Genomic DNA, 72,089 nt, shown 5'->3' with positions numbered 1-72,089 from the left:
TAATTCACAGTCTGGTCTCTCTAGGCTCCAGCAGTAGTTTTGGGATACCTCTAGACTTCACTTCAACTTAGCTTCAACTGGTGCTTCTTCCTGGTCCATGGTCTATGTTGTCCCCTGGAATGGATGTCTCCCACATCCTCCAAGGAGAGGTCACTTTGTACTTCCATCAGTATTCTCTCACAGCAGGCCACTGGCAAATCAGGCTGGTAGATGAGCATCTATGCTACATTGGAACTGAGAGGGACCAGGATGACTAAGCTGCTGCAACCCCCTCTGCTTGACTACATTGCCCACCATGATTGCTGGAACAGGAAAGTTGATGAGATGACCTTATCGTAGCCCAGCAAATGATTTTTCAGTACTCCTCTCACAGTATGTAGTCAGCTCTCCCTCTCTGAGTTAGACATTTATCTGGCTTTTTCATTCTCCTCCATTTTTTCTTCTTTTCCTTTGCTTAACACCTTAGTTCAAGAAAGGGTCTTAACTTTCACCCTTCTTTCTATTTCGATTTCCTTATGTCAAATCTAGTCTGACATTCCTGTCTCTTAATATGCTTAAAAAGAAAAACCAAAAGTAGAATTTAGGCCATTCTTTCTCAAAAAAAGTAGCTTAGAATGAACATAATTGTCTTGCCGTAAAATCCCATTTTTGAATGCAAGAGGCTGAATATTAGTATTCCTAATTTTCTCTCTCCCTCCCACAAGTCTGGGGGTATGGATACTGTGGGTTAACTGGGTGAAAATCATGTACTCAAGAAAACTAAGGGAAAAAATCATATTAATAGTTGTTGAAATATTTTTCCTGTTAAAAAAAGTGAATTTTCTCCCTATGGAGAGATAATCTCTGGAACAAATAACAATCAGTTATTGTGTATTCATTCAATAAATTTTACTCAATATCTACTATGTATTTGAACTGTGTTAGATTTCTCTTTGGGGAAATCTGTTCTATATGAGTTATTCTAAATATAAGCACAGTCCCTCCCCCACATTTTAATCTTTGCATAGGATTCTAACAAGAGAATAAGTAGCATTGACTCAATATCATTCTATCAATAGGTTTTACTCATAATAGATGTCAGATAAATATTTATGAAAAGAAGTTGAACTCAAAAAGACTATGACCGTGTTTTCAAAATTGAATATTGACCCAATTCCACCAATCCTTGAATTCATTGTTTGGTCTTTTGCAGTTCAAACTTCTAAAGTCTAGACTAAATTTCCCAGTGTCATTTCTGTTGTGGCGTCACACGTTCTCCTATAAGGCAAGGTCACTCTTGCTTCTCATTTCTTCTGTCACTTAAGTGTTTGTTCGCTGAATCTCAGAACATAAAGAGAACCAGTGAGAGCATTCCATGAAACTACGAGGAAGAACTGGTCTGTTATTAAATGGTTCTTACAAAGAAGTTTTTATAGACTGAAAACTAGGCTTCACAAGAAAACTCAACCATAATAGCTTCCATACATAAGCAAACACTTGTTTCTGTGTGATTTAGAGGTTTTTGCATATATACGACTACATTTATGTTTGCTTTATGATCCAATTCTAGCATTGATAAAGAAAGCCATTAGATTTCCTCATCCCTATTTAAAAGAGAGCTTAGATGCAACAAAGGCACCATTCAGGAATGTGTTAGGAACTGATTATATCTAAAAAGCACATGAGGTAGTCTAAAAAGTAAATTACATTCATGCAGAATTTTCTCATTTCCATTTGATTTGTACTGCTTCCAAAATTCTACCTTTTTATTTTGTTCTGTCCGCTATCATCTAGCAATCAGGAATATATGTTCGCAGGTTGTAAAGAAAGTTGTTATTACACAAATTCAGTAGAAGATGTTAAACCAGGTCAAAGGACATCAGAGTCATTCATAAAGCAACAGCATCTTATCACCTTAGTAAGTCTCATATATGGCTAGAGCCAGGTATAAAACAAAGTCTGCCAAACAAACTCATTGTCAGGTCAAGGAAATTTGGATTTTATTACCATCCCAAGCATACCTCTTTAGAAAATAAACATGTTTTCCAACTCTTGCTCTTCACTGTGATTAATCTACTCTCCATTTCCTGTTCCCCTCTCTTCCTGCTCAGCATCCTCATGCTAACTCCATTTCCTCCTGGGGCTTGCTATTTTTTCAGATCCTTTAACTGCACTCAAGTCTCCCTTACATTGTCCCCTTTTGAGAGGAGTAAATTTTGAACATAAAAAAGGCAGAACCTTTGACATTTTTCAAGTTAGGTAGTATTAAAATGGGGGGAAGGGTGACTCCCTCTCTGCATTCAATATCACATCATATATTTGACCATCTGCTTTGCCCTTATGCAACATAAGCCTGGATAATCATGGAAATTCAAATAAGCGTTCTTAGAATACTGTTCTAGAAGACTCTTTGCCCTCAAAAGTAGAGATGATTTTTCAGAGCAGAACTACTCAAAGTGCTGTTTGGCCTCCTGTTATTCCCGAAACTAACTGTTTGTGCCCAGACTGTGTGTATTAGTCAGGATTCTCCAGAGAAACAGAACCAATAAAAGATAGATAGATAGATAGATAGATAGGTAGGTAGGTAGATAGATAGATAGATAGATAGATAGATAGATGATATAATAGAAGATTAATTATAGGAACTAGTTCAAGGTATTATGGAGGCTGAGAAGTCCCACAACCTGCTATCTGCAAGTTGAAGAACCAGGAAAGCTGACAGTATATTTCACTCTGAGTCCCAAGGCTTGAGAACTAGGGAGCTAATAGAGTCCAGAAGTCCAAGAATTGGGGGCCTATGGTGTAAATTCTGATCTGAGTCTGAAAGCCCAAGAACCAACAGCACCTGTCTTAGAGGAAGAAGTTCAATCTCGGCTCCAGCAGAGAGAGAGAATTCACCCTTCCTCCACCTCTTGTTCTATTTAGGTCCTTGTCAGACAGAATGATGCCCAGCCACATTGGTGAGCGCAAATCTTTACTCAGTCTACCAATTCAAACACTTCTTTCCTGGAGACACCATCTCAGACACAGAAATAAAGTTTTACCAGCTCTCTGTGCATCCCTTAGCCCAGTCAACTTGACACATAAAATTAACCATCACACTGTGGTAAGTAAAGAAATTGAGAGTGTTTAGAAGCTCTCACAGCAATTTGGTAAAATTTGGTGATTCTTATAATGAAAAAAGATGTTGCCTTACATTTTCTGGTCTAGTAAATTTTTTTTTGTTTTTTGATGAGGAGCATTGGCCCTGAGCTAACATCTGTGCAAATATTCCTCTGTTTTGTATGTGGGATGCCACCACAGCATGGCTTGATGAGTGGTATGCAGGTCTGCATCTGGGATCTAAACCCGTGATCCCCAGGCCACTGAAGTGGAACATGCAAACTTAACCACTATGCCACTGGGCCAGCCCTCAAAATTTCATTTTTATAGTAATTTATTTTACTGTACTTTAGAAAAGCATTGGTTGGTGACAAATTTAAAAATGAAAGTAAAGTTGATTCTTCACCATTGAGTGAATGAGAAACATTGTTTGTGACCCCCCCCCACAAAGAATCACTGGAAGCCTGACTGACTTATTTTTTATATACTGCTTAGAATATAACATTGACAATAATATTTTACTTAAGAGAAAATAGATATACAAGTGAAGAAGCAACTTCCACAGTTAATCTCAGAAGGACATAGGATTGTAACAAGCTAGGCTTCTGCTTATGAATATGTTGCTCTTGGATTATTCAAAGAAACGATGAAAGGAGGTAAAAAGAAATAATGGTAATTTACTGATACTGATTTCATTTCCAAATATGTGACTTTCATTTTTGTTTATTGAGAGATATCACTGACATATTTTGTTCAACAAATATATTTGGTGTACTATTTTAATTTCATTTGTATGTTTTAATATAATTTTTTAGCTATTTTTTTAAGAGTTGCTCTAAGAATTACAGTATAGATCTTAATTTATCACAAACTAATTCAGGTTAATAATTATGTAATTCCAATAATATGTAGTAACTTTGTTCTAATAATGATCCATTTCATCCTTCTTTTGTGTTGTTTTGATATATATCATACATCTGCATATGTTATAAACCCAACAGTTGAACAGCATATTTATTGCTTTATAACATCTAATATTTTTAAAACAAATTCATATGAGAATTTTTTTTTTTTTTTTTTTTTTTGGTGAGGAAAATTGGCCCAGAGCTAACATCTGTTGCCAATCTTCCCCTTTTTGCTTGAGGAACATTGTCACTGGACTAACATCTGTTGTCAAGCTTCCCCTTTTTGCTTGAGGAAGATTGTCACTGGACTAACATCTGTTGTCAAGCTTCCTCTTTTTGCTTGAGGAAGATTGTCCCTTGGGTAACATCTGTGCCAATCTTCCTCTGTTTTATACATGGGACACTGCCACAGTATGGCTTGATGAGTGGTGTGTAGTCTGTGCTCAGGATCCAAACCCGCAAACCCTGGGCTGCCAAAGCGGAGCATGTGAACTTAACCACTGTGCCATCAGGCTGGCTCCCCCAAAAGAACTTTTTTAAAGTACTGTGTTTTACACTTCGGCACATACCTGCTATTTCTGAGGATCTTCATTTATTTTCCTATATTCAAGTTATTGTCTGGTGTCATTTTTTTTCAGACTAAATGTATTCCTTCAGTCTTTCTTGTAGAGCATGTCTGCTACAATGAATATCTTTGGGTTTTTTGTTTCATTTTGCTTTTATCTTTGAAAGATAATTTTGTCATAATAAAATTATCGGTTAAGAGTTTTTTGGTTTATTTGTTTTCTTAAGCCTTTTGAATACGTCATTCGGCTTCTATTCAGGACTTTATTTTAAATTTATTCCCTTTAATTTTTTGAATATAACTATATTTTGCTGAATCCAGCCTCTTATTTTCTATTAACTGTTTTTTTTCCCCTTGAGTATGGATTACATTTTCATTTTTCTTATCATATGTCATAACTATTTTGTTATAAACCAGACATCTTAGATGATATATTATCCTCTGATTTCGCCCTTAAGGAATGTGTTTTTGTTATTGTTTGTTTCATAGCTTGCCTGGACTTAAACTCCCATGACATATGGCCACCGATGTCTTTGTTCAGTTATTTTTCCTTAGTTTTGTTTTTTAATCCAGTTATCTGAGGATCACCCCCGTGTCACATTGCTTAGTGGCTGGTCAATATTTTGGGCAGAGGTTGACTTGAGCACATTGATTCCATAAGGCTTTCATTCTCTGCTGAAAGGCTGTCTCTGCAGAATGCATTCAAAATTCAGCCAGTTCTCATATCTCCCTAGTCTTTTCCTTTCTGCTGGCCTCATTTTGATCTTCCTTGCCCACGTGATTATTTCCTCAGTCATTCAGGGAGGTATGAGGAACTTATGAGGTCCTTCAGTGGCTCTCTCATCTCTAGGTTCTCTCTGTTAAATACATGGCCTATTGACATGTCCTCAATCTTGACCTGATGGAGGTATAGATTTCTCTGTTCATTTCATCCCAATACTGTTACTTTTACTAATACTGTGAACGTGATTTTTGGCCTTGACACCAAATCAAATCTGCCCCTTCTGGTAGCATGGCTACTGACTTTTAGGGCCAGCTGCATCCTGGAGAAACAGTCCAGGACTTTGTCCTGGATGGGAAAAAGGGAATAAGAACAGCCTCAGGAAAGAAGGCTGACCAGTAGCTTTTTATGAATAAGTATTTCTCAATTTGTTGTTTGCTTTTGGTTAACTTCCAAAACCCTAAAGTGATTGGTTTGGATCATTTTCCCAGTTTTATATTTGCTGGAGAAAGAATATTTTGATCGTTTCACACCACCATGCCAGAATCCTCGCCTCTGTATACTGAGATTTCAAATATTTGATGTATGTTACTTCAATAGTAGGAGGAGGATGGCTTTCATAACACTCATCTGATTCTATGAGGGGTACATAATCATAAGCATTCAAATTTATATAGCATGTACATGTATCATGAGTAACCAAAAAGAGCTGTTGACGAGAGTGGAACTGAAAGAATTATGATTAACCTGCAGATGCATGTACATATCAGAGAGAATAATCAGTAAAGGATTAGAGGAATGGGGAACCTGAAAGGGGTCCCAAACAAATTAATGCTTTTGGTTTATATCACTAGGTGAACTTTAGCATTTTTGGCAACTCAGGATAGCCACATCCCAGACCTGCCTAATCCCAGGTGACAGTGCTGAAGTCTCCATAGCTGATGAAAATGCTCCTCAAATACACCTGATATACAAAGCCTCTTCTCTATTTGTTTTCTAGCCAAACTGTAAAGTCCAAATGCTGAAACACAAGTAGAGGAGGCACAAAATAAATATGATGAAAGCATGCTTCATTGCTGCAGATGGGTAAAAACAAAATTCACAATTTGGTGGCTGAAGGGGGAGTAGTTAAGATGTTGGACTTAGTCCTCAAAAGACCTATGTTTAAATCCACTCCTCAGAGTCTGTGTAATATTGTACAGTTTAGTTATTTTTAGTTAACTAAACCTCCTCAAGCCTTGTTTGTTTTCATAGGAACTTGGGACAATAGTATGTATTTTACGGGTTCTTTGTAAAGATTAACTAAGTGAATCCGTTTAAGGTGCTCAGTTGGTACCACGCGCAGACCGCAGTGTGTGGGAACTGTTATTGATCATGTCTCTTTCTAGAGATCTGTACATCTTTCTTTAATTATTAGCTTGTTAAAGTCTTGGCGAGAAAGCACTCAGGCATTCAGGAAGAGCTGTGGCATCAATAAATACACATGGGGAATGAGAAAAGTTCAGACAGTAGACAGAATGCCTGGATTCTTTGTTATCACATTTCTCTAGAAATTCACATGTTGGAAGCATCCATAACCTTTGGCATTTATTCAAATCCTCTGAGAGGATGAGCATAGCATTCTGCGACCTGTGAATATAGTGGAATTTTGAGACCTCCTTGTCAAAGTACCTCATTGAGATGTAAAGAATTGAATCAACTAGCTTTTTACTATCGGTAGTGATAGAGGATATACAATGAGGGAAAGATGAGACACACAAATAATACAACCTTTATTCCAGCCAATTATTACAAAATCCTTTCTTATGAATACAGTGCCTGCATATAATAAAAAATTTGCACTGTTGTTTCCCATCCTTTAGAACTGTTATCCTGTCTATATAGATAATATTAAAAAGAACCTTTGAGCTTTTGTAAAAATAAAACAAAAGAAAAAACAAAAAAACAACTTATTTTATCTGCGTATGTGTGTTTTTTTGTTTTGTTTTGTTAGCCAAAAAATGTGATGGACATTTTCATTATTCATTCCCACAATATGAATAATTTAATTTCAATGCTTTGTAGTGATCTTTACTGCCTCTAGAATACAGCTACAATTCTCAAAAAATATATATATATTAAACTTTTAGTTTTTATTCTTCCCTCTTTCACTACCATTTCTGTACTCTTGTGTGATACGTCAGTGAGCAAATGCTAAAGCTACTATTTTTCAAGTAAAAAAGATATCTGCATATTTAATTCTTTGCTTTCATTTTTGAAAGGGCTTTAGAATCACAAACTTTCTTGATGTTGATTTCTCCTTCTTCTTGCTTTTAGCAATAAGCTTAGAATTAATCTTCATCTGTTTCATAATATCACCAAATACTCTTCTAAGGCACATTTAAAGTAATAATTTACTTAAGCTTATTTTTTAATTCTCTTCCTACTTTTATCAGTATTCAGAAAAAGTGCTGTAGTGGAATATTCTTTTATTTTGCTTGACAAACATCTAATCTCCCTTCATATTTTATAGAAATTCTTCATTGCTTATAATATTAGTAGGGCATAGTGTCTTAACTTCCTAAATAGAAATTAGAGATGGGTGTTCTTTTGTCTCCTGACTCCCTGGCAGAAATATTTGACCCTTGCTTTGCCAATCAGATCTTCCCACTAAAGTCTTTGAATCTAGAGCAAGAACCACAGGGATGAGTGGCCAGCGGGAGCTCTTTATTGCCCTGGAGTGTATCGTGAAGGCAGCAGGAAAATCCTGGCCCAATTGCTCTTGCTGCCAAACTCATGAATTCTTTATTTTCCAAGTCTCCCACCAATTCTAGATTCTTACGATAAATCTCCTTGTACTCTCATATAGCCAGGATTCAATTCTGTTAAAAAAAAACTTCTGAATGATAACAATGTTCTCAAAACTGTTCTTGTTTGCTCAATATAAACGCTGCCTAATTCATAATACTGTTTTACAGCTTTACACATTCATTTGCTCGTTTACTTATACAATTTGGTTCAATCATTTACTGAATATCATTATGATTTGGTATAAAAAAATGTGGGTTTTACTATTAGGAAGACCTGGGTTCAAATTTTGACTTCAACAGTTAATGTGTAATCCTGAGTAGTATGTGACATAAGCAAATAATTCATTTTGAAGCTTACTGTATATGAGAAAGAGTGATAAATTCAAGATCAGGAAATGCGTTACTAGCTCTGCCTCTAAGCAATGCTATAATCTAGGGAAAATAACAAGCTCTAATTTTATTGCCCTCATCTATAAAGTGTTGTCCAGGATGATTTTCAAGACCCTTTCTAGTTCTAAAATTCTATAATTCACGTAAAATTCAGTTTCACAGGTCAAAACTGTGATTATATTTTGCAATCTCCTCCTGTGTGTGTGTATGTGTGTGCACAGACACTAGATGATTTATATAAATTCATTCTCTTTCTAAAGTCAGTCCTAGAAAGGTGTCACCATCACAACATTTCATGGAAGAGGCCATTGAAATCCAGAGAGATAAGCAGCTTGCATGGCCCATAGACCCTGCATGTTCTGGGTGTACCAACCATGCCTGCCAGAGCGACCCCACAAGCTGCTCTTCTGTCTAGATCTCCCAACACTTCTTTGCATCTTGTCCATACATGACTTGGTGTTCACTGACTCTTTCAAGTGTCAGCTTAAGTTTGCTTTCCTCAGAGAAGCCTTCCTAAACCTCTCCCAACCTCTCCTCTTAACCGAGGTTAGACTTTCTCGTGATACCCACTTTCAGTATGCTCTTCTCTGCAGCACTCATCATAACTGTAACTCAGTAACTATTTATTTGTATTGAGGTAACATTGGTTTATAACATTATATAGATTTCAGGAGTACATTATTATATTCCGACTACTGTACCCACTACATTGCCCCCAAAAGTCTATTTTATACCTGTTACTGTCCAAATGATCCCCTTTACCCTTTCGCCCTCCCCTGACCTGCCTTCCCCTTTGGTAACCAGCAATCTGTTCCTTGTATGTATGTGTTTGTTTGTTGTTGTTGTTTTTTATCTTCTACATATGAAAGAAATCATGCAGTATTTGTCTTTCTCCATCTGACTTATTTCACTTAGCATAATACCCTCAAGATCCACCCATGTTGTCACAAATGGCAAGATTTCACTTTTTATAGTCAAGTATTATGTATAGTATACATGCACATATCTGTATCAGTTTTGTAACTTTTAATGAATTGTCCTCTTTATCATTATATAATGTCCATCCTTGTCTCTTGTTATCTTTTTTGGCTTGAAGTCCATTTTGTCTGATATAAGTAGGGCTATACCCACTTTATTTTGACTGCCAATCACCTGAAGTATCATCTTCCATCCCTTCACTTTGAGCCTATGTTTCTCTTTAGAGCTGAGATGGGTCTCTTAGAGACAGCACATTGTTGGATCACGAATTTTAATCCATTCAGCCACTCTATGTCTTTTGATTGGTGAATTCAATCCATTTACATTCAGGGTGATTAGTGATATATGTGGACTTAACACTGCCATTTTATCTTTTGTGTTCTGGTTTCTCTATATTTCTGTTGTTTCTTTTTCCTTGTGTTTCCGTCTGCCATTTCAGTTTGGTGGTTTTTCTGTGATGTGTTTTTTTTATGTTTTGTATCTCTGCTCTGAATTTTTGTTTTGTGGTTACCATGAGGTTTGTATAAAGATCTCATAGATTAGATAGTCCTTTTTCTGCTGGGAGCATCTTATCCTCATTGTCCTACCCAGGTTCCATCCTTTTTCTCTTTCCCTTCTATATTTTTGTTGTTGCAGAGTATCCCTTTTTATCTCGTGAGTTTGTTACCAAATTGAAGTAGTTATAGTTCTTTTCAGTGCTTCCTTTCCCTTTAAACTTTATGTTATAATTAAGAGTTTGCTAACCTATTCTGATGCAGAGTTGCAATTTTCTGATTCTATCTGTCTATTTATTGCCTTGCTCAAAGTTTTATGTACGATTGCCTTTTCATTTCAGGTAGGAGAGTCTTTTTTCAGTATTTCTTGTAGGGCAGGTCTGGTGGCAATGAACTTCCCCAGCTTTTCTTTGTCTGGGAAAGACTACTTCTCCTTTGCATCTCCGGGATAACTTTGCCAGATAGAGGAATCTTGGCCGACAGTTTTTATCTTTCAATATTTTCAATATATCATTCCACTCTCTCCTGGCCTATAGAGTTTTTGTTGAGAAATCTGTGATAGACTAATAAGGGTTTCCTTGTAGGTTATTGTCCACCCTTGCCCCCCTCACCCCAGCTGTCTTCAATATTCTTTCTTTGCCACTGATTTTTGACAGTTTTATGATCGTGTGTCTTGGAGAAGGTCTTTTTGCATTAAGATAATTGGGTGCTCCATTAGCTCTGTGGATTTTTTGTATCCAGTTCCTTCCCCAGGTTTGGAAATTTCTCAGCTATTATTTCTTTAAGTAAGCTCTCTGCTGCCTTCTCTCTCTCTTCTCCTTCTGGGATATCCATTATACTTATGTTGCCCTTCCCAATGGAGTCAAATAATTCTCATAGAATTTCTGCATTTTTAAAAATAACCATTGTTCTCTCTCATCTTCGCCCTGCATCATTTCTAGGTTTTTATCTTCAACCTTACTAATTCTCCCTTTCATACAGTCTGCTCTATTTCTAGTGCTTTCTGATGCTCTCCTCGTCTCATTTATTGAGTTCCTTAGCTCCAGAATTTCTGTTTGGTTCTATTTCAGAGTTTCTATCTCTTTGTTAAAGTATTTTTCTATTCATTAATTTTATATCTGAGCTCATTGAACTGCCTTTCTGAGTGTTCTTGTAGCTCATAGAGTTTCTTCATGAGAGCTATTTTGAATTTTTTATCAGTTAGATTGCAATCGTCCATGACTTTATTTTTGGTTTCCGGAGTACTTTATTTTCTTTTTATGATGCTGTGTTACCATGGCGTTTTATGGTACCTGATAAGTTATTTTTTTTTGCTGGCACATTTGTCATAGAAATACATTTCTTATTGAGGTATAGCTTTATTTGTTTTGATTCTAACTATTTAAACAATTTGAGAGTAGAGGTCTTTTATTTTTCAGTAGGTGGCACCATAGCACTAGTTTTTGGTTTCTGTTACCTAAGCTACCTATGGCTATATTTGAGAATGGCACATTGCACCCTCCATTGCTTCTCTTAGGAGTGTTGTCAGTACTCTGGTCACTGCTGCTTGTGCATTTGGGGGTCGCTGATGCCTTGCTGTTACCAGTGTTGCTGTAGCCACTGGCTTGGCTGCAAGGGTTACAGGGATGGCTGACATCTCTGCCACATCTGGAATCACGTGGGTCAGAGCTCTGATGCCATGGCTGGGGAAGAGAGGGAGCTGGATTCACAGAGCACAACCTCCACTCTTGCCCATTTCCTTCTGAGCAAGATGCCACTGCTGTTGGGAGGACAGAGCCGTGTGTGTGCCTCTATTCCCTCTACCAAGCTCTGAGCTGTGGCCCTGGAGCCCAGGATTGTGTGGCTTCACCTTCAGTGCTGCTCTGCTTCCCAGAGGTTGGCGTTGTGTGTGCACCTCCATTAGTGCCCAGTAAGCTCTCTGGGTCTAGAGGTGGCTGCCTCAGCTGCTGTGGCTGGGGCTCCAGGATCCTCTATATGCTCCAATCCACCCACCTTTGTATGTACTGATGTGTGGATCTCTTCAGTGTCCTGGTGTGTTGGGCAATATAGCCTTTGCTGAGTTATAGAAGTTATACTGGCTGTAGATAGAAAGGGAGTGACAGAGGGATCATCTCATGCCACCATGATGAAGTCATTCTCAATAAATGTTTTAATCATTACTCAATTAAGCTTCATGAAAGCAGAACCTTGATCTTAATTATACCACTAGTACCTTTCATTGTGCCAAGTCCATCGTGGGTACATAATAGACATTTGTTAAATTAGAAAATAAAAATGCATTCCTGGGTGTTTGATTTCAACTTCTAGCTTTCTCTACTCAATGACCAGAGAAAAAGACTTAAGCTTCAGAAATATATCCTGTGCAATAAATCCTTACCAATATTTGCCATGATTTTGAATCACAGTCTATTTCTTCCTCTAATATCCTGGAAATCACATATTACACATCTTGGCCAGCATCTCAATCTGCAACTGCCTTCACTGTTCTCTCAGTGGTAAGCTCATCTATCTTGCAATGATTTGGATAGGCTATAATGGCTCTGTTTTGGATAATTGATGACAACATAATGTTTAAGGACACCCTGGGGTTATGAGCCCAGGCATGGGAGCAATTCCAGACTCTATCACTCTAATTAAAGGAATAACTCTCTATGGGTAGAATTCATAATTCCCAGGAACTGGTGGGTGACATTGGCATTTGACTAGGGTCCGTGGATAATGTAAAAGTGAAAGCCAATATAAATCATCTCTTTATGAGAAACTGAAAAGTATTGTCAAGCAAATAAAAAGTGCATTTGTAAGTGACTTAAAGTGCCAAATAATTTATAAGCTTCTGAAATCTTTGTAAACAATGAGGGGGCCTGATATTTTGTAGGTGCTCAATCAACGTTACTGAATTGTAGATAGACTGAAATAGTTATACTTAGGAGAGTTATTTCTCTATTGTATATCCCTTATGGATACTAAAGTCTTATAGAAAGAGTATTAATTTAATTCAAAATATTAAGTGAGAAGAATAAATGTGATAATAAAAGAAACAAAGTACAAGATATGTAAAAACATAGTTAAAGAGCACTGAACACTTCGAGTCTCCCAGGATAAAATGAAGTATATCTAGGTGACTAAAATGATGGTGGTGAAGTGCCTAACGTAACACACAGTGTGTCTGTGTTCATTCATTCATTCAAACGTGATCCTGACTTGCCTTTAGTTGGCATAGCTTAAAAGTTCATTCTCAAGGCTCCATCTCTTTGCCACCAAATATAAAACACTGACAACTAAAATGGAGACAAACAGTAATAAAGCTATGGCCACACTCAAACACAGGATGAACTTCAGTAATACAGAAATGCAGAGAAGACTTGACAGACCTGATTGGCTCCGGATCCAGAAACTAGAAGAGATAGTTGGGTATTAGACCATACTGGATAATGGGAATAAAGATATTCCCCTGGAGGGGAGGGAAAGGTCAAATCTCACCTTTTTAGTGGCTAGAGGTTGGTTCAGTCAGGGGAAGAACCTGAATCAAGCTTCCAGCTGTGACATTGCCAACATGATTTTCTGGCTCTCTGGTTTATGTCGACACCATACTCTCCCGCTCTATGTTGATGTGTCTCTAAATGACTCCTTTTTGTTCTCATATTCTAATCATTTTCCCTTTCTCTCCTTTTCACCATCCTTTCTCTTAGTCTTCTTCCTGTCTCTAGCTCTCTTTTATCTCTCTCACAATATTTCTCACATTTTCTAAGAGATAAATGCACACTATTATTTAATTCATGAAAATTGGAATTAGTGGAAATAATGGCAACAAAGGAAAATATCAGAACTGATGAATCAAAGTAATTTATTTTGATCAAAAACTGATTAATGAAACAATTTTCGTTAGTAATTTGAGAAATTATTCATACTAATGAAAATAATGTCAGAAAAATAAAAATAAATAAAAATCTTTTAATTGTGATGTATATTTAACCAATGAAAATGTATCCAATGAAGTAAAATGGACTAAAAGAATCTTTTCTGGAAAAACCCTTCTAGATAACATTTACTCGGGTTCATATTATTTGGATAAAAATGTTTTGTTCAAAGCACTCACAGGGTTAAAAACATTCTCAGCTTAAAATGACAAGGAAAAACCCTCACCATTCAGGAGTCCATAGGCATTATTCAAAACTTATTTTAGAAGTCAAACTAGATGACCTCTAAAACCACTTCTACTTCTGAAACCTTGTTTTTCCTATTTCCCATTATTCCAATAAAAAGTTTCCCATGAGATATAAAGGCAATGTTCCTTGATAAATCAGTACATTTTGAAGCCAAAACATTTTATTTTTAAACTTTCGCAGATCAGTGGCGTGAGATTTGAACACAGCCTGATCTTTAAGGAAATCATAACAATGGGATTTTGCAGTAAGGTTTTCAAACTTAGGTTACCATAGAGTCAACAAAAATTGTTTATAAAAGAGAAAGTAGCTTATCAAAGAAAGAAAAAGAGCTTATCTTATAACTTCATTCCCATTTGGAAAATTGATATTGTCTATTAGATCACAGTTGTCTCTAATTTTGCCTGAAAATGTTCATCCCCAGTAGAGAAAATGAGAATGGTTCAACTGTGCAAAGACGAACAGTTCCTCATGCCAGCGTTACTATTCCCCGCCATGTAGATCCGAGGTGCATGATTCAATCAAGCCAGCCAAGGCCCAGCTGTGATCATGGAGAAGAAACACAGGCCCTAGAGTCTGGGTTCTTCTAAAATTGGTTACGGAGAGCAAAAAGTTTTCCTTTCAACTGAGGAAGAAAATTTCCAACTATCACTTCCACCCAGAAAGTCATTGAGTAAAAGTACTGATTCTTGGGGGAAAAGAAGCAAATCTACCTGGAGAGAAATGCCAGTCATTTTTCCCACTCCATGTCAAAGGTTAATGTATATACAAGAACCTGCCCAAAACATCTTCTTTTATACATCAGAGAAAAAGAATAGTCTCACTGAAAATGAATATGTTCTGAGGCCTTCCTCCTTTGGAATGCCTTTTGAGTCTTGTCAATAAATCACTCTTCGTGTGAGGCTCATCTTCTCCCCCCATAGCCAACAAGTATCATACATGTGGTCTGCATCCTTCTTTTGTACACAGTGGAAAATTGAACTCCTAAGTAAACATATCTCATGTAAGATTCTTAAGATAGAAGTCGTTACTTAGGTAAGGATTGGATTTATAGTACTGTTACATTTGTAAGCAAGGTCACTGCTGGTTCATGATGGACCAGGGCATCTCAGATATTCTCCTAAAGCAAAGCATCGTTATGAGGAATATTAGATCAAATGAGATAGTAAGTGTATAAATGACTATTTACAACTGAACCTGCCATAGAAGGTTAGTGGACGTCGTAGGTACTTCAACAACTGGCTCACAAACTTCAGAGAGTATTTAGTTTAGAAGCAAAAGGTTCATTCATTTAACATACTTTAAAGAGAATCAAAGATCACATCCTTGTAATTTTTGCCACCTTACAAATAGAAATTATTGCAATTCTAAGTACATTATAGATTCCCAATATTTGTTACATGGCTGGACGTTTATCAGTCAAGACTGCATCTGGTTGCAAGAAACAGAAAATCTAGCAAAATGTGGCCTAAATAAAAGTGGGTTTATTCTTCCTCACAAAGAAAAAGGTCCAGAAGGAGGTAGTTTGGGCTAATGTGGTGGTTCCATGGTGCCACAATGAGACCTAGACATCTTTTATTTTGTTTTCCTGACCCACCACCCTTAGTATTTGGCTTTCAGCTTCATGATGTCAAGATGGCAGCAACGAAGCTAGGTATTATATGTATGTTCCAGACAAGAGGAAGGGTAAAAGCAGAGAGGAAAGAGGAAAGAGACATGTATCAGCTGAGCCTGTCCCTCTTTATCTGCAGTGTAATAGTTTTCCTAGAGAGCGTAACCAATGCTTCCAGTTACATTTCACCTGCCAGAATGGGGTCTCATGACCAAATCTAGCAGGAAGGTGGCATGTAGGGAAATCAAGATTTTATTTGTACATATTGCTTCCTCCCAAATGAAACTGAATAAGAAAGAAAGGCAAATTGGATATAGGATAGGCAATTAGCAGTAGCTATTACAGAGAGACAGAACTGTCCAGATACACATGAGTGATAGGTGGATGGACAGGAGACTGGAGGAGCATGCCTTGGCATGGCAGAGAAGGCCCTTCATCATCTGGTGTCAGGAGCTCAAATGAACTCACCTTTCACTGAAGTCACATCTGTGATTGCTGTCACATATGTTTCCCTGTACCTGGGATGCCCATTTCTCCCTTATTCACCTAAAAAACTATACACCATCAGGACTTAGTTCAGGTATCGTCATATCCACATATCAGAAATAGTTTGTTGATTGCCTACTAGAAAGAGAGCACATTGAGGACAATAACTGTCTCATTTGACTTTGTATTTTCAACTCTTAGATCAATGTCTTGATGGCTTACTTGGTTTATATTCCATGCAGATATTATATGTTTCTGGTTAAGGTGCCTGAATGAATGCCCATCTCACACAATTTATTAGGGCTCGAGAACCCACAAAAAGAACTCAAATCTTTCTTACAGACACCAGTATTTAGTTTAGAAGCAAAAGGTTCTCTCATTTAACATTCTTTAAAGAGAATCAGAGACCATATCCTTGTTTTGGAGCAGTTTTGGAATAGTTCATATACACGGCTGAATGGTAACCAGTGCTTCAGTGTTAAACATCATAAAGAAAGTTCACAAAATCAAATACTTTGGGGGCATGAAAGGTAACAAAATGTACAGAGGGACTGAGTCTTTGGAATAGGAGTCATGAGTGCTGTGGTGAACCAGTAGGTAAACACCACACCTAAAGATATTCAAATACAAGGATTTTCAACCACTGTGCTAGCCAAACAAAACTCATCTGTGGCTGAATTTGTTCAGTGGGGCAACACTTGGCAACATCTGGCAGAGAATATTACCATAAAAATATTAGCTCAAAATTCGCTTAAAAGACATCTTACCAGTCTCATCTACTTCGTTTATAGACAACCTCAGAAATCATTTATAAAAAATGCTTACTTTTATTTAATGAAGAATCCTGGTAAACTCTAAGAATAATCTATTGTAAATCATATATCTGGGTCACTGAATTATTTTGTCCACCCTAGAGAATTGTTGGGTTCAAAACAATTAAATTTTGGAAGGCATTTGCCAAATAAATTGGCTTATAATAGAGGCTCAAGCATGATTTTTACTGAATGCATGTATAAATGAAGTAATGACTCTAACGATTTTAAAACCAGGGTCTGTCATACACTAACTCCACAGAATTACATGATATCCCTTAAGGACTTGTTTGGTTGTTGACTGCATTAATGAATTGTTTTTTTGTTGCTGTTTAAGTCCACAGTTAATCACATACTAACCAACCTCACATAAATTCATGGTGCCTGTGATAATTTAAGCCGTTGCTTCATTTCTTCACCTCTCCCCGCAGCCACACCCTCTCATGGCCTCACTGAGGGTGACCGTTTTTCCGATCCTTTGGCTTTGCACTCAGTGTTTGGGTTTGCTTTGGCCAATGGCATGAAAGCAGAAATGATAATATACCAGTGTTGACCCTAGATCTGAAAAGGCTTGTGTGTCTCCACTCCCTTTTTTGCATCTCTGATACCTGTAGGAAACAAAACAAAAAAACCCTGACTAATATATAGAGATTTCAGTTTAAGAAAAGCATCTCTTTCCTTCTTTTAATTTAGATTTTAATAGAACTCCAGCCTCATTTTTTTTAAATCCTTACATAAATATTGAAACTGGAGTCCAATTAAAGAGCTAATGATACTTTTAATAAGTTTTGTTTCCTATTGAAATTTCTTGTGAGGCTTTATACATGAACCTTATTATTTGACAAGCAAGATATTGTGAAAAACAATTTTAGAGAATATATGAAAAATTAATGAGTTTAATTCATTCTACATTTTTCATCCTAAAAATACCAATGTCCTCTAGATATTCCATACTCTTGCAAAGAAAAAAGACATTAATCACTCTGTTACAAAAAGGATATTTTTCCATTGACCACTTTGATTCAAAAAATTTATGAGGGGAAAGGAATTAGTATGCTATGAGTCTGAGACAAATTCAATATAAATTATTGCTCATAGGTTATTTTACTCTATTCCTTACTGTAAATTACTAAGTAAGCATTACTATTTTTATTTTGAAATGAGAAAATTGAAGCTCAGTGAGTTTAAGTAAGTTTCTCAAAATCGTGCTGTTAAAAAATACTCAGGTGGGATTTGTAACCAGGGCTGCATGAGTACTTGCTCACTTAGCTGTACAAATCCCAATGTCAGAAAATGAATTAGATATAAAAGAATAATTAAATACTACAAGAATTTAAAACATACCAGAAAGTATATAATTTCCATCATGAAGTTTTTGGGAAGAGAAACGGGTTAAGAATGAAAAATTCTGGGAACTCTCAATTTGTATCAGAAGTCAGGAAGAGAAGAAGGCATTAGTATCTTGGGCCTGACCTAGGGAAAGACCCCAGTCCTGGAAGTTTAAGATGATGGGACCCACGTTCTACACCCTCAGAAATCGACAAGGATAAACTTTCAGATATAGTGCAATATACCATAGTATTGGAGACAAGATGCTTCCAGGTGACATAAAATTGTAGCCTTAATAACATTGAATCATCTAGTGGAACAAGATACATCCTTGTGCAATTTTGTTTTGAAATATGATTTACATTAATATTACATCCAGCAAATTTGACAAATTTACTCATTAGTGTTAATAGTCAGTAGATTCTTCTGGAATTTTTCACATACAATATCATTGTCTGCAAATAATAGCAGTTTCTTTCTTCTTTTCCAATTCTTTTATGTTTTTATTTCTTTTTCTTTTATTTTTCTAAATTTTTTCTAACTTTATTGAGCTGGTTGGGAGATTAAGTAAAATATTGAGTACAAGTGCTCATAATGAGCATATGTTTCTCATTCTCTATCTCAGCACTCAGCATGAGGTATGATGGGTGCTATAGGTGTTTTAGAGTTTAAGCACAGCCCTTCATAAATAGTTATCTAAGAATTTTTCTCTTTTACTCCTGAATGGATGTTGAGTTCTCTCTTCATCTTTTGAGATGGCTATATGATTTTTCTTCTTTATTCAATTATTTCGATGGACTACATTGATTGCATTTTCAAATGTTAATCTTACAGATCCGAAATAACCCACCTTGACTGTGATGTATTTTACCTTTTTGCATATCACTGGATTCTGTTGGCTAAGATTTGAGGTAAAAAAAAAATGACATTCATGGTAATAAATGAAAGTGACATTGTTTTCCCCTTCCTGTAATATCTTTCACATACATCTATAATATATATAATATTATATTATAATATTATATTAATATGTATTTCATTATTTATGTATAATTATGTATTATTTGTGCAATATTTCTGTATAATATTATATGTATATATTGTGTATATATATATATTCAGTGTTATCTTGGCTTCATAAAATAAAATTAGTCTTCCCTTTGTGTAAAGGAAGACTTTGTATGATATTCCTGTCCTTTTCTCCCTTGATGTTAGAAATAATTTGCCTTAGAAATTATCTATGCCTGGGATGTTTATTTTGTTTTTGTTTTAAATGGGAAAGTTTTTAAATTATGAATTCCTTTTATTCACTACATATCAAATAATTAAGATTTCAATTTATTCTGTGTCAAATTTGATAACTTGTATTGTTTTCCCCTAGGAAATTGTACATTATATCTATATTTTCCAATTTATTGACATAAGAGGTGTTCATATTACAACAGTAAATATTTAACGTTTTGGGGATCTGTTTCAATGCACCACTTTTCCCTCATGATATTTGCTCTTTGTACCTCTTCTCATGCTCTTTTCTCTCTTTTTCTTGATTGATGTCACCAGTGGTTTATCAACCTCTTTTTTAAGAAGTGATCTTCAGGCTTTGTGGATTTCTCCTCACAAATATTATTTACTTCCTTTGACTTCATTTTAATTTCCCCCTCTTTTTTTCAATGTTTTTAGAGAGTTAGACTCTGATTGTTCAGCCATTCTGCTTTTCTAACATGCATCTTAGTTTAGAAACTTCCCTGTAAGGCCTGATTCAGCAATATTCCACAAATTTTTATATGTTACAACTTTATACTCATTCATTTCAAAATAATTTTTTTCTATTTTCTTAGGATTTCGCTATGATCCATGGGTTCTTTTTAAACGTATTGCTTAATTTCAAAATATATGGACATTTTCTAATCATCGTTTGTTATAGATTTCTAGTTTAATTCCAATGAGATAAGAGAACATAACCTAAATTCTTTCAATTCTTTTGAATTTTCTTATGGTTTACTTAGTGAATTAGCCAATGATCAATTTTGTAAATATTCCATATGTACATTAAACACTTGGGATATTTTTTCCGTTGTTGGTTGTATCATTCAAAATATATTGATTAGGTCAACTTTTGTTTATTGTGTTTTTTATATCTTCTATGCCCTTAGTAATTTCTATTTGTCAGCTAGTTCTGTAAGTTTCTGGGAGAGTATGTAAAAGTGTGCCTCTATGATTGAGGTTTTGTCTATTTTCCCTTTTATTTCTGTTTTCTTCCATTTTATGTAATTCGAGCTATATTCTTGGATACGTGCCAGTTCATTTTCACTATGTCTTTCTTTTGGATTGACACATATCATTTAAGAATATCGCTCTTTATCTCTAGTAATGCTACATGAGCTGCTTAACTCACAGACGGCATGCAAGGTAAACTATCCCAGAGCCTCTGTCCTTCTGAGAATTCCTCAGTAACTCTAGTTTTCCCCAGTCACACGAGACCCTTTGCCCCGCCATGATACGCTGTCAGAGCTTATTTATCCTGAACTTCTCCAACCAACCTACAGGGTTATATGCATGGAAGGAGGTGTGCATGGAAGAGTAAGGCAGGAACATGCATAATAGGGTCCACATAGGCTCTTCTGCCCAGGTCAGGCCTTTTCTTGCTTTGATCTTCAGACTTTAAGTAGCATTTATCCTCTAATTTCATATGCTTTCTTATTAAGAATCCTCACTCATATATCACTCCACCTTCTTTCTAATTACATCCAGCATGCAGGATGAAGTGAACTCGAGTTGATCAGGTAGTGTCTTCAGTTTCCTGATAAGTTTGTTCCAGGTGATTTCCCAGCCTTTGCTCTTCTTATAAGACATTTTCAGGATTGCAGGATGGAGAGTTACCATCTTCCTTGAGTTGACCCTACTAATGTTTTTCATTTTCGCAAGCTGCTAGAGTCACCCTCCCCTTTTAAAATAGAGATATCAAATGCTCTACCTAGCTTACAACAACCATTCCTCAAATACTCGTTACAACAGCAGTGAACACAATCTCTCTTCATCTGAAGTTTTCCACTTAGTTAGACTTGCAAAGTCTCTTTTTTGACATATTGTGACATAAATATTTGTAACAGGATCCCAGCTTGAGGTAAAACTTTCCCCATTTTAGGATTCAGCCATGTCTGTATATGTTTGGGAGACATAGGGTAAGTCTCTTAGGGCTCTAGTTTCACGAAAGATCATGGAACACCTTAGAAAAGACCCACTGCGAGGGAAGAAGAAATCAAGTCTGCAACTGTGGTTCAAGGACCATGGACCTGCATCAGTGCAGAGCAGTAATTGTGAACACGGTGCTGTCAGTCACTTCTTCTGCCCCAGCCCCCAGAACACATGCCTGAGAGCAAGAATATTCCATGAAGAATAATTAAATATAAAAATAACTGTTCACAAAGAATTTGTGCCAAAATCTTCTGCAGGGATGACTGACAGAAATAGCAGTGTAGGGCGTACAAGTATTTGTGGCGCACACCTGCTCATTTGATACTGGGAATGCAGAACTTTGCTCCAGAAATGGGTAAGCGCCAGATGCAGCTGTGCTGGTACTTGGCAGGCAACAGCAATAGTGGCACCTTTCAAGGTATTAACTCCATGACTGTTACACTAGGTATTACAGCTATGGTAGACATCACCACAGTAAGCCAGAGCAAGAGACGAGGAACAATAGTATATGCCATGGAATCCCCAAGATGGCTGGCCCATGGAGCACACAGAAGACATGCCCTGGGGAATTCTCAGAATTTGCTGGGGGAATTTAAAGGGAAAGAAGTTTCTTCAGAGCTAAGCCAGAAATACATAATACTGTATTTATTATATCTATATTTGTATTATATTATATGATACTATATTTAAACATATTATGTATTTATTACATATTTTGTATACACATATATATTATATATATACACACTAGATATATAAATATAGGATATTATAATACATACACACACACTATAGATAACATTTTCCCCAACACACACATAAACTTACATACACACGAGGCTGGAGCCACTAGGTAAGTAGTTATGCATGCTTTAAACATCGAGAAATCCAGGACAAGGGTCTAGCAGCTTGAAACAATTAAAATAAATGCTTTCTCCAAGAAGTTTATCTTAAGAACTTATGCTTTTCTTATTAGTATGGTAATGATGCAAAAAATCCAAATTTTCCTTAAACATAAATCATAGTGAATTTCCTGTGCATACTACCAACGTTTAGATGATAAATTTTAAAAATCATCCCAATGCTTGCTTTATATGTGGCTAATTTATATAATTTATGCCTGGATAATTTATATAAACGAACTGATTTCTTTCTATCGTTTGTCACAACATCTTGGAATCTGATACCATTGGAATTATAAACACCACCCACCTAGATTCGGTTGAGAAACGTAAGTACTGTATTGATCAAACACTACTATTTAGACAGATAGAGGTGCTACAGGGGACCCTGTATGCTTAATTTTAATTTTCCACTGAAAATATTTTAGCATTCAAAATGTGTTTTTTCATGAAAAGAGAAACATTGGGAAATAAGGAAAACAGTCTATAAGAAGGAAGGTTTTTTTTTACCCTAATCTGCATTTCCTTGTACCTTTACAGCTGCATAAACTGATCATTACTAAGAATCTAATTTGAGACTAGATATTAATAGCAAAAACATTTGGTTAATCATTCACAGTGATTAGGTTTGGCATCTTTAAGTCTTTATCTCGAAATGTATTTTTTCCTTTAATTTCTCCAAGAACAAAGAGAATATTATCATATAATGTAGAATGAAAATCATGAGGTGCTGCTTAAAAAATTGAAAAGAAGTAAAATTCATTTCCCAAAAAGAAAGCATAGCAGCAGAACCATCACAAATATCACTCAGTATTACATTTGATTTTCAGGATACTACAAGGCAAATCATTTGGCCAAATATGTAACAACCACAGACAATAAAACTCACATAGTTATCCTATGGCACCAACATCAGTCACTTCCTGAGACGTGCTCTCCAGGTTACTACAAAATGAAAGATCCAAAATTGTTTAGGAGAGGTAAGTTTCAAAGGGATATTTGGGAAAAAGCAAAGAAATAGACTCTAGCTTGTACTTTGCTGACTTGAAACTGGAGATATGACTTTAAATTATGGAAAGTCCTTCAAATTGTGCTGGAAATGGCCACTGTCTGTACTCCAAGAACTCTGGACAGCGCCCATAGCTCTTCAGGGAAGCTTAAGGAATCCTTGTACTCCTGATCAAGAAAACAAAGATGCTGTCTCACCATCACTTAACACCCTAAGGAAGTGCTCGCTGTGCGCTGCCCAGACAAACACCCTTCGCTTCAGCGTAGTTTTGGCAGATTATTACATTTTCAAAAACTGCTTAGAAAAAATTAAGTTAAATAAATTAACATGATTAAATTTTCTCATATAATTCTCCAATTATTTTCCATCTGTGAATCATGTCTATCTAGGACTAAACACTCTTGGAAAGCGGGAAACATGACCTAAATTTGTGAGCTTTCCAATGACATTTGACAAGACGCAAAGAGTCTAGTAAATCCTCTCTTTCTTTCCTCCTTCGTTTTATAATTTTTCACAATCTGATTATAATATTAGCATTTTTAATTATAGAAAGTAAAGAAAGCATAGAGAAACATGAGAAAATAAATAAACATTATTTGTCATCCCACTATCCAGAGAAAGTCTCCGTTATTATCTTGATTAATTTCTTTGAAGTTCCATGCTCTCTACCACTTTTGGAAAAACTTGCTCGTTTGTTTGTTGTTTTTGTACAATTGGAATCATACTAATTTTTCACACATCATTAAATATTCTTTGGTAACGTGATTTTATGGCTGTGTAATTATCCACTTGTGGCAGAAACAGCTGCCTAGCTCCTCATTAAAGAAGCACACTTCTCTTTCATAACGTAGAATCCCCAACAAGGACAATCTTTCTCACATCTAAATTGTGTCATGTGACTGCTTTTTGGCTGGTGAAATATGTACATAAGTGCTATACACCATTTCTGTTCTAGCACATAAGAACCTCTTCCACAAACTTCTACTCTTTCTTCTTCTCCTTTCTGCCAGTTTGAAGTGAATTCCCAGGTTTACCAGGAAACCACATGTTGTGAGTGGCAGGGCTTCCATCAGCTTGGGTCCTTGAATAACTACATGGAGTAGATTCCTTAGCTCCTCCTTCACCGACTGTTACACATTATGTGAGGAAGAAATGCCCTCTCCTCTATTAAGCCACTGAGATTTGGGGTTTATTTTTTATTATTTTGAGGAAGATTAGCCCTGAGCTAACTACTGCTGGTGCTCCTCTTTTATGCTGAGGAAGCCGGGCCCTGAGCTAACATCCATGCCTATCTTCCCCTACTTTATATGTGGGATGCCTAGCACAGCATGGCGTGCCAAGTGGTGCAATGTCTGCACCTGGGATCCGAACCAGCGACCCCTGGGCCTCCGAGAAACAGAACATGTGAACTTAACTGCTGTGCCACTGGGCCGGCCCCTGAGATTTGGGGTTTATTGTCAGAGCAGCAAGCATAACCTTAAACAATATACCATCATCTACAGATGCGCCTAACTTAACTATTTTATAATTGTTGAATATTAAGTGGTTTTAAAATTTTTAGTATACTTGGAGTTGTAATTATGATATTTAGAAATAGTCTTTGAGTATGCATATATCTTCATGGCACATTCCTAGAAACCGTATCGTTTCAAATGAATGAGTGTTTTAGGCGGCTTGTACTTGCCAACTGACCTCACGAAGAGTTGCCGCAACGTACCCTTCACCAAGCTGTGCATAAGAATGCCCGTTTCCCTCCGCTCAATCTTTCCCAGTCTTTTCCAAACTCACAGGTGAAGAAGCATGTTTTTATTCCTTGGATTATGCCTGAGGTTATATTTTTCCTTCTGTTCTTCATTTTCTATTTTAACTATGTATGTTTCCCCATTTATGCTCAGATATAAGACCAACAGCTTTACCCTGAATGCCCTGAGCCAAACTAGACCAAGGCTGCCAATCGAACAATATAAGCAGATTCATAAACTTGTTTGTTAGAGCTTTTCTTGCTGCTGTAGAAGATTTAGCTTCCAGCTTAAGCCTCTGTATCTTTTTGCTGTAGCCTATTCTTCCTATTTCTGGGAGGTACCTATTGGTCTGGACTTGGGCCAAAGTTCCTGATCTGTACTCTAGATCGTCTGCTAGGACTGAAGTCCTCACCTGAACTCCAGGCCTCCAGGATGATGCCCTAACAATCTACCCTGCCCTGCGACCTCCCTTCTTGGGAGTCAGATACTGTTGTCTACACTCCTGGTCACTTACTTGTGTGATACCACTTATCACTTCATGGAGACATCTGATGCTTTTACATTCATTTATCTATTTAATCATGTTTATAAAGTGTCTTCTATGGTCAGGCACATGAGAAGCATTGATATTACTGTGGTAAGCAAAAAGCAGGGTGCCTTCCCTCGTAAAGCTTAGAGTCTACTATACGAGGAGCAAAGAGATGTCAGAAAGAACACATCTCAAACAAGAAAACACATCAGTAAATATATAACCATCAAAGACAAAACCAGACAAGTAAGGAGATTGATTTTTGGTCAGGTTATTTTAGTAGAGAGAACATATCGCATCCAAAGACTGGAGTACATCAGCAAGGTGGTTTTGCCCTAGACTTCTATCAGGAGGGGTAAACAAGTTGCTCACGGGGCAGCCTACAGTTGGGGTTGTTCTGTACACAGGGGAAGTTGCAGTCAGTTATCTAACAGGAAACGTTTTTCTCTGTGGATAGCTACTTTCAGGAAAATTATTTATTTATTTATGTTTTTGAGGAAGATTAGCCCTGAGCAAAATCTACTGCCAATCCTCCTCTTTTTGCTGAGGAAGACTGACCCTGAGCTAACATCTGTGCCCATCTTCCTCTACTTTATATGTAGGATGCCTACTACAGCATGGCTTGATAAGCAGTGTCATATCCGCACCTGGGATTGGAACCAGCTAACCACGGGCCGCTGAAGCAGAACATGCAAACTTAACTGCTGTGCCACTGGGCTGGCCCCAGGAAAATTAGTTTAAAATGAGTAGTTCTAATCTTAGCTAATCACTTGTAACAAACAGTTTTGATCTTAGCTAATCAATCATGAGACAAAGAACAGGAAGTTGGGCTGTGTCTGGCCTTATCGGCAGATTCAGGTAAAAGGGAAGGAAAGTTCTGTAATGAGACCTGCCACGTTCAAAATTGTGTAAAAATCTATAAAAGAAAGAATGAGGTTTTAAGAAAGGGACTAGTAGAGTTTAGCAAAAGTTAGGAAAGGCCTCTAAGGGTTGGGCAGTTGAAGAAAGGCCAATTGAAAAAGCATCCCAACAACAGGAACAGCATGGTCAAATCCCTAGAGCAGAGAAGAGCATGGAGTGATCAAGAAAATTGAAATGGTCAATTGGTCAATGTAGCAGGAGTTGTTAGAAAGAAGAGAGGCAAGATATGTCAACAGGGGCCAGATCAGGCAAGAACATGCAGGATATGGTAATAAATCTTTATTTAACTCTGAGGGCAGTGAGAAGACATTGAACAAAGCTGAGAAAGGGAGCTGTGGTCTAAGTGATGTTTGGAAAGATGGAACATTACTCAGGCTGCAGGGGTGCAGAGGCAAAGGAGGGGAACTGGTGATGAAGCTATTGTAGTAATCTAGACGAAAAAAGATCGTAGCCTGGACTATGCTGGTATCCATGGACCGATCAGGTGCCTTACAGTTTTATTCTCATTGATATTTCCCTAGTATTTCCACACCTCTTTGAAGCAGACAATTTAGAATGCTGTCCATCATCTTTAGTGCTCAGCAAACCTATGGGCCAGTTCATAAGGTGAGGTCATCTGGCCTCAGCTTCTTTCCTTCCACATGAGCCAATTGCAGAGGTTGCAATGAGGCTCATAACCACACTGGCTTTGTTTCCTACTGCCATCTCCCAAGGCCAGTGCCATGTCATTTCACACCTGGATTATTGTGCTGGTCGCACGAAATCCTGCACACTGCCCCTGAAATTATCATTGTGTAAAAGTTTATTTTCATATGACTATCCTTGATCCAAATAGCTTCTTTATTCCCCTACTACTTATAGAGTCAAAATCAAAGTCCTTAAAATGCCCTTCAAGAGAGCCAGTCAATCTTCTTACCACTAATCTTTTTCACAAACTGTCTGGATCAACAAGTTTAGTCTACCCATTCACACCCGAATATTTCCACGTCAGTATTGTTATGGATTGATTGTGTCCCCCCCACATTCATATGCTGAAATCCTAACACCCAGTGTGGTGGTATTAGGAAGCAAGAACTTGGGGAACTGAGTAAGTTATGAGGGTGGAGCTCTCATGAATGGGATTAGTGTCCTTGTAAGAAGAGACAGGAGAGCTTGCCACGTCTCTCTGCTCTCCATCATGTGAGGATACAATGAGAAGATAGCCATCTACAAATCTACAAGCCAGGAAGTGGACTGTCACAGTATCCAGTCTATGGTAATGTGTTATAGCAGCCCAAATGGACTAAGACTACATACACATATGTATATAAAATAATGTTTCAAATATTTTTCTACTGACAAATTTCTTTTTTCTCCTCCTTTTAGGGAAAGGTTAGAAAATCTTTGTAAGAAAGAAGTTGCATCCTGTTAGCTGGAGGCATAAAGTTATTTTTGTCATTGTTTGGAAGTTCAAATATGTGTAGAAGGATCTGGAAAGATGTCAAGTGGTTGAAAGGGTGGAATGGGCTGGATATTAAGCATTTGTCTCTCAGCTTCAAACTCAGCATTGCAGTGTTGGAGCCGGAACTCTGCAAACCTCATTTCTGCTTTGTCACCTGGGTCCCTGTTAGTCTATGTCAATAGGGGCTCTTGAGAGTGACAGGAAGGCTGGAGGAGGGAGAAAATGGTTGTATATTGCTGCTTGCTCCCTTTTCCTATGCATCTCACTGCAGCAATTGTTCTTTACCCTGGCAGTGGGTAGCAGCTGTGGGTTCTTGTTTGCAGTTTTCTCCATATCCCAAAACCAGCCTCACAATGCTGGAGAGACACCAGCGCTTGCCAGCAGGCACCCCTCCTCGGGGTCTGGTCCCCCTCCAGTTCTGCGGGTCTCCTCCTCCAAGATCCTAACCTCCATAGTTTCTTCCTGCAGTTACTTTCTCTATGATACTTCTATGCCCCTTTGAGCATTTTCAGGTCACTATTAACTTGTTAACAAACCCTTGTATTACATTATCTCTGTTAAAACAACTGATGCAGTTTCTTTCCTAATTTGATACTCAGTGGAAACAGTAAGGAGGTCTCATGACAAGAAGTGACTTTAAATTTTAATCCTGACCATTGACACTGGGCTACAAAATTAATTCATAGATTTCGTGAATGACACTAATTAAGCATTACCACCTTAAGCAGCTTTGCTGCTCTTGGTTATTAGGCAATTCACTTAACCTTTAGTGGTTTTACTGCAAGAGGGGTGATCATATCTTTATTACTCACTAGTTGGTGGATGTGGACCAGTTAACAGGCAGAGAAGCACTTGGTCTCAAACTCAGACTACCTGGGTTCAAACAATACTCTTCTACTTATTAATTCTGTTAACCGTGGGTAAGTGACTTAACCTGTCTTGCCTTGTCTGTAAAATGGGGGCAATGATCATCTGCAATTCATGATGTTGTAGTGAGGATAAGATGATGTACTTTATTTAAAAAAATTTAGATATTTACCTGGCCCAAATAAGTGCTCAGTACATTTTCCTGTTCCTCTTGTCATTTGCCCTGTAAATCTTGGAATTCACAATATTTTATTGCTAACATATATCAAATGAGGGCATGTGCATTTCTCATTACAGTTTGAAAGAGTTCATCTGACCTCTGAGCTGCAATCTGGCAAATCATCTTTCCTCATTGAACCAAATCCACATGTGCTTAGGATAAAACGTGTGCTGTGAGCCTGAACTGTGTGTCAGCAGCACATTTGTGGTCCATGAGAAAGGCTGTGCTATTATTCTGGGGATGTCAACTCACTGTTTTCATTTCTTTCATATATGAAACATTCGTAAATCAGCATGGAAAGCATAGGAAGTACATGAAGTGATTTGATTTTTTTAAATACCACCTTTGGATTTGCAACACAAAGCTCACAACATGACTCTGGTCCACTGATGTCAAATTAGTTGTTGAAAACTGAGTGTGAATGGGCTGACCAATCTGTGATCAGAGAGCAGGCCAAAGGTATCGTCCAGGGTGTGAATTTCTCTCATGTTGCTGGCTGGGCTGGAATATTGTGAAAGGAAATATCCCCCAACTTGCCCCAATGACATCTATATATGTGGCTTCTCCACTCTATGAAATCTACCTTTCTCATGACCACTTAGCATCTCCCAAAACTCAAGAAATAATCTGAGCAGGTATGTTTTCTTTCTTGGGAACATTGTATTCTAAACATGAGTTCTTGCTAATCACTGATTCATTGAGCACCTCTCTGTGAACAATCTCACCACACACTTTAGATTTTTGGAAATGCAAATTCAAACAAAGCAAGATCCCATTTTTAACCATCAAACTGGCAAAACTTAGAAAGATTGATAACAGCTGGAGTTGGCAAGCATGTGGGAAAACAGATTCTCTCATATCTTCCTGATGGGTGTGTAGATTACTACTAAATTTTGGAAGGTAATCTGGCAATGAACAAAAATATTAAAATGAATGCATCTTTGAACTCAGCATTTGAATTGTTAAAAATTTACCATACAGAAAAAAAGCACTAGGACTTGAGAATGTAACTATAAGAACATTTGTTTCAGCACTTTTTTTAGTGGTAAAAAAGAAGAAAATTTTATTTTTCATAAATAAGTAGTTATTTGAATAAATTACAGAACATCTAGATTTTGTAACATTTCAGAGCTATTAAAACAGAAGTGTTCCTGGGAGAGATATGAACATTAAGTTTAGAAAGTGGGTTAGAAAGAGTGTGTGTCACCTCTTGATATCATGATAGACGATCCAGTTTTGTCAGAAAAAAAAGAAAAGATATATATGCTTTCGCTTATTTATATATCAGCTTAGAAGCACAAAGAAGGCTATAATATATATAATATATAATGTATAAAGTATAGTACATAATATTGGCTACGTCTGTGTGTGTTTTAGGGTGGGGGCCCAGATGAAAAGGGTTATTGCAATGACTATCATGTATTTTCTTTGTGAAATTTGTAGTGCCCAGACTTGTGATAACAGTCACAGCTTTCGTTTGTAGTTTTTAAATCCAATAAAACTTAAAAAATGAATAATTTTTCATAACAGATAAGAGAAATAATCTAAGAACTGCCTAAATTCCCATATCTAATCAGAAAATAATTAATGTGGTATTTGAATCCAGGTCTGTATGATTCCAAAGCCATCCTGGTCATTTTACGCACACTTCCTCTTGCCTTGTGTAGTAGAGTCGGTGATTTTTGGTTGGAGATAGCATTCCTGGTTCCCTTGGAAATCACATCCCACGGGAAGCTGCTTGTTTCATGTGGGATTCACTGTGCGCATTGGTAAGAAAATAGGCAGAACACACAGCTTGGTTCTGGTCTCTTTCTGCAACATTTAACCACAATTAACCACGTCCAGTAGTGTCCAAAAGTATTGGAATAATGCGATGGCATCATTTGGTGCAGGTATAGAAAATCATTCTCCAGCACTGAGGAGATAAGAGGAAGAGGCGGCACTGCTTGTTTTCACTTCAATTCATTTTTCAGGGCCAGGGCTTCCTTTTGGGCAAGAGAAACCACAAGTTTGTGAGGCAGCTCAGCAGGTTGAGCCATGAGCTCAGGTATATGCAAGATGTAAACTGCATCTAAAGGTACACTGGTCAACCTTCCATGTGCAAGGGTTAAAAGGAATGATAACTGAGGAAGTCTTGTTTATTCAACGGTTTGTTTTTTATGCAAATGCTGTCCTGTGGGGAAAGAGAAGCCCATGCAGAATTCATAAGCAGCCTTAGAAGCTGATGAGAAAAGCAATAAGCTTCTGTGAATAGTCCTGCATCGTAACATGTCCCCAGGGACCTCGTTGTATGAGCATTACTATGCAATGTGAATTAAATGCACTGCATAGAGCAGCTGCCTGGTGCTTCGGAGTTGATTATCATCATCTCTGGAGGCTGAGGCTTTCTGCATCAGCGACCTGGCATCAGAGGACCGACCTATGGGAACCACAGGGCTCACTGAGCTCGGTGCCAACAGAGCTTGGCATGCCCTTTGGGTGAAGGGCAAATATTAGAGCACCAAGATATTCCCTGATTATTGAAGTCATGGCCTAAATTGTGATTACATCAATTTGGGCAATCAGAGAGGGCATTAGGTAGGAAGACATCAAGAAGAGGAGTTGTCACAGAAATTATTTTAAAACCACGGTAATTAAATATCAAAGCACTAAATCAAGGGCAGAAGGCATCCATAATGAAGTGTTCATGGAGCCAGAGTCAAAAATCACATGGAGGCCCATGCAATCCATTGTGGAAACTGCTACACTGTACAGTCAGAATAAGAAAATGAAAGAAGCAAAATGAATCTATGAGGACTGATGGCACGTCAGTCCAAATCTGAAATGGAAAGGTGTAGAATTTCAGATTCTCTGTTCCTTTAATCAAGCCAATTCACTAGCCATTGAACATCATTTTATAATTTGTGTAGATATGGGATCAAGCGGGCCCCATGAAAGAAGCAAAGTTCTGCCACATAAAATCAAGTTTTTCAGTTTACTTTTTCCAAGTATTATCCGGGAACGGTTCCTGTTGTTAGTCAGGAAATAAAATCGTTGCAGACATTAGAAAATATGGAGAAATAGGGGGCTCGCCCTGTGGCCGAGTGGTTAAGCTCGTGCACTCCGCTGCAGGCGGCCCAGTGTTTCATTGGTTTGAATCCTGGGCTCAGACATGGCACCGCTCATCCAACCACGCTGAGGCAGCGTCCCACATGCCACAACTAGAACAACCCACGACGAAGAATATACAACTATGTACCAGGGGGCTTTGGGGAGAAAAAGGAAAAAAATAAAATCTTTAAAAGAAAATATGGAGAAATAAACCCAGCTAAATATCTGGCACGCTTAACTGTAATTTTTTAAAATGTCTTTGCTCTTGTCTTTTGGATGAAGATCTAAATGTCAACAAACAAATGTTACTGTCAGGAAATGAATAATTAAGCAACTTTTCAGCCAATGTCAAATGTCATCTGTATCCATAGCCCTGTGTAATTAGACACAATTCTTGTAAGGAAGATTTTCTTTTCTCAAACAACTCTTGCCCTTAAAATAATATTGCATTCACATCTCTCCTTTCTTGTTTTTGTTTTGATTTGGTTTTAAGCTCTTCATCCAATATTTCTAATAGAAAGAGTAGCCGGTGTGCATGTATGCATGATTTTATTTTATTTTACTTTAATTTACCTTGTTTTATTTTACTTTATTTTAGTTTTAACTTTTGCGAGGCCAGCTATTTTTCCTAAGTCACACAAAAGAATAATGGGGAAATGAAAATAGAAGCAGGATTTCTTGAGTCAGAATTTGATGCTTTTCTAACCAGTTTGCAGTGAATTCTGAATCCTCTCCCTTCCTCCACCTGAAGTTCCTAACTGATTGCTCTTGGGGCGATCAAATTTGTTGTGTCCAATGTTTAAATAGGCACCCAATGGCAAAGAAGCCACACAGGCACATGCACACAATGCAGAAAAGAAACATCCCCGTGGAGGCCCACTAGTTAACTGGAGTTCGGGCAATGAAGGGAATCCATCCCAGAGCAGAGTTTCTCTTGAACGTATTCATCTTGCAGCCCACAGAGAGAATAGGAAGGAAGCTGCTTCTAAGAACAGCCAAAGGGCAAAGCCAGGGAAAGAGGCTCAAAGTGTTCCCAGGATAGCAGGTCGCACAAAGCTCCTCACCGGCCCTCTCTGCTTGTGGTGCAACAAGAGCAGCAGGATTATCTTAGTTCAAAGAACACCCTCTCCATCCTCAGGGATTCAGGCCCCGCCGTGGGCAGGTCGAAGAACACTGAGGAGGCCCTTCAAGCTGGCTGCCTTCGGTGCAGAAATGCAAACAGAAAGGCTAACAGGTCCAGGCGCAGAGCACAGAAGATCACTGCAGACACCAGCCCGAAAGCTGACATTGGTTTCTAAAGTTCTCTTGATCTTGGGGTCAAAACTCCTGGGGTGGAAGTAAAAAAAACTTCTGTCAAACCGTTGCCTTTGTCTACATAAGTGGATCCCAACCTTTTCAAGCATGAGAATTCCTTTTTAAAATAAAAAAGTTGTGAATCTCCCTGTGATACTAGTTTTATTTGACTATTGATTAATTGAGAGCATATATAGTGACCAAATAACTACATGAATCCAGTAATATTTTAAGTATGCGTTTATGAAATTAATCACAAGAACATTTACAGACACCTGACAAACTGTAAACTGCTAATGTGACATATTTAATCATACTTCATAAAATCTTCAAATTTGTTTTATTTTAATTGAAAGGAATTTTAAAAATCACTTGTGGTGGGATTAATTTTGAGCTTTTCATCGTTATCTTTGTTTTCCTGCATCGTTAATCCCCACAGCCCCTGATTCCACAGAATACTGGTAGTCATGTTGAGAGGTTGTGTTGGAAGGAGTTAATCTAGAATTGAGACACAGCTGTCAAATTTTTGGATTTGGGGTTTTATTGTTTTCATGTTTACTACGGAAATAGTCAAATCTTTACAAAAACAGAGCATATAAAAATGATCCTCCTGTAGACATCACTCAGCTTCAACAATTAGATACATCTGCCAATCTATGTCATGTTTTATCTGACACTTTTTTGTCTTGTTATTTTAAAGCAAATCCCAGATATGTATTTCTTCTGGAAATATTTTCACATAGTGATTTTATTGTTGCTGTTTTGTTTATTGTTGTTGATATAAATACAATGCCATTATCATACCTATGAAATTAGTAACAATTTCTAACTATTTTTTAATACTCAATCCATGTCCAAATTTTCCTGATTGCCTCAAAAATGTTTTTTCAAGTTGCTTTGTTTAATTCAGGATCCAAACAAGGCTCACATATTGCATTTAGATGACTCTTAAGTCTCTTTTAATCTCTGGCAAACTTTCTTTCCCTTTTAAGTCATATATGTGTACGAAAAAACTGGGTCATTTATCTGAGAGTGTTCAGCGCATTCCGGACGTGGCTGATTGCTTCTTTGCGGTATCTTTAACTTGTTCCTCTTTCTCCAGTAACTTCTCCAAACTGATAGTTAGCTAGATTTAGAGGCTTGAATCAATTGAGTTTTAATTTTCTTTGCAAGCACAGGTGTACTTCTATTTACATCACACCAGGAAACATGTATATGTAGTGAATCCTTTTTTAGCATGCTAAGATTGAGTCTTAGATATCAAAAAGTAATAAGACAAGAGGGACTGAAGAAAAGATGCATCAAAAAGGATGTATTTTCTGGAACTGGGGCGAAGGAAGGGGAGTTAACATAGGAAGGTAGAGCTCGATGGACTGAGACAGGGCTGGTTGGATCTTGCCCCCTCCTCAGATTGAAGTTATGAGGGAAACAGCATGAAAGCCTCCATCAATTTGAGATTCTGATGGTAAAGGAGGCTTACACTGAGCTTTCGACATTGAATTCTGAGAAGGCATATCAGCTCAGAGACAACTTCCATCACAAGACAAGTAGCCTTCCATGACCCAGCAGCAACTTGGGAAATCAGCCTGAAGTTCACCCAGTTTGAGTGAAGTTTGCAAAGAGGATCAGAACACAGAAAGGAGTATGTGGAGGGGTCTGCTGAAGATGCTGGTCTGGACAAAGTATTTGGAAGACAGAGAGACAGAGATATCAGCAAATGCTCACATGAAGAATGGTAGCAGCTCTAAACCACAGCTCTGTAATTCTACTTCTCAGCAGAGAGTCAGTGCACACCAGCACCTGCTGAGAAGCGTCGTAAATGCCCAAACACAAGATGATCCCAACAATGAGGCAATTTTCCTGTTTTCCCAATGAGGTCATTTTTTAAAATGCATTTTGGTCAACTTGAACACGTAAATTTAAGCTTAGATAGAAGAAATCACCAAATATCCACTTAGACAAATATTTAATTCATCAATTACACATGCAGCTAAAATCATGCATAGTGATTTTCCATTCTCGTACTTCATGAAACAGTTTATTCACCTTCTCAACATGCATCTCGACTTGAGTGATGACCTCTGGTGGCACATCACCATTTTGTTAGGAATCTAATATTGTGTTCCAGGCCACATCACCCTCACTTCCAACTAAGTCATTTGAAATACCACATTTTAAATCTTGTGCAGCCCTGTTGTCCCTGGAGATAAAAATCTTATCCCAAGTCGTGAGTATCCTTCTGTAAAACTTTAGAATAGTTGCTTCTTTACTATCCTACAATTGCATAAATTTGGTCTCTTCAATATAATCATTTACGTTTTTGTTTTTCAAGGATATTTTTTAAAAGCTTACTTATACTGACCACTAACTATTATAAGGTAATACTCCCAAGAAACTAAGATAGATCAGTATTAAATTAATTTGCCTATTTCTTTATGAACCCTGTCAGGTGATCTCCATAAGCATCGAAAATTGTTAATGTCATACTTAGTTGTCTCCACACCCCCTACTTAGTACTATGCTACTAAAATTAGAAAAGAGAGAGAAAAAGAGAAAGAGAGAAACAGGAGAGGGAGGGAGAGAGAGAGAGAGAGAGGCTATACTATAAGAGAATTTGTAAGTGATGCAAAGTAAGACAACTTTCCCTTTTCTGAAGTCTAAATCTGGAGGAAAAAAAATCTGCCTTGTATTTGGGAACCTGTAACTGTTGCCTTATCCCCATACACATGTGAAAAAATAAACCCAAGAAAGTATAAAAGAGAAAATAATATCTTTGTGTAATTTTTAAGTCTGAAATTACTGAGGAGGAATCACTGAATTTGACTGATTTTTCTTGAAAGTAACTAAATTAAATATTTTGCTATTAGGCAGAATGGGGACTTTAGATAAAAATTAAGATACTATAGGAAAATAAAATAAATTCCATGTTTTACAAATGAGTATGTGACTGCAAAATCTGTAACTATATATAGTGGAGTGATTATAACAGAGGAATTAATTAAATTTGATTCAGTGCAATGAGGAGATATTGAGTTACTCTTAAGTTCCAGATACTGAGCTAGTCACTGAGCATATAAAGATGGCAAAATAGATCCAGTCATTGCAAAACTCCATAATTAAGGTTTTTAATATTCTAGACATAGCCTCTCCTTCCTAATGTCATCTTAACACCAAACTCTAATTCTAGATTCATGCATTTGGCTGCTTTCCCGTATATTTTCAGAGGTCTCAGCACCCACCACCATTTAGTCTCATGCCACTCTTTTTCATTGTAACCACTGCTGATTAGGTAGAGACACTCATTAATTAAATTAAGACTTCAATTAAATATCTAAAACTAATAGCAACAAATGTTGGAGAGGTTGTGGAGAAAAAGGAACCCTCATACACTGCTGGTGGGAATGCAAACTGGTGCAGCCACTATGGAAAACAGTATGGAGATTCCTCAAAAAATTAAAAATAGAACTACCATATGATCCAGCCATCCCACTACTGGGTATTTATCCAAAGAGCTTGAAGCCAGCAATCCCAAAAATCCTATGCACCCCAATCTTTATTGCAGCACTGTTTTACAATAGCCAAGACGTGGAAGCAACCTAAGTGTCCAGCAACAGACAAATGGATAAAGAAGATGTGGTACATATATACAATGGAATACTACTCAGCTGCAAAACAGAACAAAATCATTCCATTTGCAATAACATGGATGGACCTTGAGAGAATTATGTTAAGTGAAATAAGCCAGCGAGAGAAGGACAATCTGTGTATGACTCCACTCATATGAGGAATTTAAAATTATGGACTAAGAACAGTTTAGTGGATACCAGGGGAAAGGTGGGGTGGGGGGTGGGCTCAAAGGGTGAAGTGGTGCACCTACAACATGACTGACAAACATTAATGTACAACTGAAATTTCACAAGATTGTAACCTATCAATAACTCAATAAAAAAAATTGACTTCAATTAACACAGTAAGTTAAATCATTAGCTCATTGATCCCAGTTTATTGGAAATATTACTGCTCCTCAGGTAATGAAAATGGAGTACATACGAAGATGTTTTTGAACAAGTTTAGTGATGTGTTAGCTAAGCCTCAGTTTCCTAATCTTTAATTCAAGTTAATAATATTACTTAGCTTAAAGAATTGTTGGGAGGATTGAATGAGAAAATGCCTGCAAAGCAATTAGCACAATGTTTACCATTATAATTGTTCACAGGGCTGTGTTGTCGTTCTTGTAGATGCTGTTGTTGTCTAGAGTAGGGGATCATTGTTAGTGTTGTTATTGCTGTTGCTGAGGTTATGCTTGTTGTGTGGCCTACAGACATTTTCACCAATCTGGGATCATGGAGGCACTGCTCACACATCAAGGACCTACTCTCTTTCCTCACTGGCATTTGGATCAGTTCATCAAACCACTTAATTTTAGTCTGACAAATCAACTCTTCTTGTTGCACCAAACCCATCATTGCTTAGACTAAGGGGTATGTTTTTTTTGTTTTTTTTTTTGGATTTTTTTGTTTTTAACGATTTTACTTTTTTCCTTTTTCTCCTCAAAGCCCCCCGTTACTTAGTTGTATATTCTTCGTTGTGGGTCCACCTAGTTGTGGCATGTGAGACGCTGCCTCAGCGTGGTCTGATGAGCAGTGCCATGTCCGTGCCCAGGATTCGAACCAACGAAACACTGGGCCGCCTGCAGCGGAGCGCGCGAACTTAACCACTCGGCCACGGGGCCAGCCCTGAAGGGGTATGTTTTGACGTTTAATTGGTGAAAGCATTTCATCTGTGGCCAAGGAAGTAGAAATAGCAGTGTGTTTACTCTGGGGATGTGAATTCAATGTCTTGATTCTTAAGCATACGTAGAATTGGTAATTACTTGGAAAGATTATGCAAAACATATCTAATCTCAGCTGCTTATTATTTAAAAATAATTCTATTTTTTAAAAGAGAACATCAATCAACTTAAAAAACAAAGATACATAAAGAAGAGTTAGTAGTAGAGAACTGTAAGAAATTTGAGTCAAGTTCAACAAACTTATATTGAGTACCTGGCAAGAGCCAGCCACTGTTGTGAACACCAATAGTACAAATATAAAGAAGGAAGCTGACCCCGAGTAACTCTGATGGACTGTTAGCTCAACATATTCCACTAACACTATTTTCGATGGGTGATTGGTTTCCCTATATACAACTATGTAACGGGGGGCTTTGAGGAGAAAAAGGAAAAAAGTAAAATCGTTAATCAGATCACACCCACCACCACCACCCTTCCCCCAAGCCCACAGGTATAAAAGCATTCTTCCTTCAGAAATGCTTCTAGAACTCTGATTACTCCCTGTTTTTCATGGCCCAACCCTTCTGTTTTAGCCATTCCTAATTTAATAGTTCAATAGAAATTCATTAATAAAGAAATTGAATTTTGAATAACTAATTGCTGCATGAGGTCATCAGTAGAAGTTCTATAGAGATATTACTGTTCTAGAAGGTAAAGTCACATGGTTACTTAAATATTACAAAGATAATTCGCAAAATTATGATAGGTTTATAAAGACTTTAACTTGGAATTAAAACGGCAAGAAAAGAGGTGAAGGAACAGAAAACAGATGAAAGAAAAGAGTACTCTGAAATAGATACTCTTGTTTGAAAGGAAAAAAAAGAAAAGAAGCAAAGTACCATTTCCTGAGAAATTGTCCCCACCGCTGCTAACTCTTCACTTGTCATTTAATCCCCACAGCAATGGGATAGACTAGATATAGTCTACTTCCAGAGAAAATGAAGCGGAAGCCCATGAAATGTGTCTTAACCAAAGTCACATAAGTAATAAATGGCAAAATCAGAATTTTGGCCCAGGCCTATTGGATTTTAAGCCACATTCTATTCACATTATAGACTAATCATAAAAATTCACTTATTTGACTTTGTAGTATATTTTATTATGGTGAACTATTTTAAAATCACTGATTTATTTCGTGTTTTGACAGTATTTAGTGTGACCACGTATGATAGTCATTTGCAATTACCTGGTATAGGAAGGGTCCAACCCAGGATCTCATCAGAGAAGACTTTAGATTAATAAGAAATTATCCTTCTACCCTCAGGTACTGTGAATACTAAAAGGCACATTGTGTATCATTTTGCACCTCCAAGAACATATCATAAATATGCAAAAGGAAGAGCAAAGCCCAAGGAAGAGGTGAGCCAGTCAGTCAAATGAAAATATAAAAGCCTCTACCACGTACAAAACACTAAGCCAGACTCAGGTTCTCAGTGTCAGAATCTTCCACCCAGAAAAATAAAGACTGATAGGGCTATTAGCTAAGACCAGAAATTCTGAATTGCAGTAGAGGAAGAAGAAAACCTTGAAGTTTAAGACAGTAAGTTGTTGCAAATAAAGTAAATATTATGTCAGAAATGAAGTACATTTCTATAATAATATCTGTGTAAGACTTAGTAGAACCTAAACACATTAAAAAAATTTTAAATGTTTAGAAAAGTTGATGAGTGATAGACACATACAAAAGTATTAAAAGGGATTATCTATCCTAGACCCTGAGGTCAATATTGTAAAGAACGGATATTCATTTTTCTAATGTACCCTCTGCTTCCCATTAGAGATAGAACCTAGCGTTTATTTACAATGGCATCATCCTGATGTGCTACTCATGTTTTCATTCGTTTATTCAACAGTCATTTACTGGGCATCTACCTTGTGCCATGCATTCACAAATGCAACAGGTGCACACTGAGCATCTGTTTTATGACCATGCATCAAGCTAACTTGGGCACAGACAGTTCTGGAGCTTACATCCTACTGGGGGATGTAGACATCTATCTACTAATTACACTGTTAATTATTTACTTACAGCAAATGTGTAAAATGTGCTACAAAGGAGAATTGGGCTGTGAGAGAGAAAACAGCTGTCTGGCCTGATAGGGTCCAGGAAGTCAGGACTTCCTGAGGAAGTGAAGCTGAAATCTGAATTAACTAGCCAGTGAACAGTGAATTTGAGAGGACAAAAGAGCATTCCAAATGGGAATGACAATATTGAAGTTGCCACATGAAGACCAGTGTCACTAGAACACACACAGAGAGGGGCAAAGGAAGGGGGGCTGAAAAGAGCCATATCCACATCCTTATTGGCCACAAGGGGAAGTTTAGAATTTAGGCTGTGAGCAGTAGGAAGCTATTGTACTAGTCCAAGAGATATAGAGATGTACAAGTGTCTATTTTCTCTTGTGTTCCTCAGTAATGAAGGTGGGAGGAAGCCATTAAAAAGAAAGAATAATATGGATGGAGTGTTTACAATGAGTGCAGCACTCAACATGTTTGATTTATCTAGTCCTCACAATAAAATAATTATAATTCCCTTTATGCATATTAGAAAACTGAGACTCAGTAACTTGATGAAGATCATACTTTCTATACAGTGAGTAAGATGTAATTTAACTGTTCTGTTTGACTCTAAGCCTAGTGCTTTTTCCTATTGCTACTTTTTCTTGTACCTATCCTTTCTTACTAACAATTTCTACTCTCCATCTCCTATCACTCTCTCCTCTTACCAAATCATCTTCTTCATCCCACTTTCACACCAGCCACATTCCTCATGGAAAAAAAAGGGGAGTTGGTCTACTTTGTTCATTGCTGTATCTCTGGCAGAGAGATAAGTTCCTGATACAAGTCGTTTGTTCAATAAATATTTGTTGGATGAATTACAACAGTCTGTCCTCCACCATCTGTCTTTCTACCCCCTTCCCTCAGTGTTATTTGACACTTCTCTGCTAATGATTTACAAGTACACATTGTCAGCCACAGCTTCTAACTGTAGTTCCAGATTGGTACTCCTGGACATCTTTTAATGTCTCGCCAGCACTTTGAGCTCAACATATTCCTCTTCTTGCTTCAACACCTTTATCTAATCTTTCTGCTTTCATTAAGCTGAATCATCTTTTTCCCAGGAACTGACTCTAAACACCTGAGTTATCTTCATAGTCATCTTGTTCCTTACTCCTCACATCTAAATAACTCAGAAGTCAAATGGGACTTCCCCACATCTAGCATATCGAGGTGAACATAACCTGAATTCTTTTCTATCAATTCACATAGTCAAATATCTCCGAATTCTTCATTTTGATTACAAAGCATACTTCTTCAGGCATTCTCAACTCTGTTATTCTCCAGACAACATTTTGATTTTATTCTACACTGCTTTATATTATCTTGAGCTCTTCAGTAATGAGAGTGGGAAGAAGTCATTTAAAAAAAGACTAATATGGATGGAGTATTTAAAATGAGTGAGGCATTCAACATATTATTTATCTAATCCCACTCACCCAAAAAATCTGTTCAAATCAGCAATCTTGTGAATACAGTAATTTTCCTGAGGGTTTGGGAGTGCCATGTTGGGGAGACCATATCCAGCACCAACCAGCTTCCATACCCTGTTGACATTCTCTCTTCTAACTTGGCCCCTTGTACAGCCCATATGCTGGGAGTGCCAACTTCCCCACATTCGGCTTCCACACCCTAGAGACACTCTTATTGCTTCTTCTTGATGAGTAGCCCTGCTAGACCAGTGTGCCTTTTCCTGGATTCCTAGAATCTCAATGAACGACTTTTTTTCCATTTTGTTACAACCACTTGGTTGACAAGTCCTTCTTATTCCATCTCCATAATATTTTCACCTTTTCCATTATCACTATTGTTTTCCTACTATTGGCCTTCAGAGATTCTCATTCTGATTACTTCCACACCTCATAACTTTGTCCCCAAATTGGAACCTCTATAATGTACATGCCACTCTGCTTCTAAAACACAGGTTTGCTCACACCATCTGAAAATCAAGACTCAGTAGCATGATATTTAAGCCTCCTCACAGATTGACACCAGCCTCTATTTCCACTCAGCCCACATTTCTACTGTATGTTGCTCTTCATGCTGCACTCAAAATGTCAGCCATCTCAAATCCATGGTCATTCTTCTTAAAACCAATATATTACTGTTTTTGCTCATCCTTTTTTCCTTCCAAAAATGTTTTCCTTTTTTCAATTCATCTAAGCACCAATATTATTTATAGTCTTTTGAAAATTCTATATCACTCCTTGATAAAACCTACCCTAAGCCTCGGTTCCCACTTATTTTTTATTATCAGCACCTTGTAACTAATTCCATTATAATACTCTTCACAGCTATCTTAAAGCCCACCATGCTTTAGAATTCACAATTTGCATTTTTCTCACTATATTGTAAGATCCATGAAGTCAGGAAAGGTATTTTATTGCTTTTTTATCCCCATAGTCCTTAACCCATACTAAGTTCAGTCATTTTCAATATTTTTTATTAAAACATACAGGAAATAATTTACCTCAATACTAATAGCTGCTATAGGAATAGTTTCAGCTCATTTACTTATCTTCAGGAGCAGAATTGTTCTCCATGAAATCAACTTCAAAGGCGAATTTGATGTGACTATTGTTTTCATCTCTTTCTACACATCTGAGGGGACCAGAGTCAATGAGGGGTAGGGAGCAGCTGTGGCACAAAGGCTTTGCAAAGTGGCTTCAGTTGAAATACCGTATAAGCTTCTCAGTGGTTGGAAAAACAAACCTGAAAGGCTTTTTTGTGGCTTGGCCTATAATCCCAAAATGTGAAGATAGCTGCTGGCACAATTACAACTCATTACACAAAAAACATAAATAGAAACACCCCAGGGACAGATGAGCACTTTGCCTTATTTTTCTGTGATGGACAACTGTACTTTTACTTAAGAAGAGCGTGTGCATTTTACCCAATTTGCTTGTGGTGCCCCAGAGACAAGCATACTGTGTGTATCATATGTTCGCTGCTCATTGAATCACATTTAAATTTTCAATTTCCTCTAAATCCTCATTTTACAGCCAAAACTTATAACCAACTGGATATATTTTTCTCAATTCTCTCTGACTCCTGTGGCTTTCTGATTTTACATTCAGTACGAGTTGAGCGGACGATGAGTGGATTTCAGAAGCTTTGACTTGAGCTTTTTAAATTTTCCTCACCGTGAATCTTGACGATCTTGTCTAGGCAGGAGTGGCTTGGGTGGATTAAACATGTTACAGTTATTTTCCATTTTACCTGTCTGTTAGAGTGTTTCCCTTTAAGCTGGAGTTTGTACATAGTTTGGATCACGTAATCATTGTCACTTTCTGAATGTCCTGGGCCCCCACATTTTTACATGTTGTGCTATCAAGTGGCAGGAACACCCATCACTTGCCAAAGGAGAGATTGCATTCATTGGGGTTGTTCCTAACTTTTCTTTCTCCCCACCTTGCCCATATTAAAATGGGAGATTAAATTATATTAATCTTATATGAATATGATCATTCAAAACATATGCATTTCTTTGCATTACCACATTTACTCTAATAAGTTATCTTGCTTTTACTCTGAGGAGAGTACTTGGGTGATGCAGGAGAGTGTGTGAGTATTTGGGTTCTGCTCTATCTTCAGCCATCTGTATTCACAGGTGTGATTCCCATTCTGATATATTAAGGGAAATCAACACTCTAGAGTAGCATATTAAAAAATGGCATAAATAAAGTTTATACTTTCTTCTGCAAGTTGCTTAATGCTTTAAAGCCAAAGACAGCTTTAAGATAGGCAATGTGTTTTGTGAGTGATGGAGGCAGGATAAGAAAAGAGGAAGAACATCTGCAAGCTACTAAAAATTGGTTTACATGCGATATATTCTTTCTTCCAACTTTTGGATTTGAAATATAAGTATGTTTGATATGGAGGTAAAAGAAGCATACAGCTGTCACTGCTTACATTCATTGGTAATATCTTTCACAGGGCTCAATATACATTATGGATGTGATTTTCCTTTGCCCCAATATCAAAAGAGTACTTTAACAGAACAAGACAGAGTATCTGAATGGCTTAGAGGATGAGGATGCTACTTTCACAATCGGCAGCCATCATAGTTACCTAAATGTAGGCTTTAGGAAGATTAGCCCAGAAAATGATATGCTGCAGGGACGGCAGGCAAACTCTCTCTCTCTCTCTCCCCCCGTGTGAGTGTTTGAATGTGTTTTACATGCAATCACCAAAAGAAGGAAATCTATCTTGTCTCTTTAACATCTGAACACAGCCACTGCCCCCCGCCCCTACACAGACATCACCAGAAGGTCTATTTACCAATATGTGGATCATGACTACCTTCTTCAGTCTTAGCCTGTAATTTTCTTGAACATGCAGATTCTAGAATCCTGTGCTAAACACACTGTATTAGAATCTCTTGTACTCTGAAATTGAGATTCTCTGACTTAAAATTAATACCAATCTTTTCTGATCCCTGGAATTTACCAAAGAAGATATGTGTATATATACATATATATAAACATTTCCCCCAAAATATTAAAAGGACCCCACTTCCACAATCTATAGCCAGTTCCAGACTTTGAATGCCACATTTTCTTCCTTTCATTTGCTCTTGCTCCAAAAGTGTTTTATTCCCTATTTCTATCTCCAACAGCAACAATAAGAACAGTTGGTCTCTACCTTCAGCATAATAAATATCCTTTTCTGTACTAGAAGATTCTACATAAGTTCTGAGTTATCTGTTGTGAGGAAGAAGTGCATCTTGGGAAAAGTCTTGTGTGATACGAGCTCACGTGTCGAAATTCTCACTCGTGTCAGGCAGATAGGCACTTTGGAAGTGAAGGTTAGAGTTCACATCATTTATCTCCTGTTCACTTTATACATCTTTGAGCATCTCTTTAAAAATATCAGGTCCTCAAATCTTAAATATTTAAGTTGAAAGGAAAACTAAAAAAAATTATATAAAATAAAAGAAGTAAGATTTTAAATACTTATGTCGTATTGCTCAATGGAAAACATTTTTATAGGACCATACAGAAATATAAATGGATCCAATACACATATTTATATCTATTTTTGCTACACTGAAAATCCATATAATTACTCTGGAAGTCAAGACATGCTCATCTCACCACGTCTGGGGGTCTTTAGGAAAAATTTAATTAGCTGCCAGGAAAGATAAAAAATATAAAAAAAGACAAAAGATACCCAAGGATTTTACTGAGAGACTGTTTCAATTTACAAAGAGTGGAACAATGAGGGTACAGACCGCAGGGATTTTAGACGTGAGCTATTCAGGACCAACCAGCGTTCTACAAAAAGACTTTCCTTGGAGGAGAAGCATCGTGTCCAGCCCCAGGGGTGGGAGAGGGAAGATAATGAGTTGTGGGAAGCTTTGAAGATGGAAAGTACTATAGAGAGGCAGCCCTTTGAGCTTTGGTGAAGAAAGGGATAGTCTAAGCACAAAGTGCTTTCCCAGCCATCCTACCAGTAAGTCATAAATCCTATGAACGCCGCGAGCAAACCGAGAGGATAAGATCTGTTGAAAATCAAATTCTGAATCTACCGAGGAACACAAGCAATCTGTCTCCTCTCTAAGTTAAAAAATAAAAAATTGACATTTCTGGAGATGTTCAATAATGAGTCTATAGCCGAAGCAGCAGGAGTTTCCAGACAGCAGGACCAGAAAGGACCACAAGGGAAGTCTCTAGGGTGAGAGAAGATTTGGGGTGCTGGTTACGGTAATGACCAGGGTGAATAAATTTGTCAAAACCCTTTGACATGTACACTTAGATCTGTGAATTTTACTATATGTAATTAGACAGGACTTCTAAAAATCATTTTGAGAGTTCTTTGTAAAAATTTGATAGGCTGCTTTTAACATTTTTTGTGAAAAGACAAGGGATCAAATAGTGCTCAAACAATGCTGAGGAAGAACTGATTTGGAGAACTTACTCTACTGGATAGAAAGTCTCATAAAGGTATAGGAATTAAAATGGCATGGCTTGGTGCAAAGAAATACAAATGGAAATGGAACGGAACAGAGAGTTCAGAGGGAGGTCCACATATAACATGGGTATTTAATGTATGAAAAAGTGGCACTCCAGGAGAATAGAGAAAAGGCAAGCTTAAAGATAAACTAGTTTTAACTGAATATCCATATTGAAAAGAATGAATCGTAAATCTCACTTCACGTTATAATCTAAAATACATTCCTGCTGGATAGCAGAATTAAGAAAGGTAAAATGATAAAACTTTCCAAAGATAATATAAAATAATATTATATTAGATATTGGATATTATATTAGATAATTACTATATTGAAAATTATATATAGTATATAAATATACAGTATATCGGAATATAATAAATTAACTAGATATTAATATATTAGGTAATCAATATTATAATGTAATATATTAGAAAATAAGACAATATGAAAATAATCAGCAAAAACATCCAAATTAAGAAGCATGGACAAATTGAAGAATAAATCCAAAGATAGCAAACAGAAGAAAATACCTGAGTCAAAATTAACGAAATTTTTTAAAAAACACACAATAGAGATAAATGAGTATAAAAGGTAATTCTTTTAAAAACAAAATAAAATAAACTTCTAGTAAGAATTATGAAAAAAAATAACTAGAGAGAAAGAGAGTTATCCCCAAAAGAATATCAGAGATGCAAGAAAGCTATAACTACAGACACAGCAGAGATTACAAAGACAAATGAGAATTTATTACATGCAACATTTTGCAACAAATACAAAGGCTTAGGGCAAATGAGCGAATTCCCAGAAAAATATGAATCACCAACTATGACACAAGAAGAAATAGGCCTAGAGAATTTTCTTGATAAATTCTACTAAACATTCAAGAATCTTATGAATTCTGTCTCATAATCAAGGAACAGATAATTCAAAAATTGGATAAGCTTCATTGTAAAAGTACTAAGAGATGAAGTAATCCTCAGATAATTCTGTGAGTCTAACTTATTCTTGGTAAGAAAATCGAACACAGATGTTAATGAGAAAAGAACATTATTGGCCAAACAAACTCCTGAATATAGACACAAAAATTCCAAACAAAACGTTAGCAAATAAAATGCAGAAATGCATTTCTATTTAAACAATTTTAAACACAATATGTTTAAGTGGGTTTAGCGGTGGTTTCCATAGCGTAGTGGTTATCACAATTGCCTCATAATATATCTAAGTGGGTTTATTCCATAAACATAAAATTGCTTCTAATATTAGAAAGTGCATTAGAGTAATTTTTCAAACTAGCATATGAAAAGACAAAAACTACATGATTATCTAAATAGATGCAAAAAGCAAACCAAGAACAGAAGGTAACTTCCTTAAATTGCCACAACAGATATTGCTAGGGCTTTGTGGCATCCTTGGTCCTCTTATCCAAGCACAGAACAAGATTACCTCTGTAGCCTCCCTCGCAGCTGGATGTAATCATGTGACAGAATTCTGGTCATCAGACTGCAAGAGGAAGAGATGTGCACTATTTCTGGGGTTGGACCATAAGACCCTCTTTCTCCATCTGTTTAACTAAATTGACTGGACTCTAAGGATTAAGTGACTAAATGACTCTGTGCAGCTAAGCACCCGCCACCACAACTAGCAAACGCAACTGGCTGTCACAGAGCAAGAAAGAAACTCCTATTTTTAAACCTATTAAATTTTGAAGTTGTTTGTTTTAATACCTAAAGTCATCCTCACTGATAGACTTGATCAAGGATATCTAGCAACAGTTCATACTGAGCATCCTACTACACGTAAATATTAGCGGTCTTGGTCAGCACAGTAAAACTAGTAAAAGAAACAAAGAGATTAGGAAGGAAGGAACAGTATTGTTTTTCATCACAGAATATATGATTCTCTACATAGTAAATCCAATCAACTTCATCAACAAATAGCAAGAATAAATAAAAATAGCTTAAGAAATTTGTCAGATATATAGAATCTGACATATGTAGAAATGTCTATTGCATTTGTATACACAAAGGATAAATTCCTCAAAATTGAGTTTAAAAAAAGATACCATATATTGTTGCAACAAAATATAAGGAACCTAAGAAAAATTTTTTTGAATGATATGTATGTTTCAAAAAAATTATAAAACATAAATTAAAGATATTTAAAAATCTAAATAAATAGAAAAAAATACTATGTTCATAGCTGTGGAAACTCAACATGGCAAAAATGCCAATTTTTCCCAAATTATCTGCAGATTCAAAGAACTCCTCAATAGAATTTCAACCTGGTTTTAACAGAATTTGAAAAGCCAAGCTCTAAAATATATATGGAAGATAAAAGGATTTAAATATCTGATACGTTCCTGGAAAAGAATAACAGGCGTGGGGAATTGCCTTGAGCAATATCACTTCACTTTGAAACTATAGTAACTGATAAAGTGTGGCAGTGACTGACGTTCGGATAGACTGATAGATCAATGAGACTTAGAAGACTCCAGAAACAGAGAAACATGTATATGAAGATAGAGCCAAAATTGCAGATCACGAGGTGTGGTGTAGAAACAACTGATTGCTCATATTAGACATATGTTAATGGATCCTTTATATCACACATCTCCACACACACAAACATAAATTTCAAAGGTAGTAAAGACTTAAAAGTGAAAGGAAAAACATGAAACCTAAAAACTTTTAGAAGGAAATCTAAAATAGTTCTGTAGCTTATGCTTAAAAAGCACAAATCGTAAAGGAAGAGTTCAACACCTTGAACTATATGAAACATGAAAAATCCTGTAAATCAAAAGATGCCCCAAAATACATAGATAAAAAAGTCACAGCTGAGAGAAAATATTTAGAACAGATATAACTGATAAAGGATGAGTGTCTAGGCTTTTTTAAAATCCTATGAATCAATAAGTACTCAACCTAAATCTAGACGTGAACAAAGATTTTTACAGAAAAGAAAACATGAATAAAGATTTAAATGCAAATGAAATGATCTTCATTATTAATCAGGGAAATGCTGATTTAAAGACAACAATTTAACACCTTTCTGATTTGACAAAAAAATAAAAAGCTTGCCAAAAGACAAAGAAAAGGAACTCTCCTCTGCTTCCAGAGAAAATGAACAATTTGTAACGAGTGATTTCAAAAACAAATTAATATTACCTAATAAAGCTGAACATACAGATACCTCACAACTCAACCAGGCATGCTCGATGCTCATAATAGCATTGCTTGTGATGAAACACACACATAACTGGAAACCACCTAATGTTCATTAAAGGCAGCTGGACAAATGCATTGTGATTGTTCATACGATGGAATATCCTACAGCCATGAGAATGAAGGACCTATAGCTATGCATGTCTATGTAGCCAATTCTCAACAACCTTATGTTAAGCAAAAAGTGCGAGGGACCTAAGAACACACATAGTAATGTTCCATTTATTTACGTTTCAAAAAGGCAGAACTAAAAAAATATATAGTTTTGAATACACATGTGACAAAGCTGTCATGAAAATGAAGGAAATTATTAAACGAAAAGTAAAGCTAGTAGTTACCTCTGGGCAGAATGGGGGGATTTGATTGGGGAGAAGTATATTGGATGTCTCAAAGATACTAGCCATGTTCTAAAGTGGATAATAGGATTCATATTATTAATATTCTTTAAATTATGCCTATTTTCAATATATGCTTTTTGCATGATGTATTTTATTATTATAAATATTAACGCAAATAAAAGCTCAAACAAAAACCATTACTCCATTGATAGCACCAGAGTTTTTCTCTTTATATAAATGGAAGCTCCAATTTTATTTATAAGCAGTAGTTAATTACACGTATTTAATCTAAAAAGAATTAAAAGGATTTTCTGGACTGGATTTTACTGGATTTTACTTTAACTTCTGTTTGATGTATAACTGGAAATGGCAAACAATAGTTACAAAAGTATGCTTTAGGCTCCTACTGACATTCAATAAAGTAGACTTCTTGAATTCTACCAAACAAGCATCTTTAAACCTCTGCTTTTGACGGGTACTATATAGAACATGACTGAATTTCCACTTCTTGTTCATGTAGGCTGTAATCATTGTACACCCAAGTTTTTCCAGCCTGCTTAAAATATTCTCACGAACTCTCACCTTTTAGACATCCATTACATAAGGCCATCTCTGACTGTGGCCCGGGGGGGAAGAATTACCCACAATTTTTGGCATTTGTGTGATTCTTTTCAGGTTGGGACAAATCTAAAACGTTAGGGTAACCACTCCAGCACTGGTTGCCAGAGGGAAAAAAAGTCCCACAGCTTACTGATTTACTAAATTTCTCTTGCGTGCAAACCCTCTGCCTCAGCCCCTGCTCTTTGTGTTCTCCAGAAACACTGTTACATCCTGTGCACGATTCCACTGTATCTTTGTGCTTACTCTTTCCTTTCTTGAAATTCTCTCCCTTGGCGCTTAATTTATCCTTTTAAATTTGCTTAGCATCACCCTCTCCAGAAAGCCTTCCTCAGTACCCCTAAGTCCTCAAAGTGGGGTTCCTGCACCAGCAGCAGGAGTATTACCTGAGTATTTTGTTAGAAATGCAAACTCATGGGTTCAACCCCAGACCTACTGAATCAGACCTGTGGCCCCAGGCCCAGTAGTGTTTTAGTCAGCCCTCTGAGTGATTCTGGTGCACACCAACATTTGAGAACCATTGAGTTAGACAAAACGGCTCTTCCTTGTGTTTCTATACCAGCTTCCACTCACTGGTGTCACGGCACACTCACCACATTATGTTGAAACTCCAAGTCCGCTTGTCTCTCCATAGGAGATTCAGAGGTACAGACTTATGTCTTATTCATGTTGATATCCACAGCATCTGGTTCATGGTAGACACTCAAGAAAAGTTTATTAAACTGTAAGAACCAAAAAGGTTAAAAGATGGTAGTCAGAGGCACAAAGAAGATACATCAATCTTTCAGGGCCCTGGGACTCACACCCATCTTTCCACCAGAACTCTTTCCCAGAGCTCTCTCCGAGAAGTGATGAGTCATCTTAAGGAAACTTTCTTATTTGGAAAGAAATACTAAGTCCACGTGTTTGTGAATGTTGGTTCCAAAGCCAGGTATGCCTATTTGTTCAGCCGTAAATGCAGCAAGAGAGGGATAATTCTGGACTCTAAGGGAATCCATCCCAGTCAAGGCCCCTGATGGTGTTGAGATTGTGGCAGTGAGCCTTATCCCATCTTTTTCTTCTGTCAGTTCTGAGGCTATGAGCATCTAGATCACAAATCTACAGCAAGGAAACCTCTGCACTGAGAGCTGGAAGAGGGAACAGTGAGGCATTATATAATTACATAGATCTGGAGGTTGTATTAGAATCATGGTAGCTAATGTTGAAACTAGCTGGATAGCCTGAAATTAGAAGGATGGAGATGTATAAATTATGACAAGACAATGAGTCAAAATTTGGACAGACCAGTATAAATCAGAAACATTCTAGAACCCAAGGGAGCCTCAAAGTTCAGCACTAGGTATGAAGATCCTAGTTTCTGGCCCATCCATAAGTTTTTCATAAATTTTTTTTGGGAGCGAGAAATCTGGCCACGTTTAAGAGTTTCACAGGCAGGAAGGGAGCACGGATGAGAAAATGCACCTGATGAAAGTTGGGGTGGGATGCACAAAGAATCTGGGGTGAGAGGGAGGAGAGAATTGTTGAAGAAAAAGATAGCTAAAGACTGATTTATAGCAATACCTCTGAACATTAACCCTATACCAGAAGGCATATCTGGTGTGTGTTGCAATATTGAAATATTATCTCTTCAGCAAACGTGCTGAGATTGACAAACCCTGACATCAGGTAGTGACTGGTATCTATTGAAACATAAGCTCGTTAAAGACAAGGATTTTTTTTCATGTCTAATTAGAATGTGTGTTATCTTCATTTTTTTATTCAACAAATATTTAATGAACACCCACTGTGTACTAGGTACTGTGGTAGGCACCGAGGTCCAAAGAACCAGGTCAGATGTAGCCATAGCCCTTGAAGACATCAAGGAGGAATAGACAGGGAGATGGATACCAGCCTTACATTCCTCATCTTCACATGCATCTGTTTCTCATCTCAAAGGAGTGACCTCACAGACTAGGCCTCCTACTCTCCTGCCTAGACCACTGTTTTTCAAATGTTATCAGATTGCAATTTTTCTGGAAATAATGGTGCTTTAGACAAAACACAACATATTGTTATTTTTTACTCAAATTAAATAAAGGTATAATTTTACCCTAATTCCAATAGCACCTCATATTAGCATTTAGTATTTTTTCATCATTTATTCATTCAACCAAAATTTGTTAAGATCTTATTATGTACCAGGCCCTGTGCAAAATACTGGTGACATGATGACAACAAGACAGACACCGTGCTTGCTCTGAGTCTCACGGAGCTCCATCCATTGTAGACATATGGCAGGTCATGAAAAAACTGGAAGTACAGAGGAAAGAGGATTAAAGGCTGTACATATGAAAATAAGGAGCGAGTCAGACAAACTTCAGCAAAGAGGTAATGGATGAGTTGATTCACAAAGAAGGAGTTACTGGTAACTGCAGACACTGGGGGCAGGGGTACCTGGGAAATTACTCTTGAGCTGAGAAAAAAGCAGCTCCTCAGAGAGAACAGCATCTCCGGACAAGGTGAGTGGTTATGGCCAGAAGATACCTGGCTTGCTAGACAGTGACTGTACGTGAGACCAAAAGCACAGGCAAATGAAAACGCCCTCGTAGTCCATGTCAGGAGTTTGACATTTATCCCATGAGCAAGCAGGAGCCATTGAGACGTCTAACAGAGAAGTGACTCGTTGAGTTTGGATTCTGGACTCATCACTTAAGCATTGGAGCTCTTGTATGAAGGCAGGCATTAGCCAGAGACTGGAAGGTGATTTAGGAAAAAGGAGGAGGTTATTGGAGCTTTCCTGCACTTCCTAGTGCCAGGACAATGCTAACCATACCTTTCCCTGGCCTCAGGTAAGAATAGTCATTCAGCACACAGCAAGCGCTGATTGACTCCCCGACAACAGCCTGATGGACTGAGGCTGGACCACAGACCAGCAGAGTGATAAACAGAGCAGACCGGTTAGGTAAAGCGTTGCTTCGTAGAGTGGAAAGGAAAGTTGTGTCTCTCTGCACATCACTTATGTCTTTCCTCGTCTGATACAGGATCTCTTCATCTTCCTGTCTATCACTTACCCACGATTTTTTTCACTTTTATTAAGATATAATTGACATAGAGCTCTGTATATGTTTAAGATGTACTGTAAACAACTTCACATACATATATTGTAAAATGATTGCCACAATAAGTTTAGTTAATATCCTTCTCATATAGTTACAGAAAGAAAAAAAGAAAGAAATTTTTTTCCTTGTCTTGAGAACTTTGAGGATTTACTCTCTTAGCAACTTTCAAACATGCCATACAACGGTGTTAACTGTAGTCATCATGTTGTACCTTACATCCCCAGTACTTATTTATCTGATAACTGGAAGTTTGTACCTTTTAACCACCTTCATCCCATTCCCCTACCCCCAACCCTCTGCCTCTGGTAACCGTGAAGTTAACCCCTTTTTCTAAGAATTTGTTTTTGTTTTGTTTTTAGATTCCACATGTAAGTGAGGTCATATGGTATTTATCTTTCTCTGTCTGACTTATTTCTTGTAGCATAATGCCCTCAAAATCCAGCCAGGTTGTTGCAAATGGCAGGACTTCCTTCTTTTTTATGGCTGAATGGTATTCCACTATATATATCTACTTACCCACATTTGATACATGTTGGCGACACAGCTTATGTAGCTTGTGTCTATGATCCCACCTGACTGACAAGCACAGGTCCCAGCAGCTCCCCTGTTTTCAATGCTTGTGGGTACCCAATCCATCTTCCAATTCATAGCAGGAAAGTGCAAAGTTCTGACAAAGCTCACACACTATCAAACTTTCAAAACACCCTTATACCTCCCAAAAGATATAATAATAAAAAAAGTATTTGCACAAGGTTCCTGTACTCAACAAAAAATTGCACTTCTCCTGCAGGTTCTCATCTAGGGAAATTTTTCTGATATCTCCTTTTATAAGAAAAAGATACATCTCTGACAAGAAGGGAAAGAGAGAAAAAAGAGACAGGAGTAATAAAGAGAGGAGAAAAAAGACATTCTCTCTTTGGAGACAGAGAAATGAACATTTGCTGACTCATCTCTTATTTTTGTAATGAATACAATATGATGAATATTTGAAATAATGAATTAAGTTTCCTGAGTTCCAAATCTAAATTTCAAGTTTTAAGGAGAAGGTGATATGATATCCTTAAATTATTGAGTGTAAAATTAGGGAAGGAACAAAGGGCTTTCAAAAGATTATAAAGTAGTACGAAAACTAATGAAAAGTGAACAAACAAATGAACAAACAGGAAAAGTAAAGAAATGAGAGAGCTCCAGCCCTGAACCTTTGAATTTTCATAAACTAAACCCAGTTCCCCAAACAGAAGCCAGCACGATGGGACTGACTACCCAGAGAAACTGGGCCCTTTCTCTTGAAGGTCACTTCACCAAGCCCCATGCTGCTCTGTTGTCATTCCTTGCCAATATATTTTTTAAATTTATGTCTGCATTTTAAGTTCTTTTAACTTTATTGCCATACATAAACATGTTCAGAAGGAAGGTCCTTTCCCGTAGGTCCTACATTTCTCTAAGGATAAAGGAATTCTTATAATTGGACCTTAATTATCAGGTAACATAGGAATCCAATAGGCCCAGGATGTCACTTGGGCTAGGGGCTATCTAGGTCATCAAAGAAAAAGCTATAAACATTACTGTAATATTCTTACTGCACATCTTAATACTGCCAAGAGCGCTGGCTTCTTTTCCTGTAAATTGGTGTCTGAATCATGCAAATATTATTTAGGACTGCAAAAGGGGTGGTCAGAGCTTCTTGGAACCTGTGCAGCAGCCCTGAAGCAGCTGCTGGCTCTCTAGCCCAGATTAGGCTTAAGTATATTTGGAATTACATTTATCTCTTTGAATTTGTTTTTCACAAGAAATAAATTTACAAAAATCTTTATTTCATCTTAGTCCTCTTCTTTTCAGTAGACTAAGAAAACACGATGTTTCCAATCTTCACATTTATCACCATATATCCATACTCAGGGTCCTGAATGACCAATTACCAGCACTGCTTAGAAAAAAAGAAAGCAAAGTTTTGTGGAAATTATTCTCTAGGTGTATTTTTACAGAAAGACTAAAAACAATTTTATTAGAAGTTTAGAATAACTTAGTGATATGCAAAGTTGTTTCCCAATGAATGGTGCTATAACTAAGTCAGAAATTAGTAGTCATTTACAGCAATTTACCAGAAGGAATAAATAATCATTGGAATAAAAAAGATTCTATGGTCTTATATGTACAATGGCACTTAAGTGTCTCAAATCTATAGATTAGTAAGAACTAAGCAAATGAAACATTTCCATTCACAGGCAAAGATATGGGATTGAAAATAATTTATTGGTTCTGGTCTAGTCAAGCAAGACTAGATAATATATGGTTGCAATAATATATTATCTAGCACTGTAATTTTTCAAGATGAATTATATAATTATTACAAAGCTTATTATTTCTAATATATCGTAAAATTCCCAAGGCACAATCTGTTCTAACACTACATTAATGGTGAATACAAAAATTCAGAGAATGTGAAATAATTGATTTAGAACCCCCACATATCCCTTTCAAACTTCTAAAATATAAGTCTATCTGCGTGCTACCTTTTCTGAAATACAGAGGCTTATTAATTGTTTATCCTCTGAAGATAGAACTGGATCAAATAAAATCCACTTCAAAGACAAAACTTGTTTTATTGAGGATTGTTTTAGAGGATGTTTTCCATTCCACTTGCCATGGTTTTGCCAAATGTCCGAAAGCTTCTACTTCTTCTCCTTAAGGCCCAGGCTGAGATGAGTTTTTTTAAACCATAAAGTAGTGCTAGTGGAAGGAATACTGAATATGAGGTCAGATAATCTAAACCTCTAAGTCTTTGTATGGCTTTTTAAAAGTTTAAAATGGCCTCAACTCCTGATTGGTAGTACTTGTCTCGCAGAATTGTTATAAGGCATAAAAACAAGAATAGGTGAGAAAGAGCTCAGTAATGTGCAATATTTCACACATGTGCCTTCACATTAGTACCATCAGGATCAACAACAGATACTGAAAAGTCTACCATAATACACATATAGTTCATTGGAGTGAGAAGGGATAGGGCAGAAGAAGATGATACTTTCCATAAACTACTGAAAACTGCAGGTCAATGAACTATCTGAGAAACAGACATAGAATAATAACAATGTTCTGCAACCTTGTCCTTGTCGGTAGCACAGCCAGTCAAAAATAACTTATTTGCCAGATTTTAAATCTTTGCAGAAATCAAAGACTGTTCATTTAGCTCTGGGGTCCAGAGAGCCCCAAAGACAAAAATCTAAAGTTTGTATGTAATGGAATAAATGTATGTAGCTAATTTCAGTGGTCCAATGTGATTTATGGTTGGGGATTGGGGTAGATAGAGAGGAGAGAAGAAGCTATAAAACCCAGAATCTCTGTCTATACAGATATACTTAATTTGTTATTTGCTGAATTTTTGCTTCCATGAGCACTGTTTAGACCAAATGCCTTAAAAATGATAGAGAAACTAAAGACAGGAAATGTGGTAAACATTTTTTGTTTGTATTTGTTCTTGCCTCCCATTGTTGACTTCTGAAAAATACCCTTCCCCCACTTTTAGCCCATGAACACAGATGAGACTGAGTCAGCCCTCAACTCCTGGTGGGGAGCATATGATTTATGCTTAAGCCAATTGGAGTATTTTTCCAATCCATGGTCATCAGTTCAGAGATGCACTTGTTTCCCAATAGAACCAATAATATGCAATGAAACTTGAGCTGAACCTTCCAGGGAAGAGTAACTTAACCTGCTGGTATTTAGTCTAGGGTTGCTGAAACATTCTTGCTTTCAAAGGGAGAAATTGCACGCAAATGAGAAGACAGCTGAGTCAGCAAGATGGATGCCAGGAAGGGGAAAAGAGAGAAAGTGAATTCTGCTATGGTCTGTCCTGAGACCCGCCCTTACAGCTGGAATTTTAGGGTAAGCTCCCCTTTTGCTTAAGCCTGTTTTCATTGAGTTTTCTTTGGCTTGCAGTGGAAAGAGGTTTAAATGATAGGGAGATGGAAAATTAGATCATGAAAACCAGGAAGTTATGAATAATCAAAATTCACAGATTTAGTAGAGATCAAAAATTAGTCGAATGCGATCAAAAGTCACTCACATATACTCAGGCAAAGTCACAGTCAGAAATTAAACTAATCATGACAAGTTAAAGAAAAAATAGTATATCAGGAATCTGAATATGCAGATGCCCAGAAGCCAAACAAGCAAGCAGATAAGCACCAGATTTAGTTACTAATGAGTAAGGCTAAGCCAGAATAGCAATTAAATAAGTATTTATTTAATAATTTTTGTTAAGAGTAAAACAAGGGATCAATAATTTATTGATTTGAATGAACCAAAGGGGTGTGAAAGAGCTAATAATGTAAAAATAGTAGAAGTGCAGCATAAAAAACAATAATAAAGGCTGCCGTTGATTGTTCACTATGCAAGATATTATCCCCTATGGTTTAAACACATTATCTCACTTTATCTTCACTAGATCTCTGTGAGATAAATGCTCTTACCTACCTTTCAGATAGATAAAGCCATGCCATGAGAGTGTGGGCTTTGGAGTCAACGCTTGGTTTGCAGAAATTATTTTCACATTATTCCCACGTCTTCATTCCCTCCATCCATGCCTTAGACATGGGGCTTTGCGGTGCCTCTACTGTGGTGGAGAATACATTCCTGTGCCATTGACGGCAATTTGTTTTGGCGGTGGAATGTGGGTAGAAGTGAATGTGGGCCAATTCTGGAGTGAGGATATACAAGCCATCACATCTCTCTCTCTTTTGCAGTCCTGAGATCCACCATGGGGAGAACATGTCCCAGGCAGTAAGGACAGAGACTTGAAGTCGGTCGGAAGCCTAGAGTCCAACCTGGCCCAACCAAGTCCTGCCTACATCAACCAAACCACATGCATATTGTGAGAATAAAAATAAATGTTTATTTGTAAGCCACTAAGAGTTTGAGATTATTTTTATGACAGGATAGAAAAAAAGGACACTGATTCTGAAACACATACCTGTTCACACCAGAAAGTGTCTTGACGTGGTAACTGCTGATCCAAAAGCAAAGCTGGATTTGACTGAGAGGTGAGATAAAGACAGTCTTTGCATCTGATTGAGAGGAGCCCTGGTCTTTTTTTTTTTTTTTTAAAGATTGGCACCTGAGCTAACAACTGTTGCCAATCTTCATTTTATTTTCCTGCTTTTTTCTCCCCAAATCCTCCCAGTACATAGTTGTATATATATATATTTTTAGTTGTGGGTCCTTCTAGTTGTGGCATGTGGGACGCCACCTCAACATGGCTTAATGAGTGGTGCCATGTCCATGCCAAGGATGCGAACCCTCGGCCACCAAAGCAGAGTGTGCGAACTTAACCACTCGGCCACAGGTGGTTCCACTGCTCTATTCCAACTGCTCTCCACAAACATAACATGGCCAGCCCCAGGAGCCTTGGTCTTGATTCATGGATCCTGTCCATGCTGCCAATAAGTTGTAAATTCTTTACTACCAGGCATGTATTACAAGTGATTCAGGTTCCTGTTGGAAGGCATTACAACAGAAGCCCAGGCCTTATTGTCCAGGCAGGTTCAGTGTGAAATCCAAACTCTGCCACTTGCTAGTTGAGCTAATCTTGCCATGCTTTTTTTATGTTTTTGCATCCATAGAATATGACAAATATCATCTAACTCACTAGGTTACTATGAGGGTCTATTGATGTAAGTTTTATCAAAATCTAGAACAATGCCTAGCCTGGAGCTGGCATTTACTTAGCAAGCCACGGTTATGCCTGGGGTAGTTGTGTCTATCAATATCACTTGTTAAAATCACTCCCAAACAATCCTAGTGCCCTATGTTGACAAGGATATCCTCCAGTGCAATAAAGTATATTTGAGCTGAAAAATAGATTTGGCAGTTCTAAATCAATTCACAGCTTTGGCTACTGGGTAAAAACTATGTTTCTGTCTTTCCTTTTTTTTTTTTTTCCGAGGAAGATTAGCCCTGAGCTCACTACTGCCAGTCCTCCTCTTTTTGCTGAGGAAGCCTGGCCCTGGCCCTGAACTAACATCCATGCCCATCTTCCTCTACTTTATATATGGGACACTTACCCCAGGATGGTGTGCCAAGTGATGCCATGTCTGAACCCGGGATCCGAACCGGCGAACCCCGGGCCGCTGAAAAGCAGAATGGGCGCACTTAACCACTGCACCACCAGGCCGGGCCCTCTGCCTTTTCTTCTGCCACTCCTTTCTTTAGATGTTTTCACCACTCCTAACTACCAAGCCCCATTCCAATTGATCTCCACAAACATAATATGGTCACAAGGGTTAAGACGAGATGAAGGTTTTTCATTTCAGCCAACAGAACTTCAACTGTGGAGATATATGAACTGAAGATTGTGCATGCGTGTTTCCTTTGGAAAGAAAAACGCGAAATAGAAGAAGCAGTTACTCATCTGGCAATGACAGTAAACATCCTCATTCTAGAAAGTTTCTCCTTGAAGATGTCAACTTCAAAAGGATCTTAAAGATTTACGCTTTTTTGTGTTTTATTGATTCCCTGATTTTACTTCAACAGTGAAAAGCCAACAAGGTCAGAGGCTGCATCATGTTTGATTTTAATCAATGGCTTAGTAAAATGAGATGTGCATCACAGATGTAAAGTATCTGACAACAGCCTGTGATAACAAAATATGGGCCCAGATAGGCAGGTAGTTAGCCCATTAAGGTATCCTGGGAGAGGCAAAGGAGGGTCAGTGGCAGTGCTCTTATCTTCCCCTGAGAGGAGAGCCCGGTGCTTGCTCTGTTATTCTTGAAGTAAAGATGCAAATTCAAAGGGCAGCGAGAGAAGCAGCAGTAGCATAGCCCTGTGTGAGCATCTGCTGCTGAGAGGCACTTTGATAAACTCTTTATGCGGTAAATCATTTAATTCACATGACCAGCACACAAAAACTGTATCCTTCTACCCTTTTGCAAGAAGTGCTTTTCCCATGATCAGCTATTTGATCTTGTATATGTTTTACATCAAGGACTATGTTTTTAAACACTTTACTAATGTTTTCCTTTTCTTCATGTATGCATTCTTTTAAAATATATTTATTAAACTCCCTCTCTGTGCTAAAAAAAAACCCTTACTCTCACGGAATTTACATTCTAGGAGGCATGAAGGAGACAGACATTAAATGAATAAACAGATAAATTCAGATAATAAACTCTATGGGGGGAGATTAAGCAAAGTGACAATGAACAGGGAATGTAGCAGACAGGTGATACTATTTTAAGGAGGTGGTCACCCAGTGGAGGCTTCATTGATAAGGTGACAATCGAGCAGCTCCTAAGGAAAATGTTCCCTCCAGCCATGTAGACATTTGGAAAAAGATCATCTCAGGCAGAGAAAATAACACATGGAAAGGATCTAAGGCAGGACCAAGTTTGACATGTCCAAGAAACAGCAGGGAATCCAGAAAGGGCAAGAATGGTGGGAGATAAGATTAGACAAATGGTGGGGAGGCATATCACATAGGGACCCACAAGCCGGGGCAACCACTTTGCCTTTGAGTGATGTGGGAGGTCACCAGCAAGTGTGAAGAAAAGCCATGGCTTGTTCTGACTTACATCCCAGAACATTCACTCTGGCCTCTGTGCTAATAATAGGGGGTAAGTGCAGAAGTCGGGAAACTAATTAAGATGCTAGTGCAGTAATCCAGGTGAGAAATAACGACAGCTTGTATCAATATGTTTGCAGTGGAGGAACCTGAAGATAGAACCCACAGAATTTACTGATGGATTGGATACAGGATGTGAGAAAACAGAAGGATACAAGGATTGTACTAAGTTGTGTGGTTTGGCAACTGGATTGAGTAAACTGAATCTGGAATAGCATGCCTGTAGTGTTAAGAGATGGACTTAATGCAGAAGCACCTAGACAGTCCAGGATACGGAAGAAACGGATGGAGAGGTAAGGAGATGGAGGGGGGATAACGAGATAGAAACCACCGATTTATGTTGATGTTGAGTTTGAAGATAAGGTGGTAATATTTGGAGAGGCAACTCAAAAATTCTGAATAAATCCTATTTATTTGCAACTCAGTGAATCATTACAAAAACAACTTTAGAGATAGAAATAAACAAGAAGACTTTACCCCATCCAAAAGATGAATAAAGTATAAGTGAAGATTGTCATGTATTTTATGCCATTCCCTGAAGTGCGTTTGAGTTGATGGTGGGCACTGCGTGCGTTTGCTCCCTGAAGACACAGTCCCACAAATGCCGGCCACAGTGAAGGCATGTACACAGGTTAATATGTGTCTTTAGAGCTTATAGACAATTATCTACAGTCATATTTCATTACAGACCATCAATGATGGCAAACCTATTTGCCTTTGTGCATACATATTCGATTTTTATAAATATTCCAAGGTAATTTGGAGGCCATCCTTATGTCAAGGTCATTTAAATCATGATGGGGGCTGAGAGTCAGAAAATGGGACACTATCATAAAACAATGGAACTGCTTTCCTTGTGTGATTCAAAAGTTACTTCCACAATGTCTTGAGCAACAAATTATCAAGACAATCAGCCAATCTCCTGATTAGATTTCTTTAAAAGACAGCTCTATTTAGAATATCAATTAACATGTTACTTAATTAGATTTACATTATAGTCACATGTTTAATGAGCTATTGGCAATAAAGATGGTAAATTAGTACAGGTTCTCTTAATTTTAGTTTTTGATTTATTTTGACTAGTTCTTGTGTGATATTTTTAAGTAGATAGTCGAAGTATTAAAGAACCCTTTAGTAATTGAGAAACATCTAAGAATTCAGGTATAATCTGGAATTCAGGAGCTTACTCTTCATTTATCCTAAAGAGATTTACAAAAATAAAGACGGTCAAGAAAAACACACAGTGCCAGGTAAACTGAGAACTGGCTTTTCACACTTTACAGAAAGGATGTTTTCCCCCTCTGCCCTGTATTTCCTCTTTATTTCCCTGGGAAAAAAAGAAGATGAGAAAAACATGTTACTCAAAATGAGACTGAGACTGAAAGTATGTAATAAAATCAAGTGACACATTATAAATGAGAAAAGAGTCCAGCAAATGAAATATCTAACGACAATGAAGATAAAGAGAATATGTAGGAGCAGACAAACAGGAAAGGTAGTGGAAGGAAGGACATATAGATCCAATCACAGACAGGGCTTGAAAATTAAATGCCCCTAACAAAAATCGGCTGGCAGACAGATAAAAAGAAAACGGGAATGTAGACAGGAGCAGATAAGTAATGCAGTCTATTCCTTCACAGAGGAAAACATGAGTGTAGAGGGAAGAGGTCGTTACAATAGCTTATCCACCCAAACATCATTAAGATGAATCAACCCAAGATGGCCCTTCAAGTGAAAGTACAAACCAGTATTTGCACAGTTGTCTATGTGTCTCACAATAAAGCCAACATGTGGAAAGAGCTCTGGGTTGAGAAACAGGAGCTCTAGGATCTAATTTCAGATCTGTCACAACTCATCAAAGTCATTGAGGAAGTCCCTGGGCCTCAGCTTCATCATCTATAAAATGGGAGAATCGGACTAAATGGTTTCCAAGACCCCTTCCATCACTAGTGTTTAATATATAATGTCTGCCATTAAGCGTCTGGTATTTGACCCCAAAATGGTAAATGATAAATTAATCAACTTCAGACCTCTTGATCTAACTTTTTGATTTCTTTCCACTTTTATTCCTGAAGAATATTCTTTAAAAGCTTTCCAAACAAATGTTCACTACCATATTAACTAGTCCATCTTTCAAGTCTCATGATTTATTAAATTGCACTAGCCTGGAAATACCCATGATGAAAATGTAATGATTCTCCCTTGTGGCTGTCTAGGATAGCATCACAATATGAACAAAATCATCACTTACTAGAGTGTTATCTGTGAAATGGCAGAGTCCTCTCTATCTGGAACTTCTTTATTTCAAAGAATGTTGGTACTGGAACAGATCTGAGAAAACATCTAATGATTACTTCACAAAGGAATTATCAAATAATCTTTTTTAAAGAGCCACTTTCTTTAGTACATTAAAATATGCTGCATTTTACAGCATAAAACTGAGATTTTAAAATCTCAGTTTAAAAGAAAACCTCAGTTTACATATAACTTTTCTCTTTCATTGGTTGCTTTTAAAAAATCTACAAATTCCACCCATCTATTTTACTAAAATTACTTATACCTGTCGCTTGAAGCCATTTAACTTTAAAAGATAATGATTTGTTTATGGGACTAAAACTCTAATGGATATAAGAAAATGGAGTGGTAAAGTGAAGAGGATCTAGAAATAGATTTGCCTTAAATTAGCTTATGCTATCATTTGATAGAATTATTTCAATGCAAAATATTACAGCAAAACCAAGCATCCACACAGGTAAATTTCCCTCTTGCCATACACACTAGCCATCACCCTACAATTTATTGAGGTATCATATGTGTGTACATACAATGTGCTGTATACAGAATATACAGAACAATTCGAATAGTTGAAAGAAGCTGAATGTTTTTACTGATGACTCTAAACCAGTGACTGTTTTGGAAAACACCAGAACTTAGAGGATAAAGTTTCTGTTATCTGGGAAATTCATCTATTGTCACTTCCCATTCCTACCCCACCACTACCCCGGACACTCACTGAAGTAAGCCAGATAAAAAAAAGATATTTTTGCGTTACTTCCTTTAAGCTTTAAGGAAAATTCCCTACTTTTAATAATTGGGATTTGGTGATTACATGCGTCTTGAAGAATTATCGACTTTTAAGATCTAATCAGAAATTCAATCTATAGGAAATTGTTCTAAGGAAATGATCATAGATGGCTGCAAATACTAACACATAATGGAATATACATTATTAGTGTTATTATGTATGATTTATCATACATATTATTATGTTTATTTTATGTATTATTATGCATAATTTACTATTATTATGAAAAATTTAAAATTCCTGAGTCTACATATCAAAAGGAATATACATAGATATATATAAAAGTTACATTCATATCATGTAACACTATGTAAAAATTTTTGTCTCAAACTTTTAATAAAGAGCCTCACAAATCAAAAGATGCCCAGAAAATAATGTTTAAGGAGATAAGTGAATTGCAAGGATAAAAACAGTATTATTCTACTGTTTGTTTGTTTTAACTGCATGTAAAATAAATACACAGGAAAATGTTAGCAGAGGTTGTTCTATTGTGGTTATTCTATTGCGACATCTGCTTGACTATTCCACTTTCATCGTATTAGATCTCATCATATTATTCAGTTGGCCTTTCTTTTTTTCAAGACAGGTCAAGAGCTCAAGCACATTACCTGGCTGCAATGAAAGTACACTTTTCTGTTTTAGTTTCAGTATTTTCTTACCTTTGTACAGGAAAACAAAGTCAGCTTCAAACAGACTGAAGAAATTGATGTCACATACCTCTCACTTGATCAGTCCTCTTTTTCACAAATTGCCCATTGATTTTAAATATTTAAAACCTCAAATGCTCACTTTATAATATCAAATTAACATAATGGCAGCTATTTCAGGCCCAGAGTCAACCAATGTTGGAGAGATCATAACACAATTCAGAAAGAGCAGGACAGAAGAACACTTGAATGTATCAACAGTCTCAAGAATTCGTAACATTTAGTGCGGATCATATAGCTTGCCTATCTCACCGCTAGTTTTTCTACTAGTGACATGGAAAATTAAAACATAAGTAATGTCTAGAACAGGAGGAAAAGCATTAAAGAGTAACATCATACAAACTTTAGATGTGACATTATGTGGAAAGAGGAATGCTGTTTGCATTGGTGTCGCTGACACTAAATACCAGCAGATTTTAATTTTTCGAAGTCATAGTTTCCTCAAGTCTTCAGTGGAAATAATATACCAGCTTCGCAGGATTGTGGTAAACCATAAATGAGCTAATGATTCTATAGTACTTAGCAAAGCATAGAAAAGAGCAAGCACTTCATAAATGGTAGTTAATGCTGGCCGTATTGGAATGATGATGTTAAAAGAATGAGAGTAATCTTAGTATTGTTTGTGTGGTCCTGGAAGTGATAGGTAATGGAGGTAAGAGTGGAGGTTATAGGCACAACAACAGAAACAGCCAGAGTGGGAGAATGTTTAGCAGTAATTCTCTGCTAATTGTGTTGGCATTCCTGAAAACCGAGGAAAGATCTAATCCCATAAAGCTCTCTATCAGGGATCAGCAAACTACAGGCTACCTCCTGGTTTTGTAGGTCCTGAGAGCTAAGAAGGATTTTTACATATTTTAATGATTACACTTTGAATGGTTATATAAGCACCTACATAATATCCTTAGCTTTGCCTCTTGACCCACAAAGCCTACAATATTTACTAGTTGGTAATAGCTGTAGAAGAAAAGTTTGCCAACATCCACCCTAAATTGTTGATAACTGCAAGATGGCCAGGACATCTCTTATCCCTTGTCCAAATGTTCCGCATATCCCATAATCTGACTCAAATAAAAACCTCTTTCAAAGCTCATATTATCAACCTAAGTATATTAATTAAGATGGTCTTAATTATGATTCACCAACAATCAACCCGGTATCTTACTCACTTAAAACAACAAATGTTTATTTGTCATTCATCTAAGGTGTCCATCTCTGTCACTGTTATTTAGAGGTCTGGTGGATAGAACCTACATCTGATCACTCATTGTGGCAAAGACGAGGAGACGTAGAGACGAAGGTACTGGCTCTTGAAGATGGCATTTCAGAGGTGACATCTCACACTCACATTAATTGACCAAAGTGATTCATATGAACAGGCATAACTTTTGGGGGTCATTTCTACCCAAAACCTTGAAGTAGAGGAATGGAAAATATTTCCGAACTTCGATAACAACTCTCATACTCCACCATCCACTATCTCTCCTTACTCTAGGCATCTGTGGATCTTAGACCATTATCCCTAATTCCTTGAAATTTCAGCATATGGCTCTATCTCTTCCACAAGTTTTGTCCCAGTACTCAGTGATGTTGGTCCCCACATAGATTATCTTTCCAGCATCTGTTCCTCATTTAGTTGACTCTGTCATCATTCTACTTCAGTTATCTACCCCTATGACCATAACCTAGACCTTGAATTTACTATAGCTGTAATTCCTCCATAATTTCAAGCATGTCATTCTTCCATTAACACCTCCAATCTTTCCATCTCAGCCCCTCTCGTCTCCCAAGACCAACATTCTTCCAACCCACTGGGACCTCCAATTCATTGACCCTACTCAATTTTTACTGTTGATCACTCGTCTCCTTATGTATTCATTTCTTTCTCTATTGTTCTTATATTTCATAGTCCATCATTATAATCCCTCCCTTGCATACTTTGTGAGTTATTTTTTTCCTCTCTCCCTCTTTCCAACTCATTTAGGAAAATGCAACCCAGGTTAAATCCTAATCTCCACCTATTCCCACCTGGACCCAAATAGCTAAGTGGCCTTAGAAAAACACATAACCTTGCTGACTAATTTCATTTTAAATTCATGATCATAAATTTCAAGCAGATCATTAGAACTTCCCAGATTTCCCTAGTCAATTTACTCTCCTAGATCCTTGCTACTCCATGTGTGGTCCAAGGTCCAGTAGAATAGGCATTATCTGTTGTTATATATGTAGAATCACAAACTGCACCCAGACTCAGTGTCAGAATTTGCATTTTAACAAGATACTCAGGTGAGTTATATATACGTTAAAATCCAAGAATCTCTACCCTAGATAACTGTTTTATATGAGCTGCAGATGCTTGGTCTCCTTTGACAATTTCCATTTACCTGCCTAACTTCAAACATTAGGAAGTCTTGGGGCTCAGTCTTCAGACACATTCTCCATCTAAGTCAACACCTTAGTTTAAATCATCCAGTCCCATCCTTTTAAATGTATTGTGGAACTGCAATGGCAACCATATATCTCCAGTCATATCCTCTTCATATGCTCCAGATGTTTGCATCCTGTTGTCTCCTACTGTATATCTCCACTCAGATGTCTACTAGGTACCTTAAATTAAACACATCCAAAACAAAGTTCTTGAATCCCTATCCATCCCTTCCCAACCATCAATCTATTCTTCCCACAGTATTCTCTCTCTCAGTAAAGGCAACTCCATTCTTCAAGTTGATCAGACCAAACTCTTGGCATGATCCTGACTCCTCCATTTTGTGGCTTTCTAGTCCACCAAAAAGTACAATTGGCTGTTTTTCAGCTACATCCTTAATCTGACCCTGTATCACTTCCTTCATTGCTATCATCCTAGTTAAGACCAACATTATCCTTCACATGAATTATATTGAAAGCCTCCTAACTGGTTTTCTTTTTTCCACCTTGGCCCCTTCTATGACCCATTTCTTCACATTGCAGTTAGAGTAATCCTTTTGAAATCAGTCAGACAATGCTGCTCCTCTGCTCAGAATTTTCCAGTGGTGTCCTATTCTCACTCAGAGGAGAATCCAATTTTTCATGGTCTACAAGGTCCTATGTAATCTGGTTTCAGCTTCATTTTCTGCCTTTTTTCTATTTTTTCCCTTGCTTGCTTCTCTCTAGTCATGGTGGCATCTTTGTATAACTTGAACAGGCCAAACACACTCTTGATCCAAGGACCTTTGTAACTTGCTCTTCTCTCTGCTTGGAATTTTCTTCCCGCAGATAGCTCTATGGTCAGCTTCTTCATTTCCTTCAAGTCTTCTAATAAAAGCCTTTCTTCACTACACACACACTAAAATGATATCCCCACTCCATCACTCTCTTATTCTTTTATTATTCCCTACACTTGCTTCTCATAATACTTATCACTATTTGAGATCATTTGTATGTGCGTGTGTATATGTGTATGTATTATAGCACTTAGCACTTAATAGGCACTCAATAAATACAAATTTTATAAAATAATGAATAAATAACTTCTTGAACCTAGTCATGGGATTCTTGGGGATATTTCAATAAAACTTTTTAATAAAATAGTATACAGCTTTATTTCTCATTTTAAATGCGACAAATTATTATTTTACAAATATTAGGAAATACAGGGAGAACATATGTTTAGAAAGATGATACTAAGCCTGTCACTTAGAGAAAGCGATTAAAAGCATTTTGATACATTTGATTCTTGTTCATTTTATTGTAAATATGTTCGTGTGTATATACACAAGATTGAGATTTTTATATGTACAATATCCTGTCCTGCCTTTCCATCTCACATTACATCATAAAAATTTTATATAAAAATGACTTAACAGCCATATAATGATTCTGCCTCGTAAGCACCATAATTTATTTAGCTATTCCCTTACTGTTAGACATTCAAGCGAGCTCTTTCGAAATTGTTCGTATTTTAAAAACTTCTAAGAGGGGTAGGCCCCGTGGCGGAGTGGCTAAGTTCGCGCACTCGGCTTCGGCGGCCCAGGGTTTCGCCGGTTTGGTCCTGGGCACGGACATAGCATTGCTCATCAGGCCACGTTGAGACAATGTCCCACATACCACAACTAGAAGGACCCACAACTAAAATATACCGCTATGTACCGGGGGGATTTGGGGAGAAAAAGCAAAAACAAAGAAGAAGATTGGCAACAGTTGTTAGCTCAGGTGCCAATCTTTAAAAAAAATAAAATAAAAAATGAAAACTTCTAAGAAACCTCCTTGTACATAAATATTTACTCATCTCTGGTTATTAAGATAAGTTATAATAGGTTGACTTACTGAGTCAAAGGGAATATTTGAAATAATTTTGAAGTATATAATCAAATTACCTTTCATAAAATTTGTGGCAATTAACATTCCTATAAGAAGAGTCTGAGAACTTAGACCTCATTACACAATTGAAAGTCCAAAATCCTTCATTTGTTTTTTTTAAATTGCCAATAGTACAGATGAAAATTACTATCTCATTACTGTTTTAATGAGAATATTTTTTTTAGTAATGAAGTTGATCAGTTGTCTGCATATTTTAAGATCAATGCTTAAGCCCAACATTCCTGACTCTCAGGCAAGGCATCTGTCCTGGAAGCATGAATCCTACATCCGTAGTAAGAAAGAAATCACTTCAATTTCATTCATTAGAACTGGCCTCTTGCCAAGGAGCCCTTCATCATTCTTTTTCTAACATTGACCTGACCCAACGTTGCCTTGCAATTGATCCAGTCAACATCTAATTAAGAGGGTGTGTATTGATGGTAAATAAGCCACACCATAATTTATAATGGCTTTATTTCAAGAATTGTTTACCTATGGGAAAATAAGATTCCTTTTCTGTGAATTCAAGCCGTGTCTCTATTAGAATCTCCAAATCAACCCAAATGGATTTACCACAAGAATTTTATGTCTCAGATTTCCCCAAGGCAACAGACTGAAAGCACAATTTATGCAAAGACATAATAAACTGTTACTTGTTCCAATGTGATTTGCAGGCCGCTGTTAAATCTTTACTGACCAAAATAATTTATTTAACTTACCATCCACAGTGTCTTAAATTTTCGCATTAGAGAGTTCCTTTGGCTAATGAATTTCAATGCTTTCAGGTGCACATTTACGATACGAGGAACCAGCACTAACATATGAAGCTCTTTTAACTCGCTATCAGCTTAGGCCATTTTGATCCATCCCTGATGGAAACTTACAGCTGCAGTAATTGCAGGTTGTAAAGAGAATATTTTAAAATATAAAGCATTACTCTAGAAAAAGTAAGTATTAGTGAGATTCCAAATTTGGGGATGGTAAGTTGGAAGTATACTCTGAGACTAATAACGCATTGGGAAATCAATTGGTAGTGCCTGCCTAAAGAGATACATTAAAAAATGTTCTGGGGCTAGACACAGGTATAGTGAGAAATAATATAGTCAAGAAACGAAGACTTCTAGCACACATAGAAGAATAAGAAGGAACATTACAGATGCTCTATATTTGCCTACACTAGGCAGAGGTCCTCAAACTCCACCTTGCATTAGAAATTCCCGTAGGGTTTGTTAAAACAAGGATTGCTGGTCCCCAACACAGGGTTTCTGACTCATTAGGTCTGAGTGGGGCCTGAGTGGGGCATTTCTAACAAATTCCTAAGTGCTATTGCTGCTGCTAGTCAGGGACCCCACTTTGAGAACCACTGGTCTGGTGCATTAGGATGCCATCACCTTACTGCTGAGGACTGCAGTAATCTAGGCAAGGAGCACAGGTTTGAGAAGTCTGCTATCTTTAACTCTCTACTGAAGGTTAAAAATCTTCAAACTATTTTAGACCTGTACAGTATAAAGCCTCATAAAATTTCATTCTGTTATAGCAAAGCAGCTCTTAGAGAGAAACCCTTCAATGAACTTGTCAGACTAGGGTTGCCAGATTTAGCAAGAGAAAGAAACCTATATAGAGATATAAATACATATGTACATATACACATTTATGTATACATATGCATACATATATCTAAGCCATCCAATTAAATTTGAATTTCACATAAACAATATTTTTAAATTATAAGTATGTTCTGTGCAACATTTATCTGAAATTCAAATTTAGCTGAGTGTTCTGTATTTTATCTCGCAATTCCATCTCTGAAAAAGCAGTGTGGGAAAGCTTCTGCAAAAGTGGGACAATAATTCCATCTCCTAAACCAGAGCTCTGGAGAGAATTTAAAAGATGATTTCAGAAACACCACAGACTGATTGTGAGTACTTTGAATTAGTGATCCCTCTCCCACGTAGATGGTGCTCAGTTCTGTTTAGAAGGCTGCAGAAGTAATAAGACAGTAAGGGACAGAGGCCTAGAAGTGAGCAGAGAGAAATCAAGAAATGAAGTGAGTGGGGCTAAGTTGGTGCCGCACTTCCCCCACTCTATCACCTTGACCTTGTTCTGTAATAGTCCCAAGCAACCCAAGCAGTAGGATAAAGGAGTGATGGAAAACTGAAAGCATTCTCTATGTGAGGCTATATTAGACCATATCCAATAAGGAAAATTCTAGATACTTTTAAAATTAAATTTAATTCAAGGATTTGGCTAAAAGGAGAGGAACGATCTGGAGAAGTAAAAGAGGAAGGTAAATTTATTCCAAAATTCATGACTCCCTTAGGGTTGAAGAAACAAAGGTGTGTTACCACTCTGAGCCCATGATCACTGTTCCATTGAAAATTCTGTGGATGGAGCTGAGCTGCCACATCTGGAACCAAGGCACACAGCCTGCTGTCACCATTGCCAGCATCTCCACTGTTCCTGCTGGTGGTACCACTGCCACTTTAGAAAGCACTGCCAGAAACTAGGACAAACAAAAATGGGTCTCCCTTTCTCTTGTCTACTAACCTCACTCTAATGTCTCCCATTGGCTGAACATGACAGGAAGTCAGCTGGCATGGGAATCTGGGGAGGCATAGTTTCTATTTTTCCAGCCCTGGTAGGCAAGAAAAGAATATAAAAGGGTTAATATGAAGCTGAGAGAACATAGATACCAT

General features: G+C 37.2%; 2 long non-coding RNA genes across 2 annotated transcripts; one reads left to right on the top strand and one right to left on the bottom strand.

The window, feature by feature from the left end:
* Positions 1-32,773: 32,773 nt before the first annotated feature.
* LOC138918754 (uncharacterized) lies at positions 32,774-59,996 on the bottom strand. Its single transcript, XR_011428470.1, has 4 exons — positions 59,714-59,996; positions 58,624-58,686; positions 51,150-51,278; positions 32,774-33,567 (listed from the first exon to the last, which is right to left on the bottom strand). It is a non-coding gene; the product is annotated as an uncharacterized lncRNA (long non-coding RNA).
* On the top strand, positions 57,237-58,558 carry LOC106781912 (uncharacterized). The gene is made up of 2 exons (XR_001378699.3): positions 57,237-57,536; positions 58,397-58,558. It is a non-coding gene; the product is annotated as an uncharacterized lncRNA (long non-coding RNA).
* Positions 59,997-72,089: the final 12,093 nt, after the last annotated feature.

This window comes from Equus caballus, chromosome 18, assembly GCF_041296265.1.
Source record: "Equus caballus isolate H_3958 breed thoroughbred chromosome 18, TB-T2T, whole genome shotgun sequence".
NCBI lineage: Eukaryota > Metazoa > Chordata > Mammalia > Perissodactyla > Equidae > Equus > Equus caballus.
The sequence above is the reverse complement of the archived record's forward strand: the minus strand, read 5'-3'. Positions and strand labels throughout refer to the sequence as shown.